The 60,948-nt window shown below is 38.0% G+C and overlaps 3 protein-coding genes across 7 annotated transcripts; 1 reads left to right on the top strand and 2 right to left on the bottom strand.

Moving 5' to 3' along the window:
- Nucleotides 1–18,603: 18,603 nt before the first annotated feature.
- On the bottom strand, nucleotides 18,604–35,479 carry LOC137962938 (3-oxoacyl-[acyl-carrier-protein] reductase, chloroplastic). Of its 4 annotated transcripts, XM_068810079.1 has the most exons (13): nucleotides 35,033–35,087; nucleotides 34,744–34,914; nucleotides 34,531–34,633; nucleotides 33,615–33,757; nucleotides 31,040–31,093; nucleotides 30,710–30,790; nucleotides 30,567–30,612; nucleotides 30,318–30,412; nucleotides 20,802–20,834; nucleotides 20,285–20,419; nucleotides 20,101–20,194; nucleotides 19,651–19,733; nucleotides 18,604–19,191 (listed from the first exon to the last, which is right to left on the bottom strand). In XM_068810079.1, exons 4-13 carry the CDS (start codon nucleotides 33,633–33,635, stop codon nucleotides 19,159–19,161), a joined length of 675 nt encoding a protein of 224 aa, XP_068666180.1. In that variant the 5' UTR covers nucleotides 33,636–33,757; nucleotides 34,531–34,633; nucleotides 34,744–34,914; nucleotides 35,033–35,087; the 3' UTR covers nucleotides 18,604–19,158. The 4 variants fall into 4 exon arrangements, with proteins under 4 accessions (XP_068666180.1, XP_068666179.1, XP_068666178.1 ...); XM_068810078.1 differs by lacking the exon at nucleotides 35,033–35,087 and having other exon boundaries at nucleotides 34,744–34,988; XM_068810077.1 differs by lacking the exons at nucleotides 34,531–34,633; nucleotides 34,744–34,914 and having other exon boundaries at nucleotides 35,033–35,479.
- A 1,067-nt stretch (nucleotides 35,480–36,546) lies between these two features.
- Nucleotides 36,547–44,883, bottom strand: LOC137961986 (transcription factor GTE9-like). 2 transcript variants are annotated; one of them, XM_068808662.1, is made up of 11 exons: nucleotides 44,680–44,883; nucleotides 42,570–43,937; nucleotides 42,411–42,459; nucleotides 42,176–42,325; nucleotides 38,679–38,752; nucleotides 38,412–38,481; nucleotides 38,219–38,299; nucleotides 37,997–38,112; nucleotides 37,838–37,904; nucleotides 37,552–37,682; nucleotides 36,547–37,475 (listed from the first exon to the last, which is right to left on the bottom strand). In XM_068808662.1, the coding sequence occupies exons 2-11, from the start codon at nucleotides 43,917–43,919 to the stop codon at nucleotides 37,206–37,208; spliced, it is 2,358 nt and encodes a 785-aa protein (XP_068664763.1). In that variant the 5' UTR covers nucleotides 43,920–43,937; nucleotides 44,680–44,883; the 3' UTR covers nucleotides 36,547–37,205. The 2 variants fall into 2 exon arrangements, with proteins under 2 accessions (XP_068664763.1, XP_068664762.1); XM_068808661.1 differs by having other exon boundaries at nucleotides 42,570–44,883.
- Nucleotides 44,884–53,695: 8,812 nt separating this feature from the next.
- LOC137963784 (pentatricopeptide repeat-containing protein At4g02750-like) lies at nucleotides 53,696–60,550 on the top strand. Its single transcript, XM_068810987.1, has 3 exons — nucleotides 53,696–57,028; nucleotides 59,633–59,834; nucleotides 60,397–60,550. The coding sequence occupies exon 1, from the start codon at nucleotides 53,789–53,791 to the stop codon at nucleotides 56,552–56,554; it is 2,766 nt and encodes a 921-aa protein (XP_068667088.1). The 5' UTR covers nucleotides 53,696–53,788; the 3' UTR covers nucleotides 56,555–57,028; nucleotides 59,633–59,834; nucleotides 60,397–60,550.
- Nucleotides 60,551–60,948: the final 398 nt, after the last annotated feature.

Below are 60,948 nucleotides of genomic sequence, written 5' to 3' on the forward strand. Positions count from 1 at the left end.
AGGCATGTCTTGAGGGCACCCTTGAGGTGGAGTGTGAGAAGTCGGTTGTGGTAACAAAGTTGATGAAATAGTACACAATGGGGGATCCATGTTTCTATGGTGGTGGAGGTGGAATGTGATAGGTGATAATTGAGGGAGGTGTATGGGAAGACCGATTCTACAAACTTGACATGACAAGAAACAAATATTTTTGAAGTAGATGGGTCAAAATACAAGTAAGCACTTTGAATTAAAGAGTAGCCAAGAAATACCCATGGTTTAGACCTTTGATAGACTTTGTGAGATGTATAAGGATGTAGCCAAAGATAACATAAAAAACCAAAAATATTTAGTTTAAAATAATTTGGCGTTTGGTGGAAAGTTAACTCATAGGGAGATGATAGATTGAGCATAGGGGTTTGCATCCTATTTTATTAAATAGACAGCAGTGGCAATGGCATGGGACCAAAAGGTAATTGGAAGGGAGGCATGAGAAAGTAAGTTGAGACTAGTTTCAATAATATGATGATGTCGTCTTTCTGAGTAGCCATTGTGTACAGGTGTATGGGGTGGATTGGTTTGGTGTGAGATGTCATATAAAGAAAGGTAATCTTTGAGGCCCATATATTCTCCCCCATTGTCTGGATAAAGAGTGTTAATTTTTCTTTTGAAGTAATTTTCCATAATGGCTTTGCAACAGTGAAAAACTTCCTAATCTTCAGATTTTTGTTTGAGTAGTTAAAACCGTATGTATTTTGTATAATGATCAACGAAAATGACATAGTATTTGAATCCATCTTAGGACAAAATCGAAGGAGTCCATCAAACAAAAAAAAATAATTTCAAGTGGTAGTGTATAAATAATTTCCATGTCTTGAAATCCATTTCAATGATTTCCAGAAGCTCCTGCTACCAAAAAAGTACCTTCATTTGGATCTTTCAGTGTATAAAGTACCACTAGGTCTAATTGTTTCATTCCATTTTTATCCATAATATTACTTAGGTCATGATTTTTAGTTCAATAGCTTTGATGCATCGAATGTGATGAGATCAGTCATGGCAGTTCAAATGGATGAATAGTGTTTTATTGCATCGACGTTTTTCGATCCTTAAAAACGACGGAATCCGATCTGTTGTTCTGTTCAATTTTTTAACCTTCATAGACTGCGTTAAACCCTTTTCAATCTGCAGGCTCGATTCGCTAAGGGTGGCAATTATAACCAATTTTTTATTTTAGGGAATTTCCCTAAAATACCCATTTAAAATAAATTATTCTCAAAAACATCGACGTCATCAAAATATTTCTAAAACTACCCAACTTTGACCGGTCCAATGCCTATATGTGCAGTCAAAAACAACACGTAAGCTTTGACTGCTTATGTGTCAACACGTCATCAGTGTAATAACATAAATCGACACGTCGTCTGGCACGTCATCTGCCACATAAGCTGCCACGTCATTAAATATAAAAAATTGAATAACTTTTTAAAAAAAATTCAAAAAATAAGATACATGTTTTATTACCTAATATCTACAATATTGGACATTTATCTTTGGGAAAAGTAATAAATTTTATGTCTCAAAGCCAAAAATAGAAAAAACCATAATTATTAATAATTTTGATTACTTAAAAGTAATTTGGTTTGTAAATTAATTATTTGACAAATAAAATTTTAAAATTCTACTTAAAATCATGATAAATCTAATAAAAACCTATTGAAATGAAAATAATTTGATTAATCATGTTAACATATTAATTAATATATTATTAAATTATTTTCAAGCAAGTATTTTTAAACTAAATCATCACTATTTATAAAGAGAGGCTTTTTTTACTTGCATACGGAGAAAAGAATATTTATAAAATAAAATTTATTGGATAAATAATAAAAGGGTAAATTAATAAATATTTACAAAATATTAATATTTTTATTTATGTTACTTTTTTATAACAAAATAAAAAAGTAAAATAAATAATTAGTTATAATTACCACCCTTAGCGAATCGAGTCTGCAGATTGAAAAGGGTTTAGCAAAGTCTATGAAGGTTAAAAAATTTGAACAGAACAACAGACCGGATTCCGTCGTTTTTAACGATCGGAAAATGTCGATGCAATAAAATATTATTCATCCATTTGAACTGCCATGACTGATCTCATCACATTTGCAAGTTAGGCTAGTTGGGTTAATTGAATCAGAAAAACAGTGCATTCTATTCAGAAACAAAACCCAATCCACTGTAATTCGATCGGAAAACGTCGATGCAATAAAATATTATTCATCCATTTGAACTGCCATGACTGATCTCATCACATTTGCAAGTTAGGCTAGTTGGGTTAATTGAATCAGAAAAACAGTGCATTCTATTCAGAAACAAAACCCAATCCACTGTTATTCACAAAAAAATTAATACAGTAATTAGATTCAAGAGGAGAGCAGAGAAGAATAATGAGTAGGGGGGGGGGGGGGGGGGGGGGGGGGGGGGGGGGGGGTGCGTTGAGGGTCAGGTCGAGTGGTGACAGCAGGGGAGCGAGCGACCGAGGCCAAGCGGTGGCAGTAGGAGAGCAAGGGGCTGAGGCTGAGCAGCGGCGCCAACGGCTAGAGGAGAGGGGGCGAGAGGTGATGCGAGGAGAAAGATCGAGGAAGAGAGATTTTTGAGAAAAAAAATTACAAGTGAGGGCTTACGTGAACGAAATGTATATGATTTTTTTATTTTTTTTAAAAAAATATTTAATTTTTTATTTAATGGCGTGTCAGATTATGTGGTAGATGACATGGTAAAATAATGACATTGCAGACGACGTGTCGACCTATGTTACTGCACTGATGACGTGGCGACACATAAGCAGTCAAAGCTTATGTGTCGCTTTTGACTGCACACATAGGCATTTGACCGGTCAAAGTTGGGTAGTTTTAAAAATATTTTGATGACGTCGGTGTTTTTGGAAATAATTTATTTTAAATGGGTATTTTAGTGAAATTCCCTTTATTTTACTATTTTATTCTGTTATAAAAAAGTAACATAAATAAAAATATTAATATTTTTTAAATATTTATTAATTTACCCTTTTATTATTTATCCAATAAAATTTATTTTATAAATATTCTTTTCTCCATATGAAAGTAAAAAAAGCCTCTCTTTATAAATAGTGATGATTTAGTTTAAAAATACTTGCTTGAAAATAATTTAATAATATATTAATTAATATGTTAACATGATTAATCATATTATTTTCATTTCTATAGGTGTTTATTAGATTTATCATGATTTTAAGTAGAATTTTAAAATTTTATTTGTCAAATAATTAATTTACAAACCAAATTACTTTTAAGTAATCAAAATTATTAATAATTTTGGTTTTTTCTATTTTTGGCTTCGAGACATAAAATTTATTACTTTTCCCAAAGATAAATGTCCAATATTGTAGATATTAGGTAATAAAAAATGTATCTGATTTTTTTTATTTTTTAAAAAAAATTATTCAATTTTTTCATTTAATGACATGTCAGCTTATGTGGCAGATGACGTGGTAAAATAATGATGTCGTGTCGAACTATGTTTACTGTACTGATGGCGTAGCAACACATAAGCAGTCAAAGCTTACGTGTTGCTTTTGACCGCACACATAGGTATTTGACCGGTCAAAGTTGGGTAGTTTTAGAAATATTTCGATGACGTCAGTGTTTTTTTAAATAATTTATTTTAAATCGGTATTTTAGGGAAATTCCCTTTAGCCGTCTCCTTCAGAGAGAAACTATCAAGACACAGAAGATTCAGTTGAGTTCCTGCTATGCAAAAACGGGTTCCAGAAGCAGCCATTCTCCACTCCTTGCATACCTGAGAAACTCCCAGGAGCAGGTCCGAGATGAGGAGTTTCTCGAATATGCAGATGAGGATGTTCGAGTCCATCTGACCCCATTCTCTCGATTGTGAGCTTCTCATTCTCTTTGCTTTCTCCATCTCGCAGCACGACCTGATGGTATCCTTAGTAACGGAACGAGAAGTTTGAAGAGAAGAGTGCAGCAAAAGGGTGAGACTGGAGACGTCTATTCATCAATTGGAGGCAGCTAACACGACCTCTGGTTAGAGTCTTTTTCCCTTTTCTGGCTCTCGAAACATGATGATACCCCTTGGTATTATGAATTTCTCAAAATACAATGGAGTATTATCATGTTTCGAGAGCCAGAAAAGGGAAAAAGATTGTAACCAGATGTCGTGTTAGCTGCCTCCAATTGATGAATAGACGTCTCCAGTCTCACCTTTTGCTGCACTTTTCTCTTCAAACTTCTCGTTCCGTTACTACAGATATCATCAGGTCGTGTTGCGAGATGGAGAAAACAAAGAGAATGAGAAGCTCACAATCGAGAGAATGGGGTCAGATGGACTCGGAACATCCTCATCTGCATATTCGAGAAACTCCTCATCTCGGACCTGCTCCTGGGAGTTTCTCACGTATGCAAGGAGTGGAGAATGGCTGCTTCTGGAACCCGTTTTTTCATTGCAGGAACTCAACTGAATCTTCTGTGTCTTGATAGTTTCTCCCTGAAGGAGACGGCTATTTACATAAATCTACTCAAGATGGCGCTGAAAACCGAGACCAACCTGGATCATTTGCAGTTCCCTGAAGACGTAATGCTTCCAGAAGATGTTACTATATCCATCGCACAGAGGTAATACTGTCATTTTTCATTATTTTTGGTTTATTTTCAAGAAGATTGTTTTTTATTATCTCGTGCAGAGATGCTGCTGGGGCAATCTTACTGGGTATTATTTTATTTATTTTGATCTGTTTTTTATCGATCCTAGTTGGTGATTCTTCCAACTATGCTATCTATTAACTCTTTTTCTTATCAACAGGTCTACTTCTCCGAAGAGTTTGTTCCTGCCCCAGATTTCTGTGTTCCGTTACCCCCCATCACTCTTGGCAAAGACTCTACCATACCGAAACAATCTCTAATCTTTCTCTCCGGCCGCAACTCAAGATGTTCCTCAGATGAATGATCAAACCCTAATAGTGACACGCTCTTAATTATAAAGAAAAAATTAGGGTAATCGTTTTACAATAGTAAAATTCCCAAACCGCCCTTAATGAAACAGTAGTCAATATATATCATGGATCTGGCGGGGGTTCCCTGCCCCCCTTTCAACCCCACAGCGACCTTACAACGAAGTTTGATAGGTGTACTGACTCAACGTAAGGCGTTAATTAGGCTCCATAGCTTAACAATCTTCACATAAATAGGATAATCTCTCTCTCTCTCTCTCTCTCTCTCTCTCTCTCTCTCCTCTCTTTATTTGAACATTTTTTATCTTTCAAATCCATTTGTGATAAATTGTTTGCTATGAATTGTTCTGTAAAAGACAATGACAAATGTTTTTGGCTATTGAATAGTTTAAGGCCTCATTACAACAACAATATGTTGGTATAGTAATGGTAATAATCTCCTTAGTGAGGAACAATGCATTGCCACTCTGTCTTATACCAAATAGTATTTTTTTCCCTTGCACAATACTTTGTTTGTTCTAAGCTTGCATATGAATTTACTTTTTTTTTCATAATTTCACGTGAGATTAAAGTGTTATTCAGTTTTGCAGCAACCAGCTTCTTGTTAGGATTATCAACTTGGTGTTATTCAGTTTTGACTCATTACAATCTTCTTGTTATGTTATAAACCTTGTGGAGGTAATTCCACATATTGGCGGCAATTTTGTAGGGCCTCAGATTTGGGACTAGGTGAGGCTCAACAGATCCAAATATCCAAGTCATGACTCTAGCATCCATGATGATCCATTTTGACAATGCGTCAGCATCGCCAGGTGCCGGATCACTTCCATCAATATGACCCCATAAACCTCTTCCCTGAACAAATAACCGGAACTAAAATTCCCAAGTACCGTAGTTCTTGCCCGTGAACCGAATAGGAGGGAAATCGGACTTGTCTGCTGACATGATAAAATCGAATCTAGAAAAATTTCTGATGCACCCCCGCAAGATAAGAAAATCCAAATATACCCCCACTTTTCAAAAATTGCAAATAGACCCCTACACTTGTAGAAATCCAAGATTTGCCCCCAAGGTAACAGAATTTGAATTAGACCCCCAAACTATTAGAAATTCTAAAACCACCCTCGCACGTTCAGAAATTTCAGAATGGCCCCCAAACTTTCAGAAACTACAAATAGGCCCCCAAATGTTCTCAAATTGCAAAACGACCATATGCCAAAAAATCAATCGAATCGAACGCGCGGGAGAAAAAAAAATTTGTACCTTCGTTCCCCCTTCCGGCGAGTTTTCCAGTAAGAACCCCCTTCCCGTTGTAGCTTCTCCGGCAACGCAACCACCAATGGAGCTTTTCCGAGGACGGAATCACAACTTTTCCGAGCTCGTAGAATACTTTCCGACAACCCCTTTCTTTTCCCCTTCCGACGAGAACCTCCTTCCTGGCAATGAAACCCCTGTAACTTGTCCGGCAACGGAACCCCCCCCCCCCCCCCCCCCCCCCCGACAAGTATTTCCAACAACGCTCGAAATCAATGCCAAAAGTGAAGAAAAAAAAACTCGTCGGACAACACAGGTCGTCGGACGGTTACTCTTCAGAGCTCTGATACCATGACAAAGTAAAATCGAGGGACTGACGGAACAGTCCAAACATCCACAAGAGAGAGCGTAGCTCTCTGGTTTCACGGCGAAACGAAGCACAAGAAGAATCAATCCAAAATGTTTTCGTTGGGGATTTTCCCCCTTTCATTAAGTATTTAACCTTTAGGTTTTCCTATTACAAAATGGCCCATGGGCCCAAGACAATGTCCCCCCATCCCATTAAACCTAATCAAATAACCTTATGTACTTATCCCAAATTATACAATAATTATGAACATAAATTACGTTTAATATACATTTTAACATATCGTAACAGAGGCGCCATGGGAGAAGGTAAGTCAGTACCTGCATGTGACTGTTGTGAAGGCATACTAGAGGAAACCTCCGGATGGAGGGGTGAATCAGTGGACAAATGGTAAATGATTAATTGGTCATCATGGGGTTCATTAGACACAAAGGGATCAATGTGTAACAATTCTGTGTCATGCAAACCAGGAGTAGACAAGGGAATCCGAAAGTAACAGAACTGTTCCAAAAACTTAACATTGTAAGAAACAAAAAATTTACCAGACTCAGGATGATAACATCGGTATCCTTTTTTACCAAAACCATAACCAAGAAACACACATAATGTAGATTTGGCAAACAATTTAGTGCGACAGGAAGGGGGTAATAAAACAAAGCATGCACAACCAAAGACACGCAAGTGTTCATAGGTAGGACGAACACCATACAACTGTTCAAAAGGGGAGATACTGCCAGAAACAAATGAAGGAATACGATTAATCAAATAAGTGGCAGTATAAAGGGTTTCCCCTCAAAATTCAGAAGGGACAAAGGCATGGAGCAGTACAGAGCGAGCGGTTTCAATAAGATGACGATGTTCACATTCTGCAACACTATTCTGTTGAGGTGTATTAGGAAAAGACAACTGATGAATAGTGCCCTCAGACTTTATAAAATCATTCAATAAAGATGACATATATTTACCACCCGAATCAGAGTGAAAAAATTTAATGTGAGTGGAAAAATGGGTTCGCACCATAACACAAAATTAAACATAAATAGAATAGAAGTCTGATTTTTTATGCATAAGAAATATCCAAGAGAAACGAGTAAAATCATCGACAATCAATGCATAATAGTGAGCCCCACCTTTAGTGGATACAGATGCAGGTCCCCAAACACTAGAGTGAACAAGATCAAAAGGAGAAGAAGTAACCGAGTGACTTAATGTAAAAGGTAAATGACATTGTTTGCCAAGATTACAACCAACACAATCACGAAGAGGAGAAGATTTAATAGTAGAATTTAACATATTGTGGGTGATCATAAACCATAAACGAGAAGCGAAAACATGTCATAAACGAGTATGTCATAAGTAAAAAGGATTATTTATAGAAAGTAAATCTTGCAACATGGATTGAACTGAAAAACTAGACATCTGCAGAGATACTAGCAATTTTAAGTCATCAAGCAAGTAAAAACCACCTTCTCTATGGCTTAACCCAATCTGCCTCCCGAACTTGCAATCCTGTATAAGACAATGATCAAAAACAAAGGTAATGGTAAGACCTAAATCAGTAAGTTTGCCAATTGAAAGAAGATCAATAGCTAGATGGGGAACATAGAAAACATCAGACAAATACCAAGTAGGGTGAGTGACGGTTCCAACCGAGGCTAGTGGCATGGGAGAGCCATTAGCAGTTTGGATGTTAATTGGGTGAGAAGGCTTAACACAATCATGTAAAAGAGACAAATGGGGTGTCATATGGTGTGTGGCACCAGAATCTAAGATCCATTTGTGAGTGTCACTGGAGCCAGCCAAACAAGACATACCTGTATGAGATGCAAATTGAGTACTGGGAGCAGATGACTTGCCAAGAATGTGAGTGAGCTCGGCAACTAATGATGAGAGATCAGGCGTAGAATCACTGCTGGTGGGAGCTGGGGCAGAAGGTGCATCTGAATAATCCAAAGATCCAATGGCAGTAGATAGACGAAAACCTCTATGCGGAGGTGGACAACTAAAGGCATGATGTGGTGCAGATTTGAAATGGCCTTGATTTTAACGACTAGAGGCATGATGTTGTGTAGGTTTGAAATTGCCTTGATTTTATTGTTGTTTTGCAATGAGGAACACTGGTGTTTCCAATGACCTTTACCATGACAGTAGGAACATTCATCTTGTGGAACTGGCACTTTAGGCTTCCCTGATGACTGGTGAGTATGAGAGTGTGTTCCAGAACCAAGTATGCCCCCTGATGACTGAGGAGTATGAGAGTGTGTTCCAGAAACAGGTACTTGTGACATATCAAGTGATGATGTCTTACTGGAAGAAAGCCCACCCAAAGACCTCAATCGTGTTTCTTCAGCCAACAATTCAGATACAGTTGCAAACAAGGTGGGTAACGGAGCTCTATGGATCATAGATCCTCATATTAGTTCAAAATCACTGCGAAGAGCCATAAGAAAATTGGTAAGCTTGCGATCATCACATGCTCTGGTATATTCAGGGAGCTTCCGAAAGGAGGGTGGATCCATCATATATAGTTGATCCCACAGAGGTGTCATAAACGAGTAGAATTCTTGAATTGTATGATCACTTTGCTTAGCGGACCGAAGTTCTGTCTCAATCTGATACCTTTTAGCAAAGTTTGTCTGTTCATACAGAGTTTCCAAATAGTCTCATATTTCTTTTGCAGTCTCATACTTCAAAAGTTGCAAACTGATAGACTGATCCACGGAGTTGTTGATCCAAGTGATGATTTTTCATTATCAGTCAACCACTTCTTATTTTCTTTGATGAAGTCAGTGGATGTAGGTTCTGGAGCAGTGATTTTTCCATCAATGTAATCCCACAAGTCTTTTCCAACTAAAAAATTTCGCATCACAAACTTCCAAAGAGAGTAATTACTCCCATTTAATCAGACAGAGATAACCTTCAAATCATGACTAATTGAATCCATAGAAATGTAAGTCCAATAGCAAAAGCGCCACAAGCAACAAAAGATGGTTGCACCAGTTAGGATTCACGACCAGGCAGTGACCAAACCGAAACCAACTCTCAACCTAGCCACTATAATCAACCTCCCTCACAAACACAAATCTATATCACACTTTCTCAAAAACAAAAACACGAGAACTTCAAACAACCTCCAACAGATCTACTTCCAAAACCCAGAAATCAACAAACTTCAACAGTAAACCTACTACAGGAATCTTAAAATTCCGTGAGCCTGTAATGCTCTCCACGAATAGAAACCGCACAAGCTAACACCAGAAGTCGACGAAACAGAGTAACACAAGCCACAAATAACCCAGAAATAGAGGGGAACCGACCTCTGAAGGCGCCGAAACGATGATTCAGCCAACGACAGAGCTTTTGCGGGGCGGCGAGGCGTCTTCAAGCACCAGAGATCACCTAAAGAGGAGCAGACAAGCGGTGCAAAAACGGCAGATGAGCAGAACTAGCGCAAACGATGCAAAACAACAAAAAAATCGTGCGAGAACAAACAAATCACCTTAGACTGCAAAATCGAAGCAAAATCGCTCGATTTCCCGATTTGATACCATGTAAATCTCTCTGATTTCAGAGATTTTTTTCATTATCAAACTCAGAACTCCAAAATTACAAAGTAGCCGACGGGTTCATGAGAAACCCTATTCCAAAAAGAAGAGGAAAGAGGGAATTTATAAGTATACCCTTGGACAAAAGAAAAAGACAAGTATACCCCTTTACATATATACATATTTATATTAACAATCTTGTGTAGATTTATGTAAATAGCCGTCTCCTTCAGAGAGAAACTATCAAGACACAGAAGATTCAGTTGAGTTCCTGCTATGAAAAAACGGGTTCCAGAAGCAGCCATTCTCCATTCCTTGCATACGTGAGAAACTCCTAGGAGCAGGTCCGAGATGAGGAGTTTCTCGAATATGCTGATGAGGATGTTCGAGTCCATCTGACCCCATTCTCTCGATTGTAAGCTTCTCATTCTCTTTACTTTCTCCATCTCGCAGCACGACGTGATGGTTTCCGTAGTAACGGAACGAGAAGTTTGAAGAGAAGAGTGCAGCAAAAGGGTGAGACTGGAGACGTCTATTCATCAATTGGAGGCAGCTAACACGACCTCTGGTTAGAGTCTTTTTCCCTTTTCTGGCTCTCGAAACATGATGATACCCCTTGGTATTATGAATTTCTCAAAATACAATGGAGTATTATCATGTTTCGAGAGCCAGAAAAGGGAAAAAGACTGTAACCAGATGTCGTGTTAGCTGCCTCCAATTGATGAATAGACGTCTCCAGTCTCACCTTTTGCTGCACTTTTCTCTTCAAACTTCTCGTTCCGTTACTACAGATATCATCAGGTCTTGCTGCGAGATGGAGAAAGCAAAGAGAATGAGAAGCTCACAATCGAGAGAATGGGTCAGATGGACTCGAACATCCTCATCTGCATATTCGAGAAACTCCTTATCTCGGACTCCTGGGAGTTTCTCACGTATGCAAGGAGTGGAGAATGGCTGCTTCTGGAACCCGTTTTTTCATTGCAGGAACTCAACTGAATCTTCTGTGTCTTGATAGTTTCTCTCTGAAGGAGACGGCTATTTACATAAATCTACTCAAGATGGCGCTGAAAACCGAGACCAACCTGGATCATGTGCAGTTCCCTGAAGACGTAATGCTTCCAGAAGATGTTACTATATCCATCGCACAGAGGTAATACTGTCATTTTTCATTATTTTTAGTTTATTTTCAAGAAGATTTTTTTTTATTATCTCGTGCAGAGATGCTGCTGGGGAAATCTTACTGGGTATTATTTCAGTTTTATTTTATTTATTTTGATCGGTTTTTTATCGATCCAAGTTGGTGAGTCTTTCAACTATGCTATCTATTAACTCTTTTCTTATCAACAGGTCTACTTCTCTGAAGAGTCTGTTCCTGCCCCAGATATTGTTGAAGATACTGATTATCAATCAATTAAGGCTAATTGATTGAGGATCAATTCAGGATCATTGCCCGTTTAGGGCCTTCCTTCCAGGAGCCAATTAAGCTCAAATCATTCTTTTCCTGTACAAATCATATCAATTGTAATCATGTATATATCTCTGTAATTGTTATAAATTAATAAGAAACTCACCCAGAGAGTGTGGTGAATTTAATCAAAGTATTTTCATAGTATCAGAGCTTTACCTGGATTAACATCCCCTGATCCTCAATGGCGTCAAATTTTTCTTCCGATCTCCTCCCCTGCAATACCTTGATTCATATGATCACCATCAAGCTTTCATCGTCAAATTACCTCCTCTGGAAGAGTCAATTTCTTCCCCTCCTTCACAGCCAAGGTTTGTTGGGCCATGTGGACGGCACTCTTGCGCCACCACCTTCGTTTGTACCTCCCACCTCCCAGACGCCAAATCCAAAATTTCTAGCATGGAAGGCGACAGACCAACGCCTTCTCAGCCTTCTGCTATCGTCTCTGTCCGAGGAGGCCATGGCAGAAGCCGTTGGCCTGACCACCGCCCGTAAGGTGTGGATTGCCCTCGAAAATTCCTTCAGTCACCGCTCAAAAGCCCGTGAGATTCGTCTCAAGGACGATCTCCAACTGATGAAGCGCGGAAATCGTTCGATCTCTGCCTACGCTCAAGCTTTTAAAGCTTTGTGCGATCAGCTTCATGCCATTGGGCGCCCTGTCGACGGCACCGACAAGGTGCACTGGTTTCTTCGCGGATTAGGCCCTGAATTTTCGAGTTTCTCCATTGCGTAGATGGCTCAATCCCCTTTGCCCTATTTTTCCGATTTGGTTTCGAAAGCAGAGAGCTTCGAAATTTTTCAGAAGTCGATGGAGCTCCCCGTCGCCCCCACCGCCGCATTCACCGTCAACCAAGCTTCCTCCTCCCGTTTCGGCAACTCCTCTCACCCGAATCGTGGCCGAGGACACCGTGACGGTCGTAACTTCGGTCAAGGCTCGCGCAGCTCCTCCAGCCACGGCCAAAACGACGACGCTGCTCACGAACAGGGTCGTTCCAACCAAAACCACCGTCGCCGACCACCGCGGTATCAGATTTGCCGGCAAGACGGCCATTACGCCGATCGTTGTCGCCAGCGGTATGTGCAGCAGGAACCTTCCGCTCACATCGCCGAAAATTTTTCGGCCCTTTCTCTGTCCGACCAGACCAATGCGTCCGACTGGTTTGTTGACACAGGCACCTCGGCCCACATGACTCCAACCCAGTCAGCGCTGGATCAGTCTTTCTCATACACGAGTAAGGATCGTGTAATTGTAGGGAATGGTGCGTCCCTACCTATTACCCATACAGGTCATATTTCTCCTTCACCAAATCTCAAACTACTAAATGTCTTTGTTCCCCATCTTACCAAAAATCTCTTGTATATCAGTAAATTAACAGCTGATTTTCCTTTATCAGTTACTTTTACTAATGACCTTTTTACTGTTCAGAATCGCCAAACGAGAACAATGGTGGCAACCGATAGACGTGATGGAGGCTTATATGTGCTAGAGCGTGAAAATTTCGCTTTTATTTCTGTTTTGAAAAACAAAACTCTTCATGCCTCTTATGAATTATGGCATGCACGTCTAGGTCATGTGCATCATTCTGTTCTTTCTTCATTAAATAAACAAGGCCAGCTTTCTCTTACTTCCTTATTGCCATCCCCTAAATTATGTGACACATGCCAACTTTCCAAAAGTCATTGCTTACCTTTTTCTCGAAATGAAAAAAGGTCATCTCATGTATTAGAATTAATTCACTGTGATATATGGGGTCCGTCTCCCGTACATTCAACTTTGGGGTTTGTTTACTATGTTTTATTTGTTGATGATTACTCTCGATTTACTTGGCTTTACCCATTGAAATTGAAATCTGATTTCTATGCTACTTTTCTTCAATTTCAAAATTTTGTGGAAAATCAACATTCTGCTCTTATCAAGATTTTCCAAAGTGATGGTAGTGCAGAATTCACAAGCAATCGCTTTAAAAACCACCTTCGTCAATCTGGCATCCATCAACTAACTTGTCCATATACTCCTGCTCAAAACGGTCGTGCCAAACGGAAACACCGTCATATAACTGAAACTGGTTTGGCTCTACTTTTTCATTCCCATATTTCTCCTCGTTTTTGGGTTGATGCCTTTAGCACTGTTGCCTACATCATCAATCGCTTGCCCACACCGCTTCTCAGAGGTAAGTCCCCCTTTGAACTTCTCTATGGTCTTTTTTCCAAATTATGCGCACTTTCATCCCTTTGGTTGTCGGGTATATCCCTGTTTGCGAGATTACATGCCAAATAATTTTTTCCCACGCAGTCTTCCGTGTATCTTTATGGGGTATTGCTCATCTTATAAAGGTTTTCATTGTCTTGATCCCCTTACTTCTAGAATATATATCACCAGACACGCTCAATTCGATGAGACATTTTTTCCCTCCTTAGCATCTTCTCAAGCTCAACCCCTCTCCTCTCTCCAATTTTCCAACTTTCTTGAACCTACTCAATCTCCTCCAGTCCTGTCCCCATCTCCTCAGGCGCTCCATTCCCCACACATTACTCCATCTAGCCCCATCCCTGTGTTATTTGTACTGATCCTGTGGATGAGTCCTTACAGGCCACTGGTTTTCTTACAGGTTCGCCTATGCCGCCCACAGATTCTGGTCCGCTTGGATCCACTGCTCCTGTTGCCGCACTCCCGATGAGGTCTCATCCTATGCTCACACGTGCTAAGGCTGGTATTTTCAAACCTCGTCACTCGGCTGATCTTGCTTACTCTGGCTCTTCTAGTCTTCTTTGTGCTCTCTTGACATCTACTACGCCCAAAGGGTTCAAATCTGCTGCCAAGAATCCTGCCTGGTTTGCCGCTATGAATGAAGAAATTCAAGCTCTACAAAATAACCGTACCTGGGTCTTGGTACCTCGCCCGGATCATACCAATATTGTGGGCTCTAAATGGGTATTTCGGACCAAATATTTGCCTGATGGTTCTATTGAGTGGTTCAAAGTTCGTCTCGTTGCCAAAGGGTTTACCCAAGTACCAGGTCTCGACTATACCGACACCTCAGTCTTGTCATCAAGGCTACCACTATTCGGGTTGTGCTCTCTATTGCTGTCACTAATCGATGGTCTCTCCGTCAATTGGATGTCAAAAATGTTTTCCTAAATGGTCATCTCAATGAACAAGTCTATATGGAACAACCGCCGAGGTATATTGATCTTCGCTTTCCTGATCATGTTTGCAAACTTCATAAAGCTCTCTATGGCCTCAAGCAAGCTCCTCGAGCATGGTTTCAGCGATTCAGCTCTTTTCTCACGCATCTTGGTTTCCACTCTAGTCGGGCTGACCCTTCGCTCTTCGTCTTTCATCGGCATTCTGACACTCTTTATTTGCTCTTACATGTCGATGATATCATTATTACGAGCAACAACCTCTCTCTTCTTGATAGCTTTTCCAGCAAGCTTCACTCAGAGTTCGCCACAAAGGACTTAGGCTCCCTCAGCTACTTTCTTGGTCTTGAAGCTACACCAACCGCTGATGGACTATTTCTTAGTCAGTTGAAATATGCGCGCGACATCCTTGCCCGTGCTCAATTACTTGACAGCAAGCTTGCGCACACTCCTATGGTGGTTTCTTAGCATCTATCTTCTTATGGTCAGTTCTTTTCGGATCCTACTCTTTACCGATCTCTTGTTGGTGTTCTTCAATATTTGACCATCACGCGTCCCGATATTGCTCATGCTGTCAACTCATTAAGTCAGTTTTTGCACTCTCTCACTGCTGATCACTTCCTTGCTGTTAAGCGCATTCTTCGGTATGTCAAAGGCACTCTCCATTATGGTTTGTCCTTTCGTCCATCTACTTCGTCGGGATCTTTAGTTGCGTATTTTGATGTTGACTGGGCCGGATGTCCTGACACTCGTCGCTCCACCTTGGGCTACTCTATTTACCTTGGTGACAATTTAGTCTCCTGGAGTGCCAAGAAACAACCTACAGTTTCTCATTCCAACTGTGAGTCTGAATATCGTGTTCTTGCTCTCACGGTCGCCGAACTTATTTGGCTCACCCATCTTCTTCGTGATCTCCAAGTTTCTATTTCTGAGCGGTCACTTCTCTTATGCGATAACAAAAGCTCTCTTTTCTTGAGCTCCAACCCTGTTGTCCACAAGCGGGCCAAACATGTCAAGTTAGACATTCATTTTTTGTGTGAACTTGTCGTTGCTGGAAAGATTTGCACTCAATATGTGCCCTCTCACTTACAGATTGCAGATATCTTCACCAAAAGCGTCTCTCGACCTCTCTTTCAGTTTTTTCGCTTCAAGCTTCACGTCTGTCCTAATCCGACGTTTAGCTTGCGGGGGGCTGTTGAAGATACTGTTGAAGATACTGATTCTCAATCAATTACGGCTAATTGATTGAGGATCAATTCAGGATCATTGCCCGTTTAGGGTCTTCCTTCCAGGAGCCAATTAAGCTCAAATCATTCTTTTCCTGTACAAATCATATCAATTGTAATCACGTATATATCTTTGTAATTGTTATAAATTAATAAGAAACCTCACCCAGAGAGTGTGGTGAATTTAATCAAAGTATTTTCAGTTCCCTGAAGACGTAATGCTTCCAGAAGATGTTACTATATCCATCGCACAGAGGTAATACTGTCATTTTTCATTATTTTTAGTTTATTTTCAAGAAGATTTTTTTATTACTATCTCGTGCAGAGATGCTGCTGGGGAAATCTTACTGGGTATTATTTCAGTTTTATTTTATTTATTTTGATCGGTTTTTTATCGATCCAAGTTGGTGAGTCTTCCAACTATGCTATCTATTAACTCTTTTTCTTATCAACATGACTACTTCTCTGAAGAGTCTGTTCCTGCCCCAGATTTCTGTGTTCCGTTACCCCCATCACTCTTGGCAAAGACTCTACCATACTGGAACAATCTCTAATCTTTCTCTCAGGCCGTAACTCAAGATGTTCCTCAGATGAATGATCAAACCCTAATAGTGGCGCGCCCCTAATTATAAAGAGAAAATTAGGGCAATCGCTTTACAAGAGTAAAATTCCCAAACTGGCCTTAATGAAACAATAGTCAATATATATCATGGATCAGGCGGGGGCTCCGCCCCCCCTATACCCCGGGAGGGGGGCAAGCGAAGTTCGATCAGTGTACTGACTCAACATAAGGCATTAATTAGGCTCCACAACTTAACAATCTTCACATAAATAGGATAATCTCTCTCTCTCTCTCTCTCTCCTCTCTTTATTTGAACATTTTTTATCTTTCAAATCCATTTGTGGTAAATTGTTTGCTATGAATTGTTCTATAAAAGAATAGTAATAATCTCCCTAGTGAGGAACAATGCATTGCCACTCTGTCTTATACCAAATAGTATTTTTTTTCCCTAACACAATACTTTGTTTGTTCTAAGCTTGCATATGAATTTACTTTTTTTTTCATAATTTCACGTGAGATTAAAGTGTTATTCAGTTTTGCAGCAACCAGCTTCTTGTTAGGATTATCAACTAGTCAAACATGGAGCTCAAGGCACAAAAAATTAGGCTGTTCATCTGGTCTATCGATCTTTTTTTTTTAAATTCCAATAATCTAGTTACTTGTGATTTAAATTTATTACCTAGCTAACTCTTGATCTGGATGCAAAATGGACACACTTCTTAAAGTTGTGCTTTCCTTTATCTTCTTCACATTCAGCCTTTTCGTTTATCTTCTTCACATTCAACCTTTTTCTTTTATCTTCTTCACATTCTGCTCACACTTTAGAACTCATTCATTGTAATCTTTACCTCTTCCAATGGATTCTATCACATTATAATTTCTATTGATGATTATAGGAGGCATATATACTTTGTATTATGCTTTTGTGTTTCAGTGTCATGCTCATACACCTAAAAAATGTTGTTAAAGGTAGCATTGCCATGTAATGGAAATAGGCCTAGCCTTGCTTTTCCTTGCTCATGTACCTTTACAAGTTTGGGCTGACATATAGTGTCCTATCACACACTTTTTCATACACACTTTGACTACACTTTGCTACTTACATTTTGATGTCTATGTTAGCCTTTCCTAACACCTATCAATTCTAACAAATTTGATCCCAAATGGTCAAAAGGGTTGTTGTTGTCTTATTATTTCTCAAGAAAGAGTTATCCCCATAAGGCATGTTCATTTTGATGAACAAATATATCCTTATTTATTAAATTTTGTCTTTTCTATCTTTATAATTCAACTCTAACCCCAACATTGTATGTGTTAGAGTGAGGTCTCAGGATCCCTCTGCTTCCTCTACTTTTGATAAGAACAAACAAAGATGATTAATCATTGCATGCCAAATTAATTTTTCAAAAGAGAAGGGCAATTGGATAAAAAAAAAAAAAAAGGGGGCAAAAGGACTCAGCTACATGGCAAGGAGTTTACTACATCAATTGAAGAGATGAAGATAAAAGCAAAAAGTGGGATGCCACATGAAATGAATCGACCACATTTTAAAAGCAAAAGGGTGTCGAAACATGTTCTTCAATAGCAAATATAAGATTTAATGCATATTTTTTATAAATTTGGGGCTTAATATTGACCTAGTTTTGCTACATTATAAAAAAAAAAAACATTTTCTAACCATAACAGGGTTTTTTAACATAGGAGAGTTTTCTATTTAACCAAAATTCACCCCAAACATAGGAGAACTTTTTCTACAATGAATTCCAAGTCTTTTAAGCCTGCACACACAATTTTAGATTTTGTGCCTCCTCCAAGGCTCAAAAACTCAAAAGAGAGTCAAATTTGATAATTTGATAAACCAAAATTCCTTGTTTAGTTTACTATTTGTGCTTGATCGTTGTCCTTGGAATTATCGCTGCATATTGGAACCACTTAAAGGTGTGAACAAACACAAGTCTAAGTAAAAGAAATATGAAATTTTAGCAGAAGTTAATAAACCTATTCACCTCTCCCATTAGGTTTGTTCCTTATTGGACCTAACGGTATGAATACGCCTTCTCCTCCTGATAAGAACTTAATTCACTTACCAATCATTGCTCACCAATCTTCTCATCCACCTTCCACATCCCCAGCCCCATCCATACGAGGTACCCCTCTATCTTCCCTACTACATAGAGGCAACCCTCCACCTACACAAGATGATCATTTTGAAATAGTTCTACCCCTCTACCTATAGTCAACCCTCCACCTGCACCTCACTTTGTTCCCATTAGCAAGATGATCATTTACGACTCAAAACAGTAAGGTGAGGAGACGGGATGAATTTACCCATGATGACAGTCTTTGTTTGCTTTTCTCTCTGGAAGACACACCGGGAGTAGAAGAACGACATGAACCGGCGAACTTATCTTTCTTTAACTGCCTCTGCCAAATAGTAGTCTTATTACACTCACAATTTCTTTGCACCCAGAAATGATGCATTGAGAATTGCCTTCGTGTTGGAATTTTCTGCCCAAAGATTAAATCTCACGTTTAACGCTAACAAAAACCAGTGCAAGCCGGGGAGAGGATCGATCCACTGGCACTCCAGTAAAAGAGAAGGTATTCTTGCCTACATTACCATGCCTCCATCAATGGTGAACACCTGGAACATACAAGGAAGAATTAATTAGTATGTAGGGGCAGTGTATTTGTGTGTGTGAGAGAGAGAAAGAGAGAGGGAGGGAGGGAGTAGACTCTAAGCAGAACGTGTTCACAAGCTGATCAACCAAGTCCCAGAGTTTTTTAAAATAACAGTCAAATACGAATAGTATTATGAACTCAATATGAACTTGTAGACATGAAAAATAGATGATCAAGTCTACTTTTCTGTCCAACAAAGTTATGGCAAAAACTCACTTTTTTTTAACTAAATTCCTGAAACAGTTGTTGTTCTTTGTGTTCTTTTTCTTTTTTTTAATAAATTTCCAGATTTCATCACAATAGTTCCTCTGCATCTAATGTCTAATTGAAATTGAAAATATTCATAACAAAAACTAAGACACCGATTTCTTATTCCTGCAGAATTAGGTCATCAAACCAGTACAGAGATAACTGATCATACCTGTCCAGTAATGTAACTCGCTGCCGGATTAAGAGCTAAAAATTCCACCAGTCCAGCCACTTCTGCAGACTGGCCATACCTTCCTGTAAAAGGAGTTGAAAAATTAGATGGACCTTCAAATTTGTTCTCATTACCCCAGTTCATCTTTTTACGTCTCTAGTTCCAAGTAAATGGCGACAAACTAGTAGGTTTACCTAGAATCCTGTATTGAAGTATTAACATACAAAATCTTCTCTACCGAAAGGTTTCAGTTAACTGAAATATAAGCTCCCAACAGTTTCTAACATTTTCCAAATGTAAAGTGCCCGAAACTGGATGTAAATGCACTATCACAAAACCATTTAACATGTGATTAACTGCTTCTAGCATTTACTAGTTATAGTCAAACATGTGTAAGTGGAAAGTCAGTTCCCAACTTATTATAGAGCAAATTGATAGACCCAGTCTCACTTAAAGGTATGGTCTCCGGGATCTTCTTTTCGATATCCTCTCCAAGTTTGGCAGTCATATCGGATGCAATGAACCCAGGGGCAACAGCATTCACCTAAAATAGAAATGCTATCAGAGTACGTATTACTTCTAGAACTTAGTGACTCTTTTCTAATAAAAAAAAATTAGATATACAAAAACTTACATTAATATTCCTGCTTGCATACTCCTTTGCAACAGTTTTGGTTAAGCCAATGACCCCAGCTTTTGCAGCACTATAGTTTGCTTGGCCAAGGTTGCCAACCAGACCAACAACGGATGATATATTGATGATTCTTCCCTTTAACAAATAACAATTTATCTATATCAGAATTTAAGTATAAATGTAATGTGGGTACAAAAGAAAATGTAAGATAAAATCCACTGGAAGTAGAGGACCAACATTGGGATGCAGCACTACCATTTTGCATTTATCATTCTTTTTTTTTTTTCACTTGAACATATTGAACTTTTTCATTGTCTTCTACTCTGGCATTAAAATTATATCCGCTGCTCCACACAAGGTGCAGGTTTGTGGACCCAGTAACATTGTATAGCACACCCCACGATTGGAACTACTGACCACCCTAGCATAGCGAGGATTTGCTTAATCTTATTCTGACCATGCAAGTACAGTAAACTTTTAAAAAGTAAATAAATCAAAAGAGATTTGGAATTGTTACCTTCTTCTTTTTCATCATAATTTTGGTGGCAGCCTGCAAGCAACAGAACACAACAGTTGATAATGTTAGAAATAAAGATGTATTCAAAGTTACTTTAATTTCTCTTTTTCTAACATAGGATGCCTTTTTTTAACCTCTGATTTTCAAGGGTATACTTGTCATTATGTAAAATTTCAATTTATTATAAATCCAGGAGAGGAGGAGAGCTAACCCTAATTTGAGCTCTCCTCCACATGATCTCTCTCTCACATTTAACCCAATCTCTGAGGAGCTCCCCTAATGTTTTACCTATGACGCCACCTCACTAAGATGGGCTTTCCCTCCTTGTCTCCTCTCTCTCCTCCACGTGATCTCTCTCACATGTAGCCCAATCTCCGAGGAGCTACCCTAATGTTCTACCTATGACAACACCTCATTAAGACGGGCTTTTGCTCCTTGTCTCCTCTTCTCTTATGTTCTCTCTTCTCATCTGAACTTTCTCTTCACTAACTAGCTTTAAACATACATTAATGGTGTACTATTTAACACGGAATCAGACCAGGGGTTCTAGGCCTTATTTTACTGTTCAAAATCAAAATTACACAGCAATGCTGCTCTCCATGTCTGCTACGGAGGGTGGTTAAACCAATCTGTCTTCTTCTCTAGATTCTAGTTCTATTTTGTTGTTTTCCTTGCAATCTTCAATTAAGTTCTTCATGTTTGCTCAATACTTCCTCATGTCTTGATTTTCAATGCCTTTTCAGCCCAGCACTCAGCCAAATTTTGTTTTTCACTGTGCCATTACAAACAGCCAAAAATATAGGTCGTTTTGTTCATTAATCAAAACTGTAAAGTTCTCTTCCTCACTTGCTTCAACTGTCTTCATATGTGGTTAAAAACTGATTTTTTCTTCAATGAAACCTTAAATTAGGGTTTGGAGTCACCATTGATACAGAATTAGCATAAGCCTCTTATTCTTTTGCATGCAGCACTTATTCTCTTTAAGGAACTAAATTCGGCAATATAGCAGAATTCAGAATTCTGTTCTCTTCTCCTTTGCAAGCTTCCACTTTTATGTTGTGTGGGACATCCTTCTTATTCAGAAACAAAGATGGAAAGTTCTTATTTTTCGCGAGTCTAAGCTCTTCATGCAAAAGTTCTTTATGAAACACTTATAGTTACTGCCATATTGATCTGTATTGAGTCATTCTTGTCATATTAAAGTTCCTTTTAGTTTGAGATTGAAACATGGCTGAAAGTTTAGGAAACACCACTGAACTATGCAAGAATGATTTTCTGAAAATTAACAACTATTGCTCTCATAAGCTTGTTAAATTATCTTGCATGGTCTCAACTAGTCAAACGTTGTTTGATCACCCAAAACCTTGTAGACCATCTGACCAAGCCTAAGGATGAAGAAGATGACAACTACAAAAAAGTGGCTGAACAAAGACACATACGTCATCAATTGGCTAATAAATAGCATAGAAAAATCCGTGGCAAATAGTGTGGTTCACCTGGAAACCGCAAAAATCATATGGGAAACTTGTGGAAAACTTCATTCTACTTCTGACAGCCTCAAAAGGTTTTATGGTGTGTTTCAGGTCATGTGTACAACAAAGCAACGTCATGAGTAATTTGCTCGGTTCATAGGCTTCCTTCAAGTATTGAAGTAGGCTCAGGTTTATTCAGCCAATATAGCTGTACAAGAAAAGCACAGAGAAGCATTTGTTGGAGCAATTTGTATTGCCAATTCAAAACCATATCTTGATGTGGCTAAATCTCAAATCTTCAACTTTACTATAAAGCCTTTTGTTTGATGATATTTGTGCAAAGAATTCCAGCAAAATTACTTGAGGCCCCACTCACTCCAATAGATACTTAAGCTACGTTTTCTCAAGGCCAATGGGGAGAGGTAGCAGAGGTCGTAGCAAAGGTTAAACTATAAGTGATTCCGTCAACACTCATAGCTGCATTTATAATGGTCTATCTTACCATGTTGTGGAAAGATGCTGGAAGTTGCAAGAAAAACCAGCACTTTCAACAATCAATCAAGCAAGTACCACCATTGTCACTGCGTCCAATGAACAATGGGCCACTGAGATTTCCAAAGGCAAGGGTATTTTCAAATAAGAGGACTAAGAAACCTTCTAGAAACTCAAAAGCATGTTAATCACATCATCTACTCCTCCCTCCACCACTATTACTACTACAGGTATGTCTTTGTTGTTTGCATGTTCTAGTCTATCCCCTTGGTTATTGGTTTTGGAACCTCTGAACACCTTACAAGGAAAGTTGGTAATCTATCCACTCTGTCTGCTTGTCCTACAAATCAATTTGTATCTATTGTTGATGGATCTCAAACTAAGGTTCAGGGAATTGGTGTCTCCTCTCCATCCCCATTCTTACCTCTGTTTGATGTTCTTTCTATTTCACCAATTTCCATTGAGCCTCATGCCATCAGCCAAATTATAAAAAAAAAACTTGGTCGTTGTGTAACTTTTTTCCTTACTCATTGTGTTTTCAAATGGCTAATTGGTAGGACCATAAACCAAGTCTATGTTATTTGGATCATGAAGTAGCTCCAGCCATGGCTACTCCAACTCAACAAGCAATATAGTGGCATAATAGGCTAGGACACCTATCTTTATTAAAGATAGTTTGTTGAATTTCTGGAAAAGAGAAATACTTCACTAACTTGTTGTAATTTGAATATAATGAGCATCTTTTTATAATAGAGAAAACAACTAGAATCCGATTACAATTAAACTATTTTTGTCTCAGTTACACCCAAAGTTAAATACTAAAAGATTAGTCGTAAAACAATTAAACAACTGAACATAAATAGAAGACTAACATCACTAAAACACCTTTGACTGAGACTCTTCAGTGAGACCTCCTTCCATGAGACTCCTCTTAGACTCCGCCATATTAATTCTGGCTCCATGAGACATCTTTCTATAAGAGTCATGTAAGACTTCCGTATCTTCAATAGTCCACCTCAAACTGGAGTTTATAACTTCAGCTTGCAAAGAAAATATTTTTGGTCTTCAATCTTCTTTTGTTAAAAAAAAAAAAAAATTATTCATGATTGCAAAATCTTCGTCTTTTATTCTCCCCCTTTCATGAATATTTTTGTCACACAAAAATTACTGCAACATATGAAACAAAATACCTCTTTCTTGTACTTCTACTTCTCCATCTCAAGTTGGGGATAAAAAAGACATAGAGACCCAGTATGGATAAAACACAATGTGGGAGAAGAAAATCACTCCTAGTCATACAACAAAACTCCATATAGCAATCAAGACAGTCATAGTCTGAAGCACACTCCTTTCAATTTTAAAAGCAAAAAAACAGCCCAACTTTAGGGCACAACAAAAAGACTACTCAGTTTTTAAAGGAAGCTCAAACACAAATCATCTCTTGGGTGAAAAATAAAAGACTTGACTCGATCTGGATGTTGGCCACACTCCTATACTTTTAGGTAGGGGGTCTAAGCATTACCCTGAAGTTATGAAAACACAAGATGATAAACTGAAGAAATACTAGAGGAAAACAACTTTAATAAAAAAGAGGCGACTAATCAACACTCATACTTCCCAATGAATGCAAAATGTAACTCTTAAAAAAAAAAAAAAAACTAGGGGAGACTATAACGATAAAATTGAAATAACATAACAAATTTGACCAAGTATGACTTTTTTGGGGTGACCACAAAAACACAACCAAGTTGACGATGCGGAAGATATACAACCAAGTAATAAAAACACAAAACTTGAAAACAACATCAAAGTAGGATATTGCATACCTTGAACGAGCACATCAAGGGGTGATTAAGTCTAACCAAAACTCTTTGATTAGAGGATAAATTTAGCTTAAAAACTAAGATTCGAGGAGAAAAGGAAACTCAATTCACATTAATGCATGAAGAGATGATAGGAGAAAAAAGGAAAAGGAGACAATTTTGGCAGAACTAACCACTGGTACTTCTGATATCCATATCTCTCAAAATATAGCTCAGAATCACAAATGGTTTTGTTCTTGAATCTATTATGAACACATGATTTGCTTTATTCTGTAGCATATCCTCGACTTCAATGAGAATATATCCTTCTATATAGATCAGATTGACATGAAAGTTGATCCTTTTGAAACTAGAATTTGATATCTTTCATTCAAGAATAATATTCCTTTATGAAATATCTTTCTTTTGAGAGAAAGAATCTGATAGATTTTGGACTCAGCAATCTGACCGAATTTAGTACTTTTTCTTCTTTGGCCAAAATGACCATTGATATCTCCCTCTAAAAAACTTAGATTGAGAATTGGTTTGATAAGTTAGAAAATAGGCTTACAAAAATTTCTTTTGACATATAATTCTCCATATAAAGTTTCATTCTTGATGAAATAAAACGGCCTAAAAATTAAAGCTTTTTGTTCATGCTCAAACCTCTCTTGCTACTTCAAATATCGATTCCTCTTTGAAGAAAACTCGGATTGCCAAAATTATTTTTGTATCGGAAAGTAGACTCAAAGATCATTCCATCAATATATAATTTGCAATATGAAACTTCAGTATAAATGTACAAATGCCAAGGAAAAAAGGGTACAAGGATAGGAAAGAAAGAAAAAAGGTAGAACACGAACTTAAACTACTAGAGATGATAAATCAGAAAAGGATCACATTATCTCTGTGGGTTGACCAAGTCAACTCATAGAACCCGCTCTGATACCATATTGAATTTCTGGAAAAGAGAAATATTTCACTAACTTGACGAAATTTTAGTACAATGAACCTCTTTTTATAATAGAGGAAACAACTAGAATCTAGTTATAATTAAAATATATTTGTCCCAGTTACACCCAAAGTTAAATACTAGAAGACAAGTTCTAAAACAATTGAAAAACTGAACATAAATAGAAGACTAACATAACAAAAACACCTTTAATTGAGACCTCTTTCCATAAGACTCTTCTTAGGCTCTGCCATTTTAATTTTGGTTATGTGAGACTTCTAACTATAAGAGTCATGTAAGCCTCTTCCATACCTACTCTTCAACAACTTCCTTATCTTGTGAGTGTTGTAAGTTGAGTAAACAACGTAAGAGTGTTTTTCCTTCCCGCTCAGAGAAAGTTCTAGTCCATTTTTTTTGGATCATTCGGATGTGTGGGGACCAGTTCAACTCTCTAGCATATATCAATGTAGATATTTTGTCATATTCGTGGATGATTGTACTCGGATTACGTGGTCTTACTGAATGAAAGAATGATCTGAAGTGTTGTCTACTTTTGAATCTTCTTGTGCAATGGTTGAGACTCAATTCAAGAGATGGGTGAATGTTTAGATCTAATAATGCAAGAGAATATTTTTCTCTACAACTCCAGTCTTATTGTCAAAATAAAAGAATCATTCACCAAACATCATATGCATATACACCTCAATAAAATAGTGTAGTTGAAAAGAAAAACAAACATTTACTAGAAGTTTTTTTAGCATTGTGCATGGATGTTTCTTAGTTTTATTGGCCATATATAGTTCCCATAGCATGTTACCTTATAAACCAAATGCAATCCAGTGCGCTTGGCTACAAAAAACCCTTTTCTGCATTATTTGCTGATTATATCGCTTTTCACTTCCACTGAGGGTGTTTGGATGTATTTTTTTTGCTCTTGTTTTTCTTTTCTCTTTGTTTGAGTGAAATGAATTTTATTTCAGGAAACAACAAAAATACAAGGAGCCTAGCTAAAGCAACACTCCCTTAACAACAAGGGGTTGTAAGAAGGCTCCTTGCTTGGCACGAGAGTCAGCAAAAGCATTTGGTTATGAGACTATTCACAAAAAAAAAAAAAAAAAAAAAGATATAATGTCAATAATTTCATGAGAAATAGTCTAGTGTCTCCATGGGGGTCAGCAAGGATTGAGCACCATCCAATTATTACTTTGGAGTCACCTTCAATAATAAGGATGCCGCTAAGATGGTCTTGAAACACAATGAGCCCTTGAAGGAGGACAAAGAGCTCAGCAAGGTGGAACCAAAGATCCCTAATGGGTCGGAGTCTGTGATGAGCCACGCGCACAGAATCCCGGATGAATCATCAAAAACCAAAACCCTGACACTGTCAATTGTGGCAATAAGGGAGACGAACAGTTTTTCTCTTCCCCCCATCAAAAACTCGGTGGGGAAAGCAATGGTGACTTGGTTGGGGTCAGTTTCAACAACAACAGAGCAGGTTGAAAGATCAAGGGGTGTTATCAAGTTTGATTGGAGGGATTTTTCAGTGTGTGCGGTTGTTGGCTATCTCACATGTGTCTCGGATGGGGTGAGATTGTGGAGTCTTTCCATGAGATTTTGCCAGCCCAATCCCATGTTGGTGCTTTCTAGGATATAATGTGAGCCATGATCATCCCCTCCTTGCATTACGTTATTTAAAACTCCTTGGTACCTTTGTATTGAAAGACAGAGAAATAGAATATGAGTCTTCTAGTCCAGAGCCCCTTGGTTCAGCTTCCAGTTGGGCAGTCAATAGTGGCTTTTTCAAGTTGTTGTATAAATTCCGAGTAGGTTGTCAAAGGGATGGAGATAAAGAAGCGCTTATCCCTATTTCTCATTGTCAATCAGATGATTTTACTAGCACAATCAGTAGTGTAGTGAATGGAGAAGGTTGTACTCCCACATCTTAAAAGAGCATCCACAGAAGAAACATCTTGTCTCCAGGTGCACTATCTTTGACGGTGTGTCCTACTCTGGACCACTTCCCATCCGTCTTGTCCTTCTTCATAGGAAGAAGGATCTGAATTTCCACTATGGAACTGACTGAGAAGATGTCTCTTTCCATTTTCATTTTCAGAGTTATTGCATGGATAGATTCTTGTTGAGTCTAGTTGTTCTCTACTTGTGTTTGTGTCTTTTTCTGTTGCTCCCACTGACTTCTTCATATTCTCCTTTTCTCTCCGCAAATCTTCCCGCTCCCTTTGTTCTTCAATCCTTATTGCCTCTCTGTTTCATCTCTCTTTATCACTCCATTGCTTCCTCTCTCTCACTTGCTCTCCTTCTCATTGGTCGTCATCTTTCTCCTTCACACTCTCGCTCGTGCTCTCACCTCCACATTCTCTTCCTACTCTCGCTCATCTCGCTCCCACTCTAACAGACAACCTTCACCTTTTCCTCACTCGTACTAGATGTGTTTGTTTTGCACAGAATCTCTCCCTAGCAAAACTAAACTTGATCCCAAAGCTCTTAAATGCATATTTCTTGGTTATTATCGCAATCAAAAAGGTTATGTGTGTTATCATCTTACGTGCCATAGGACCTTTACATCAACAAATATTACTATCTTTGAGGACCAGCCCTTTATCCTAGTATTGGTACCTCTTTTCCAGGTTTTAACTCTTCTATAGGTGTGCCTAGGCCTATTGTGCCGATGGATCAGCACCTTCCTCAATTGGATGAAGTACCACCTGAAATCTCCTCTCCACTAGCCAACCAATCACCAATACAGTCTAGTGATGATTCCGAGGTTAGAACTTCACCTTTCTGACCTAGAGTTTTTGGATCACAATATGATGATAGACCCAATGGGATTTGAAAATCTAGTCGTTCTTATGTTCAACAAAAAGCATCTACTTCTCACCCAATCTCCAACATGTCTCTACTCATGGATTGTCTTCAACGTTGTTGCTCTTTTCTAGAAGCCCTATCTACTATGTCCATTCCAAGAAATCATCAAGAGGCCCTACAACATCTAGGCTAGAAGGATGTCATGGAAGAAGAGATTGTTGTCTTGTATGACAACCACATATTGAGAGTTGACTTCTTTGTCACATTTCAAGAACCCGTGGTGTTTATGTGGGTCTATATAGTGAAACATAACCCAGACGGTAACATTGCTCGTTTTAAAGTAAGGTTAGTTGCAAAAGGCTACATTCAATCCTATAGCATTGATTATGAAGAAACCTTCTCCTTGGTGCCTAAGCTTAATTTCATACTAGTTCTATCAACTCCAATTAGTCTTTTTATCAATTAGATGTTAAGAATGTCTTTCTTCATGGTGATTTTTATAAGGAGGTTTACAAGTCCCAACCACCCAGTTCTGTAGTTGAAGGGGAGCAAGCGTGTAGGCTAAGGAAGTCAATATATGAACTCAAGCAATCCCCACATGCTTGGTTTGCAATTTTTAGTCAAGTTGTCCTTGGGTTTGGCTTAAAAGGTGTCAAATGTTTTTCTCAATCATACTAACTTGGGTGTGCAATTTTTAGTCAAGTTGTCCTTGGGTTTGGCTTAAAAGGTGTCAAATGTTTTTGTCAATCATACTAACTTGGGTGTGATTCCCATAGCAGTATATGGTGATAATATAACTCTAACAGGTAGTGATAATAATAGTATCCAAAAGGTAAAGGAGGGGTTGTGCAAGGAATTTCATACCGAGGATCTTGGTTTGCTCAAATATTTCCTTAGAATTGAAGTATTGCAATCTCGACATGGCATAATATTGTGATAAAGGATGTATGTTAGACTTTTATCAAAAAAAAAAAAAAAGGATGTAAGTTAGACTCACAAGAAGAAATTGCTATGCTTGGTTGTAGGCCTCTTAACAGACCTATGGATCCAAATGTGAGACTATATGCTGAAACGGGTAAGGAGGTAAATGTTGGTCGATTTCATCTCTTTGCAATGAGTATTATTAATCAATTTATGTATCAACCTCAACTTTCTCATTAGAAAGAATTTTATGATATCTTAAGAAAAATCCGGGACAACGACTGTTATATAAATGCAATGGATATATTGACATTGAAGGCTTTGCAAATACACATTGACAGGATTTCCTAATGATAGAAAGTCAACTTCTGCCTATTGCACTATAGTTGGGCAATCTCATTACATGGCAAAGTAAGAAACAAAAGGTAGAAGCATCGTCAAGTGCAGAGGCAGAATATCGAGCTACAGATAATACAGTCAATGAGATGCTTTGACTGAGATCATTACCATCTAAATTGGGGTTCTCTGTAGCAGCACCTATGTAGCTCCATTGTGATAATCAAACATATAGAGACTAATTATCATTATGTTCCATCCAAGAATCAATCGGTGAACGTATTCACTAAGGCTGTTGGAGCTCGACTTCAGGGTTCATGATCCAAGCTTGGTAATTTTTATATTTATGCACTAGATCAAGAGGTAGTGTTAGAAATAATGATGTATTCATAATTACTTTACTTTCCCTTTTTCTACTCTATTTTAACCCGCCTATGTTCAAGGGCATACTTGTCATTATGTAAAATTTCAGCTTATTATAAATAAAGGAAAGGAGGAGAGCTAACCCTAATTTGAGCTCTCTCTCCTCCATGTGATCTCTCTCACATCTCTTCCTCCTTGTCTCTTCTCTTCTCTTCTTTTTATTCTCTCTTCCCTTCTCTACTTTCACTTCACTAAACTAGTTCTAAACATGGACTAAGGGCCTAGAATTTAACAGATAACAAAGATAAATTTGAGCCCTGGGCACGTGAATCACAAATTATCTACATATACCAACCTGTGTACAGAGGAATACACCCGTAAGATTCAAGTCAATGACCTCCTGCCACTGAGATTTCTTCATCCTCATCAATAAAGTATCTCTCGTAATACCTGAAATGATTGTGCAACAGACATAAATAACTGACATAATGTCAGCTAACCTCGGCAATTTGGAGAGAAGGCTCTGATGACATGTGATGTTGATGAAAGTAAGAAACAGGAAAAAGCATTAGATACTCAATAAAAAAAGGAATCCAAACTCAACCTGCATTGTTGATCAAAACATCAACAGTTCCCCATGCATCAACAGCCTGCATTGATGAAAATGACAAAAGGTCGGTGATTGTAGATGCCATAGACAATTTACAGAATAAATTAGCATTTAAGCTTTAGCGAGTTAATTCTTACAGTTTTCATCATAACTTCCACATCAGCTTCTTTTGAAACATCTCCTCCAAAAGTAAGAGCTTGACCACCCAAAGCCTCAATCTGTAAATAAGACAGACTATTAGTCATGTTTGCAGCACAGAATTCACAACAAATTTGTATGACAGAAAGATATTAAGCAGTGGCAGTTTTAAGTGAGAAATATGATGCAATATCGATCAGTTATATTTAACTTTAAACAGTTGAGAGTTGACACCAGAAAACTGTCATTCTTAATGTAACCACACCTGCATGCTGACAACACAATTCAGACAAATTTATCAAAGAAAAGATGAACATAATAGGGCTCACCTCTTCGCAAACGTCTTCAGCCTCCTTTGATGATCTTGCATAATTTACAATTACCTACACTAGAATTAAAGATTTAAATAAGCCAATTTTTATTAGAACTGAGTGAACAACAAACTAAAAGCATTGTTCAGATCATAGTTTATAGGTAATATGCCAGCATGGAGATGATGTTATAATTAAACCAAAGTAGTGGTCGGCTGGTCAAACAATAATTCACTTCTGCAACAACAATTACATTTTGAATGATAAGTAACAGACAATAGTTACTGATCCTTCATCTTAACCAACTTGTCTCATATATATCAATTTTTTATCCTTCATCCTAACCAGATTGTCTCATATATATCAGTTTTTAGGGCTCTGCAATATAAATGGTTCTCCAACAACTAGGTATTCTTCTTGAGGTGCTAGTCATGATGGTGATTAGCATAGTTCAGAGATGTCAAACATCGAAAGCTTAGATTAATATAAGAGCAATAAAAATTCTTAATCCTTCTTGAGAAAAAGAGAAAGGTCTAGTATAAAGAGAATAAAACAGAAGAGTATAAACAGAGTCTGAAAAAAGAAGGGATTTTTTTTAAATGAAAAAAAATGAAGGGATTTGCCCATTTATATTACCAGGAATCTGCTTTATAACCTGTTATATATTCTTTCTTTTTTTAAATAAAAGATGTATAAACTATTAAATAGGGAGAAGAGTACGACAAACCTAACTAAGCAGACCTTCCTCCACAACAAGGTGTTGGAGTGAAATACCCAAATTAGCCTGAATGTCCGCCAAATGATTGGCAGATCTAGGAATGTGCTTCCAATTACAGTTTATAACCTGTTATATATTCATGAGATACAAAATAATAATGGGCCAAAGTCTGAATGAAAAAAAGTAATATTGATAAACCAAACCAAGCTAGAAAAATCAAATTGCCTAGCACAATCAAACCAATCCCAACTTGGCCTTGCTTAATACACTCACACAAACAAACATGTGAAAAATAAATTCTGACATAAATTTCCAGTCAACTGAACTTAACCCAGTGTAGCCTGTAATCCTAGAGGTTCCTATTAAATTGAAGAAAATGTATTTGACAACATAATGAAAGATTAAACATTGTAACATTATGGTATTCAAAAATTCACTCAAAAAATGATGGTATTCAAAAACACAAAAAAGGATGCAGACAAAACTTAGATCAACTAGATCCATAAGGTGAATTATGGAAGATGAGCTTGGAAAAGAAGAGGAAGTCAAGATAAAGAAAATTTAGGAAAGACGGAAAGGGCTAGAGAATACTTAAAATGGGAACCAGATGAGAAAAAGAGCTATAGATATGACAATTTTTTCGGAATAATGCGAAATTTTTTAAAAAATGAAACAAAACAATTACAAAGCTAAGGCTTGATCCAGAACAAGAAGCAGTTGGAGCTCACGCCCCATTTTAGCCAGCTTGCCGTCAACATTATTCGCCAAATCAAGAGGGTCAAAAATAAAAATACAGAAATATCAGAAATTTCATTAAAAATACAATTGAATCTCCAGGAGGGATCAGATTTCTTGAGAACCAGATAATGACATTTTCAAGAATCCCCAACCACAACGAGGAAACTAGAAATTTCTCCTTGAAAATCATCAAACCAGTAAGAAGGATTTAAAAGCTGCACATCTTTTGAGATAATAATGCTATGACCAAACCATATTGCCTTCAGCACTTCTTAGAACTCCACAGTACCCCACCTCCACGTTCCTTTTGGAATTGCCATTGAAGTTCATGCTTAAAGCCCAAATGATATGTACAAGGTTTGTGATGCGGGACAAGGCGCGATTTTAATTGTCATATGTGAATATCAGTTAATTGCTGGAATTAGAAAGAGAAAGGAAGAAAATAGAGAGAACGAAGAATTGGGAATGAGAAATAGGAGAATTGAAAAGAATAGAGAATAAAGAAGAAGAGAGGGAAGAAGAAGAAGAAAGGGGAGGAGAGAGGGAGAGAAAAAAAACAAGGAGATTTTAATAATTCATCGTCAAAGCTGTATTCAACATTGTGTTACAGCCTATAAATAACTAAAATTGAAATTTAAAATTCAAAATAGATAAAATCACTATCTGATCAAATCCAATAAAATAGAGAAAGATAAACTAAAAATAAAATAAAATTTTAAATTCAAAATAAATAAGATCACTATCTGATCAAATCCGGTAAAATTACGAAAGATAAACTAAAAAAAAGAATTATAAATATAATTTGAACCGTAATGGGTGGGTCCACTAGAGCCCGATGGTCATACTGGTGCCCCCACCAGTTTGTTTGACAAATGCCCATAAATAGAAGGAGAATTATGACATGGATGGGATTTGTGAGGACATGAAAAAGACTAAGCAAACAACAGACCTGGTGCTGGGCAAACTATTATACCACTTAAGTCAGTTAAAGTATTTTTTATTACAGACTTATAAAGTTGTACACACATTTTGACAACACGAAATGACTACTTCTTTGTTAGTAAAATCATGAGATTTATTATATATTGGCTCAAGTATTTGGCAAAGATAGAAAATAAGATGCAACTTAGTGATGACCTTGCAACCAGCTTTACCCATAGCCAATGCTATTGCTTTGCCAATTCCTCTAGATGCTCCAGTGATGATGACTACAGGTGCTACTACGTTTTTGTCAACCAAAGCAATAGCTTGCTCAACAGCCGCAACCTGAGTCTGCACACCTGTGCTTGCCATTGCAATTAGAGTGCTTAGATCTTTCAAAATCAATGAACTATGAGAGCTCCTGATATGAGAATTCATGAAATGCCCGTTACAGCAACATAACATGTAGAGATAAGATGTAAGAATGATGCCAAAGATGCATGCAAATGAATTCCAAGTATTTTTATTGCTATATTAGGCAAGGAAGTACCCAAAACTTCCTTAAGTTTCACTGAAGCTAAACCGGTACAAGGCAAAAAAACACAAAACGATGTAACAAAACCAAAATATTTGGACTTTAAGCATCAAAAACTTCTGATACTCCCAAATAGCACCTTTTGACTAGAGCTTGATTCAGCTTGTGCTAGATTCAACATGTATTCATATGAACATACACAGCCACCAACCATGGAGGCAGCCAAAAAGATCATACAGACTGTATATGAGTTAGATGAGACAGACTCCTACATATTCATCACTAGAGAGTTGAAAAAGTTACTAATGAGTGCTTGCAGCAGATGCTGACAGCTCTATCTCAACCCATATAAATAACACTCGAAGCATTACCTGACTGCCAGCACTTAACTTGACCCTAGGCTAAGACTTACTGCATAGCCACTACATAGAAACATCAAACTCCAGGAGATCAGTTTAAGAGACAAATCAGCTACAGAAAGAAAAAAATAATACATAAAGACCACACTTAATACTAGATATGCCAGTAATATGAAATCAGATGACTCTTTATCGATCAACATCTGATAAGTTACGAGAAATCTCCCTCAGTCCATACCTAAAACTTTATGATAAGTTCATAAGGACATTCCGGAATAGATTTTGCAGCTAAGAGTTGGGCATTTAAACTCCTTTGTCCCCTATAAGCACAATCTGTATTGCTATCAACCCAAGAAAAAAGAAAGGTGCAGGGTAAACAATACATAAATTTACAAATTCGTAATCTCATTTATAAGCTTTACATTTTTAAAGACAAAATAATAATACTCACAGAAAATCATTAGATAAGCTGCATGCAGCATTCATGACGTAAATACCAAAAAAAAAACTAGTCCTGTAATCATCTTTCATCAGTCCTCAATTAATTTCCAACCTCATTTGCCAAGCTCACCCCTCCCGGAAACTCAACTACATACACGCACTTATCACCATTAAACATCCCCTACACCAATTTCGAATACGTAATCCATCAAACAAACAATTACAAAACACACTAACAGAAACAAAACAGAAAAAAAAAAAAAGACACATTCCAACACGTAACAGAGAGCAAGACAAACCACGACGAGAAGAGGCCAAGAAACTTTGCGATTTGCTCTGCAACCCAACCCGCCGCAGGTTCTTCATCGACCGCACGTTCGTCAAAACCGGCGGTATTGTCCTAAAGGGAGCTACCTTCTGCAAGGATCCGGAACCGGAGATGGCACTTTTTACGGAGAGAGACGCCGGAGCGAGCGCCATGGTAGTCACTGACTAGTCACTAGACCTCCCGCCGCTTTCAGAAATGAGAATAAGGAGGACGTGAGAATAGCTTTCGGTCATTGGAAGCTCCGAAGAGCGATAGTCGAATCGATGAAACCCAGACACTCTTCTTCTCTCTGTACGACTGGATCGTTACCGTAAACGCGCGTTTTTTTCAAAATTACCCTTCGACCGTGCCGGAACCTCCCTGCGGATCTTTTTAATTCCCTCAACCGCACCCAGTATCCGGCGGTGTCGCCGCTTGAACCGCTGGATTCTGGTACTCAAAAAACAAAACCTTGAACTGGCTGGGATCAGGTGATGGGAATTCAATGCCATTCTCAGCTTAGATGGAAAAAAAAAACTAGGAGCTTATATTTTCAGGTAAAAGCAATTTTCAGGGAGTATTATTATCCAGCCTTTTTCCTTGAAACACATCTCCCTCCTACTATGAGGAAAATTACCTAATTTTTCAAAAGAGAGATTTTTTATCAAGAGAACCCAGAAAATCATGAGAGATGCCTTCATTTCTCATCTTCTCATCTTTCCCTTCTTCATCGCAAACCCTGCCTCCATTATCAACAAGTTAGCGAGGAGGAGGAACGCTACCAATATAACAATTTTGGTAATCTAACAGAATTTTGAACAAATCGTTGCATGTTCTACTCGTTTATGGAAGGGGGGCAGGGGCATCTACCCTGGCATTTTTTCGCTCTCAAATATTTGAATTTTTGCACTTCATAGTAGAGAAAGATACAAATTGACGACCCGCATTCAGGTGGGAGGCTCAAGCCAAGATCCATTTAGAATGTGGTAACTTCTAATATTTGATATGGAGACAAACACTACCTATAACAAACATAAATCTCTCGGGTAGGAGCATCCTCTGTTTACAGCTCTTCTTCGTTCCAGTCTCCCATGAAGAGTTTGATGCAAGCTCTTATACTCCCTTTTAGATGTTGAAGAACTAAATGACACCAGCGCAAACAGATGGGAGATGGGTAAAATCTTGGCCAACCCACAAGCTTTCTTTCTCCAGGTTCAGGGCTGTCAGTCTCGGATCCATTCCATAAGAGAAACTGTTAATCTCCCTCAGGTCTGCTTTGGTTCCGTCATAGCCCAAGCCAGAATTTTACCAACCTGAACGGTTGAAACATTTGCTCTTTCGCTCCTCCTCCATGAGAGACCAATATGAATTTTTTTTAATACAGAATCTGAAAAACATAACAATACAAATTGAGAAGACAACCTCATGACACAAATTACTTCCATATGATCGTCAACTTAGGTCATAATTCTAAAAAGTTCCAATACCCTCTGGTTCTGGGCATCCTGAGTGAAATGTATCCCTCATTTCATTTTTTGTATCCTTTGATGGTATGAAGAATGAAAACAAAAAAGGTATCAAAATATGCACAAGATACACAAGGGAGAAAAGCTTGAGTTGAAAAGAATGAGGATGTGCTTTCCTTGTCTGTATCTTTTTACAGTTTCACGGGACCTACATCTTTCCTGATCATAATACTGCAACAAGGTGTGGCCTGTGTTTATCATGTATGAGACATGCAATTTGCTCTTTTAAACATCGTACTTCTGTCAAAAATGATCCCATCGGCTCCTGATATACTGAATCTCTTTTCTAAGTATAACCCCTCTCACATACATCACAAGTACAGCTCAACATCCCTGGCCATGCTTAACCCATCCGTCCCACCACCAGACTGCAGAGTATTCTTCAGTGCAAAAACAAAAATCTCAGGCTTTAATATACCTGCTTTTCAATCTGCCATATGACCAAAACTTACCACGACTCTCTTTCTTCTTCCATCAACTGGAATCAAATGTATATAACAAGGACTGCGAACTTGATTTTTTCCATTTACAGAGTGAAGAAACCAAAGCCACCATGGTCTGCATAGGTCCCTCAACCTCAACGATTTCAGCTTTTGCAATGCTTTGATTGTACCTCATTGCAGGAAGGGACTATCTGGATCAATCAATTTCACCTTCTTCAATGTCATTAAGAGGAGGTGCAGTTTCAGGTCCACACTCCTCTTCTTCTTCCTCGTCAACTTTCATATACAACCCAAGCTGCTCCAATGGATTATTTCCCAGAAGCTTAAAACCACCTATTCCATCCTGGGAATGCTCTGGGCTTGTCTCATCAACTGAACTGGGTAAATGCTCAGGGGCTGCTGAGCCCAGCATCTCTAAATCCTTTAAAAACTGACAGTTCTCATTGATTTCGACAGTCTTTTCCATCTGCAAATGATGAAAATATAACCTTCAGCACAAACTAATTGATCAAACAAAATACTCCATTACCAACATATATTACCTTCTGCAAGGCTTGGCGTGCAGCTTCCCTTTCAATTTCCCGCTGACGCTTAGCTTCAGCAGCAGCTTCTGCTTCAGCCTGCCTGCGAGCATCCTCAGCAGCTTTTGCTTCAGCCAGCAATCGAGCCTTCTCTGGTTTCAAGTTAAAGTAACAGACTGTCAGCTTTCAAAGCATTAAATAGCACTCCAGAGTGGAACTCACAAGCAGTGAACATTGTCTTATTCCTCCACAGCAAACTGCAAAGAGAGAGAGATCCACATCCCAAGCAAAGAGTCCAAATTCATACCTTCCCTCTGCTGTCTTTCAAGTTCCTCCCTCTCCTGCCGAATTTTGTCAGGATCCCCTTTTTCACCCTATTGTAAAACACTTGCAGAATTCAAAACATCTGGGACTAAAATTAAATAAATCAATATACAAATAACAAGAAAATAAGTAATTAAGAAACCTGATCAAGTGCCTTCTCTCTAGCTCTGAGTATTGTATCAGCAAAGCGGTTCCTTAATACAGCTGCCCTATAAAGCTTGTCTGGGGAGACCTGCCTCTGCAATGGAGCACTCTCCCCTAAAAATGTCCATGTGGTACAAATTAACCCAGATATGCCAAAGCAAGTAGCTTTCAACACAGACACCTCATATTTTCTCTTTTATCAAACTCATCAAGTCCTTACCCTCTTGACAGCTCTCAGCCTCTGTCTGTCCAGGCTTACAATGGTTATTCTGCTCTGCTTGATCTGTGCCAACAACAGATCCTGTATGAAAAAAGAGAAAACTTAATTACTACCACAAAAACGAAAAACAGCATTATAAATATTACTTAGAATTTAACCAAATAAAAAAGTAGATGACGCCAAAAGAACTCACTGTTTCCACTATGTGGATCCAGAAGGTCGCTTCTCTCCTGGTCCAAAGCAGCTCCAGAAGCGGCAGTGTCCTGTATGTCAAAAACAAGATTATGGATACCTCAAACTGCAGACAGACATTTTGCATAAAGGCATTAAACGAAAAGAAATAAATGCTGAGCATTCAATACAACAAATAAACAGCTTCACGAAAATCCCCCCCCCCCAATGGATTCCAATCTAATAACACACCAAGCTGATTCCAGTGCATTCTCATAGGAAGCTATACCTTGACAGCATTGGCAGGAGATGAAGCTTTAGCACCATCAGAATCACTTCCAGATGAACTACCAGAATCAGAATCTGAATAAAGATAATAAACTATGAATATCAGACATTCAAACATCTGAATCACCATATGACTCCCGGAAAACCAAAATGTACATATCAAAAGAGAATTTATCATTCAAACAAATGATGCAAGGAGGAAAAAAATAATATGAGCAGAAATTATAGAACCCTTTGGGTTACAATGGAGCCAGATCTCAGCATATCTAGGTAATAGGGGTTCTAAAACCTCAGGAGGTTCTTCAATCATTTTAAAGCACAAACTGTGCAACGAACAGGTAATAGGGGTAACAACTAGTGCCTCGGACAAGTACTTAGCAGAAAAAGAAAAAAAAAAACAAGAATATGCTTTGAACAGGAATTATTTCCATTCTTTCACAATCAATCCTTGAGGTGGCTAACTGCAGACATAAAATGAAAGGAGTTTTCAATGAAATGATTGGTTCTACTGTATTTCCCCAAGCAGAGGTAAAAGAAAGGGAGAAATTAAGTGCTCAAAAAACCATATTAAGAGGTCAATTTCACTACTATGCACCAATAGCAAACAACGGCCTATATACTATTGTTTGATAACTTGGGCAGACCAGATAACCTGTTGGCTGCAAACAAAACAAGATACATTCTTCGCATGGCTAAAAAAAAAAAAAAAAACCTGCTTTGATAGAAGATATATGGACTAAACCAACCAAGAACTTTAGATGAAAGTGCTCAAAGCAACAAGTCTTTTTCTCACATAGCACATTAGTGAGAAGAATAACTGGGAGAGATAATGAACATAGTACATAAGTGAGAAGAACATACAGTGACAAAAATAAGAGATAAATGATAATGTAACATTGATAGAGACAATGAACAATATTCAAAATTTGCTATTATAAACTTTCCACTCCAGCCCACTCATGTCCTCCAAATTTTGCTGACATACCCTATCATCACATTGGTGTGCTTAGAATTCTAAGATCTTGTCCTGAGCATTATACACAATGCATATGTCAATATACATCATTCTAACTTTTTTATAGATTCTACTCATAGTGCCTCCCCCTTCAATTACTTCAATGGCAGCTCTAGAGGTAATCCTGGACCAGCTAGTGGCAGAGTTATTACGGACTCTTCTGGTAATATTTGCCTTGTAGATTCTACTCCCCTTTGATCAATCTAGATCTACAATTGTTGAGTTTAAGGAACCTCCAAGGCCTTAGACTACATAATTTGCTTCTCCAACCCCTTGGTTGTTAATTGTTACAGGGGCCCCATCGGTCACCATCAGTTGGGCCTCTAGAACAGAGTTTTCCTCAAAGCATTTTTTTTATGTACTTTAATGAGATTGAGAAGTTAAGACCTATCTCAGTTTGTAAGCTTCAACTCCTAGAGAGTCAAATGTCCTTGCTAATTCCAACCAGCAACAACTTGTTATTGGCCATAGCCTCCTACCCGTTGATAGCCTTTTCTCCTACTTGCTTATGTTCACTTATCCCTTAACAGCCACTGGCTAATCTGGCCATTAGATTCAGATATACTAGCCTATTCATTTATTCATGCTTCATGAACATTTTAATTTCTTTTCTTTTTGAAATAACTAATGGTAAAATGGTAGCAAACAACAATACAACTACTCAGAAAGAGTAAAAGCCAAGGAGCAGACACCAGTTAGCTAACTCGACTCCACGCTCATGCCTTCCCAAGCATGATATAAACTCCATGATATCATATTCGAAGAGAGAAATTATGTGCCTTAAAGTTTGTTGTAGCATAGACAGTCATTTGATTGTGTCTTTCACTTTAACTTGTAGTACCACACAGGGAATTATTACACTCAATTGCATGTAACAGAAGCTTTTTACTGCAATGCAGAAGAACGGTTCAATTCTTTCATGCAAGGAAGAAATCCAACCAAACATACTGTGTATACTTTTTTTTCTCTAAATATTGAGGTTACCACTCACTGTTTATTCACATCCTTGACATACCTCTAGTTACTTGTACTAATCTACACCTTGCAATCACTTAACTTTAGATCTCCCCCACAAAAATAAAATAAAATCTGTGCACATCAAATACAAACTAGATAACTCCAATGCAAATTATTACTAGGGAGCCCTTCCAGTAAATAGCTAAAAATTGGTGGCTTGTTCATAGCCAGCATATGGAGTAAGATATCTGCCAAAACCAAGGTTGCTTGTCATTCAAGCCTAAGAAAACACCTCATTTATGCCCAAAAACCATGGTGCTAGCAGGGTTCAAGCTTTGGATCAGAACCCAGGTTAACATTGATAGCATGAAAAAATGATAAGTCAAACCAAAAGAATCAAAAACATATTTTTAAAATTTTCAATCGTAAAATTGGGATAAAAGTTGGTGGATCAGATCTAAAAGCCATATGCATGGTCTCCTCAAAGGTAAGAGGTATCTTGGGTCTCTTCATAACTAATATTCGCAGTTTTTCACAAAAGCAAGATAACTTGTCATAATACTCTACATGTAAACGGAAGTGGAGAAATTCACTAATAACGCAAAGTGGAGAGGATTCTATTGCCAAGCACAAAGTGGTATGTCTAATAGCCCATTTTTCTATTCTTTTTCACAGACCAACAGAAAAGGAAGGTTTCAATAACAGTTTTAATACCAGATATAACCATCTGCTCATTATCTGAAGCAAGCACCAAGAGTAGAAAAAAAAACTATTCATTCTGAAGTACTTCAAGGATACTCTCCATGATCCATAACTCCATTTTTATATCATTAACTAAAAAAGTCTTCAATATGCACATACCATCACAACAACTTTAGGAAGCAACTGCAACATTTTCTCTTTGAATGATAATCCATGGTAATAGTGGTCATATTATAAGATATTGAAAAACAAATAAAAGAATTTTTCAAATCTTCAGATAACGATAAAGCACCTGACCAAAGGTCCAGACAAATGTCTGACAATAAAGAATACCATTGGAAAAGTATGCAGACAATCACCAAAGATTCATTTTAGTACACAAATTTTGTTTACTTCTCTTGCAGTATAAGTTCCTTTCCATCAGTCTCACATATTCCAGTATAAAATCTATCACATAATCAGCATTATGGCAACAATGACAACATGATCAGGCCTAAATGAAGGACAGGCAGGCCATGCAATTTACATGGTAGCGAAAAAACAGAAAAATAAGAACATGCACTATATGCCCAACCATTAATGCGAAGAATTATATCATTGAATGGATACTGCCATCTGCTGTTTTATATTTAAAAAGAGAGACCATGTACAAAGTTACAACTAGCAATAGACAGGAACATGCATCAATATAATATGCTTGACTCAATAAAATTTAAACATGCATTAAAAAAAAGGTCTCTTTCCAGGTGCTTAAAAAATGACAATTAAATAACAGCTAAAACAGAATTAAATACAAAAAATGACAAGCTGAAACAAACACAAACCACTGGATGAAGAAGCTGAGTCACTAGTGGAGCTACTTGAACTGCTGCACTTTCTGAGGGCTGTATCTTTTTCTATTTCCACAGGAGGGTAGCTCGAGACTGGAAGATCATTGCCACCAATGTCTACATCCTCATCAGCTGGTTCATTTCCTGTATATATGAAAGTAAAGAAATAGAATAAGTTAAATCCATTTATAAACAAAATTTCAGGTTCTTGTTAAGAAACATGTACAACCTTTGCAGGGCTGCATCGATGAATTGCTAAGCCCAGATTCATTCAAAATCTGCAGCAAAATATACTGAGAACATAAGTACTCGAAGTGGACAAGAGCAAAAAAATGTATACAAAGAAAAGGGTATCAGTTCTAAAACCTCACAGAATTTAAAACAGTACCTCCATTTCACAAGGCTCAGCTTTTGCTGGCTCTGCCTGCTTCTCATGCAAATAATCATCAACTAGCTTCCTTAATGTGAACAAAATTTCATCACTGAGAGCATCAATATCAACCTCAATCTCATCTTCACTGGTTTGATTCGCACTGAAACTGTGGCTTCGAAGATAGTCAATGATATGTTCTGGCATATCCCCCTGGAAAGACTCTAAGTCTCTGCTCAAACTCTGCTTCTCCTCACCTGACATGATCCGCATGATGCTCTCCACCTTCACTTTATGATTTGTCAAAGATGGTTTCTTCTTTTTTGGGCGTGCCAATGGCTTTACCGTTTCAACTTCTGGCAGTGGGCCTGGTTTTGCTGGTGCCAACTGTGGATCAGATAGAGGAAGCTTCTTCTCAATAACTTTCCACCTTAGTTCAAAAAATTTTCTGAGAGTATCTGCCATAATGTGGACATCATTTCCAGGTGGATTGTATGTCATTGCATTGGAGAATGTAAGCCTCACATCCCCTGAAAAGCCCGAAGGAGTTGAGTAGGAACCAGAGTCGAGCTTACTTTTTATTGTACCAAAATCCATGGGATGCTTAATGACAGTGAAGTAATCAGGAATGTTCAACTTGACCACATCAACAGGTGTATTAAAGACCCACCCAAACTGATGTGTCATCAACTTCTTCAAGAGTGTCTCACACTGCTTCATCAACATGGCAGACATGTTGCTAGGTGGCGCAGGAGGAGCAGGAACAGCCTGATTCAAGGGTTCAAACCTACCAGAAACACCACGTTTCAGCCGGGGACCTCCATTCTTGCTGGGTGCAGGCCTCTTTTTCCCCTGTCCCGTTGATAACTCTGAGGATCTCTGGAGATTTTCAGCAGCCAGTCTCTTCCGCTCATCATCACAACTTCTGATGTCGTTAGAAGAAGAAAGAGCAACCCCATTCATAAACCTTGTAACAAATTTCTTCTGAAGAAGCTTTATCTGTTCAAGCTCAGTTCTTAGCTTCCTTTCTAGTTCCTTCTTATCAGACCTAGACATCTTGGAGAGTGACAGAACTTGAATAGGAACACTAAAACTATCACAACTATCCACATTTAGACTTATACACTTCCTTTTAGGTGCACAAGAATCTTCTGAAGCTGTCATTTCTGTGTCAAAACGCCCTGAGCTACCAAACCCTTCAGATTCACCAATATTCTCTACAGCATGGCGATAATCTGGAACAAAAGTAGCCGAATAGCCTCCTTTTGAAAACCTCTGTGTTTTGCCCATCATTGGAACAAAATATTCTTGCAAAAGATTTCTTGATTCCTTCTGGTGAGTGTACTCTACCACAACTGTAGGTGCCATAAGCTTGCTTCCTCAAATCTGCACATATCAGCCACGCCAATAAAACACGTCCCGTGAAACAGCTTCAGAAATAGTATCTTCCCCACAGCTAAAGAAACAAAGGATCAGATTTTAAATAGGTACCAATCCTTTTTGCCTCACGGACGTTAATGGATTTAAACATTCAGTAGCAATGCTGTTTTTAAGTTCTAATATCCGTGTTGAAGTGTATGGATTTTAAAGAATTCCCAAAAATGCCACCAGTTTCTTTACGCATATTAAATAAATCATGATCAACACCTAGTCTTTCTTTCCGCCCCAATAAACAAAAAAGATTACCAGAGTCACGTTGATACTTAAATCAGCTTCACTACGTATGCATCAACGTCCAGATTCACGCAAGCTCAAATCCAAAACCCTAATTTTGCGTTTAACCAAGTCCTTTTTGTTTTCACTGATCCAACCTCGGGAAACCTAGTCTAATTATCTCAAGTACCCTTTAAAGCATTGTCTTCTCAGTCTCCTGAAAAAGAGACAAGAATGGCCATCCTCCTCTTTCAATTGCAGCTTCCACAAGAAATGATACACAGTAACCAGAAGAACAAACAAAAACGAGGAATAACCCTAACCCTAGCTCCAACAGAAAACCCGACGAGGAAACTCCCACTAATGCCGAAGAGAGAACCAATATCCAAAACCCCACGAGGCAACTTCTACGAATGGCAAAAAAAGAACCAAGATTCGTAAACGGAGGAGATAAACAATACCGGCCCGAACCTACCGTAATGCATCTAAAATCCAATCGAAAACCTGGATCTCGAGCAGGCCGCCAAGAGAACACCTAGAAAGTAGGAACCTTCCTTCCTGTCCTTCTCCTTCCCCTAAATCGACAAAGAGCAAGAGAAAGAGAGGGAGGGAAAGCGAGAGTGGCCAAGCGCCAAAAACCCCAGGAACGAAGAGAGCGAAACTAAACAAAAAAGCGAAAAAGAAAAGAAGCTATCGACGATCGTTCCCGGAACTTCCCCCTCTACTTAAAGCCTAGACGAGGCCCCTCTGCGCGATCGCGACCGTCCGATCCATTAATCGTACGACTACACCGCTGGATCCTTACTGACCGTTGATTTCTATCAGACGGATCAGATTTTATCTTGGCTTGAACGTAGATCTGGACGGTCTATGGCTCGCGAGCTTCTCTAATACTCGCTTTCAAATTTTATTTGACTTCCTTATGCTTTCCCTTCTATGACGCGTGGCAGACACGTGAGAATTACCGTCATCACGTGCCTTGTTTTCCGCGTAAGCTGCGCCCGTCACGGCGTCGCTAAACCCTCGAAAGCGAAACATTTTTGTGGTACGCGGGTCCGTCGAAACAGAGGACTCAAATCACTCAAATAAAGATATTACCGACTTATGTAAAATGACGATATTATCCCTCTCTCTCTCCTTTATAGGATATAATACCAATTTTAATATGGGTTGTGAACCATCTCAAAATATAACACTCTCTTACCTTCGATGAAAATTGTAATTAAACTTCACCAATTAAAATTGATATTTGATAAGTAGCATTCATCGATCGGGTAATGTGGCAACCTCGCATTTATGTTATTCAAAAACATATTTTTTGTTATTTAATCACTCAAAAATTGGCATATTTCCTGTAAAAATATAGGTAGTGACCCTCGGATATGACACATACTCTGTCATGAATACATAGTCTTACCATAGCACAACCATCTCTATCACTGTGAATTATATCCCTTGTATCACTACTAAGTACAAAATGATAATTTTGCATTAAGAAAATTCATTAACCAAATCGAAAATGGAAGTGAGGATAATTCAGAGCAGTTGAGGATGCATTGTATGATAATACAAAACTATCATTAAATATCTTGTCGCCCCTCCAATGTCAAATATACCAAAACATTCCTATACATGGATTGGTTTTTTGCATTTCACTCTTTGTTGTGAAATAATAAAAATCCAAGTCAAACCATAATTTCGTAATTGTGCAACATGAACTCTGAAAGATATTTAAAATATGCTTAAATCTAGCTAATTTAATATATATTGAGCCTAAAATCTTTTACATTGTAGCCTCAATCACTCTTTATCAATTGGAAAAGGCTTAACATAGGTACTTTGGTGCTTTCAAGTAAAATATCTTAGAGAGTCTAGCTTCAATCTTGTTGGAAGATGAGCTCAAGCTCACACATCCAAGTATGTGGAAGATAAGCGTAAGCTTACAAGACCAAGGAAGACCCATACATCCAAGACAGGAAGAAGATGATGTAAACCGTTTTTATGAGAAACGGTTTTCTCATTACGTGGTCTCAAACTTCTGGCAATTGCAACTTCCGGCAGTTGCAACTCCCTCGGTAACACGAAAATATGAACCTTGATGGGAGGTTGGTTTTCGGTTAAGATATGTTTTACGGTCCCCTGTCTCGTCACTCTCATCCCCTTCAGTTCAGTGCCATCGCCGTTGAGTGCCAAGAGATCGGAAGCACCGAGAAAATAGAAGCGAAGGAATTTGAAGCGTATGGACGGAGGTATGATTTATCTTCCATTTAATTTATAATGAATTTCATATTGTATTAGAAATTCATGTTTAAGACTTACAGTTGGTATCAGAGATGACCTCTGATCCAGCGTTTTGATTCCGAGAGACTCTGTTCGGTCTCTGTTTCTGTTTTTATTTTTTAAAAACAAATTCCGCGCTCACGGGCGCCGGGACTCTGGCATCGGCGACAGCCAGCGTCGATCATGACGCCGGCGCCGGCGACCATTCCGCACGGTTGCTGGCGCCGACCGCCGACGGAGGCTGTCGCAGGATGCTCTCTGTGAGCTCACTGCGGCGGCTGTCTCGTGACGCCTGAGAGTGTCGGAGACTCAGCGCCGACGCCGGCGACCATTCCGACAGGTTTTCCGGCGTCGATGAGTTGAAAGAACACCGGCGGAACGCCGGTGCTCCTTCCTTCTGCGCGCGGCTGGAGGTTGAAGACGACCTCCAGCGCGCAGAATCATTTGATTAAATTCATATGGTTATTTTGTAAATACAGGACGAGTTGGCTCGGGATGAGTTTTCTACGACTCGCCGTTCCAACTCGGCAACCGCCACTCAGATCGGGTTGACTCGAAGAAAAAAAAATCGAGTCGACTCGGACGAGTTGAGTTGGCTCGCCATTCCTGAGCCGAGCTGACTCGGTGCATAAAATGTGTTGCGCCGGCGGGATTCGAACCCGTGCGGTCGCATATTTATTTGCGCCAGTGACCCTTAGGCCACTGGCCATCTGCTGTTCAGTAAATAGGAAATTATAAATTTATTTCCTCTTACAGTAATGCATTTTTTGACTTATATGTAAATGCATGAAATTAAAGTTATGCATAATATTATAGTTTTCAATTATGCATATATTATGATCATATTTGGTGCATAATGATAACATGTTAGTTTAAAGTTACAATTATGCAATTCATGCTATTCTCATATATTTATGAGATTTAATGTCTAGTGATCCATATAATTTTTAAAGTCAATATATGGATTAAAACAAGCATCCCGCCAATGGTATTTGAAATTCCATAATGTAATTTCTTCATTCGGGTTTGTAGAAAACATTATGGATCAATGTATATACCAGAAGGTCAGTGGGAGTAAAATCTGTTTTCTTGTTTTATATGTGGATGACATTTTGCTAGCAACCAATGATAAGGGTTTTCTACATGAGGTGAAACAATTTCTCTCTAACAATTTTGATATGAAGGATATGGGTGAAGCATCTTATGTCATTGGCATTAAGATTCATAGAGACAGATTTCGAGGTATCTTAGGTCTGTCTCAGGAAACCTGTATTAATACAGTGTTAGAGAGATTTCAGATGAAAAGTTGTTCACCAAGTGTAGCTCCCATTGTGAAGGGTGATAGGTTCAATTTGAACCAATGCCCGAAGAACGACCTTGAAAGGGAACAAATGAAGGACATTCCATATGCTTCTGCTGTTGGAAGCCTCATGTATGTTCAAGTCTGTACAAGACCTGATATTGCATTTGTTGTTGGGATGTTGGGGCGATATCAGAGTAATCCCGGGTTAGACCACTGGAGAGCTGCAAAGAAAGTCATGAGGTACCTTCAAGGAACCAAAGACTACATGCTGATGTATAGGCGGACGGACAATTTAGATGTCATTGGTTACTCAGATTCTGACTTTGCTGGCTGTGTTGATTCCCCCAAATCAACATCAGGATACATTTTCTTGTTGGCCAGTGGAGCAATATCATGGAGGAGTGCCAAACAGACTTTGACCGCCACGTCGACTATGGAAGCCGAGTTAGTTTCCTGTTTTGAGGCGACTTCACATGGTGTATGGCTTAAGAGTTTCATTTCTGGGCTTAGAATTATGGATTCTATCTCTAGGCCATTAAGAATATATTGCGATAATTCAACTGCTGTTTTTATGGCCAAGAATAACAAAAGTGGAAGTCGAAGTAAACACATCGACATTAAGTATTTGGCCATAAGAGAACGTGTTAAAGAAAAGAAAGTGGTCATTGAGCACGTCAGCACTGACTTTATGATCGCAGATCCTTTGGCTAAGGGCATGCCACCGTTTAAATTCAAGGATCATGTTGTGAATATGGGACTTGGTTCCATTATGTAAATTTTTTCATTGTATGAACAATGTTATTTCAGTGAAATTCTTAAATTAATGTGATGTTTTTTCTCATATTTATGTGCAATTTAATTGTGAGAAAATTCATCTGTGTTGGACCAAGAGTAAACATATGGTTTATTCATAAAGTATAAGTAATACATACATAGTAATACATGGAAGATAATACTCGTCATTAGAGGACCTATCGCCATGATTCATGTATTTATTACTTAAATTCAGATTATCGATGGGTTTAAGATTATATTAGAAGTTTGGACCAAGTGGGAGAATGTAAACCGTTTTTATGAGAAACGGTTTTCTCATTACGTGGTCTCAAACTTCTGACAGTTGCAACTTCCGGCAGTTGCAACTCCCTCGGTAACACGAAACCATGAACCTTGATGGGAGGTTGGTTTTCGGTTAAGATATGTTTTACGGTCCCCTGTCTCGTCACTCTCATCCCCTTCAGTTCAGTGCCATCGCCGTTGAGTGCCAAGAGATCGGAAGCACCGAGAAAATAGAAGCGAAGGAATTTGAAGCGTATGGACGGAGGTATGATTTATCTTCCGTTTAATTTATAATGAATTTCATATTGTATTAGAAATTCATGTTTAAGACTTACAGATGAGCTCAAGCCCATAGACCAAGGAGAAGGTATGCAAGACCACACAGTGGTGGCATGGTGGTAAATAAAGAGTCATCTCATAAAGATGGTATTGATATAATTAGTTTAAGTTTTAGGGATATTATTTTAATATTATAATCTTATTCATCTATAAATAGAACCTCATGAGGAGGGTTAAGACACAAGTCCATAACCCTTTTCTTCCTCCTATTTTCTCCCAACATGTCGTATCTCCTTTTCTCCATGAACCAATCCATGGAGTCCTGAATAAGCTAAATTCTAAACAAATAAATAATGTGTCTCAAGTTATAAAACATCTAAAAAGTGTTAGCATGTTAGATAACCATTACATAAACAGTATAATAAACCATAAGATTTAATCAAAATTAGTAGATTTGGTTGTTGAAGAACAAGTATGGGAGAGTCTTACATGTCTCTCACAGTAAGAAGTCTCAGATAGTCATAATTAATCTGGTTGAGTCTAAGAAGAGTCTCATGGAAAGAGGTTTCACGAAAAAGTCTCAGTTAAAGGTGTTTTAATTATGTTAGTATTCTATTTATGTTCAGTTGTTTAATTGTTGGAGTAATTATCTTTTAATGTTTAACTTTGGTTGTAACTGGAACAAGGGTAGTTTAGTTCTAATCGGATTCTACTTGTTTTCTCTACTATTAATAGAGGTTCATATACTCAAATTATAATAATGAAGTATTTCTCCTTTCCAGGAATTCGACATTAGTAATATGCAAAAACAAAAATATGATGTATATAAAAAAAATAAAAAAATCGAGCATCATAAAACCAATTTCACATAAGCATCCCATAACAAGGTTAACTAAAAATCCACAAGATAAACAAAAAATAAAAAGATAAATTCCAAATTTTAGCAAAGGTAAAAGTAAAACGTTGGTCATCCTTGAGATCCATGCCACTTGGTATTAGTCTTGAATAGATGTAATAGTGATAGAGAATTGCCCTGACGTTGACATGCTAAACATGCAAAGACTCTATCAAATATAGAAAAAATTTAGTCCAAGCCTTATTGAAATTGTTTCAATACCTGCACAAGGGAAACACAAATAAATAAATAAATAAAAAGAGGACTTTCCCTTTTCTATCACTAATAGTTTCTCTTGTCTCATCTCTTTTGGTGCTACAATGAGGCACCTCATCAAAAGATACCACATGCCATTGTTGATTTGGTTTTACCACGGCTCAATCCTCTTTACCCTTGTAAATTCTTCTATAAGCATACGGGATAACAAACAATCTTTATATTTGATGGTTCAAAGTTTTGATGGTTCCTACTTTATTGACAAAAACTTTTGTATTTATTATCACCTTCTTTATTGTCTCCAATAGGAGCCTATTTCTAGGTCTCTACGTTATGGAAATAATATTATCTTCAATGCCATTATTCCTACTTCTATAGCTATCGGATTGCATTCCTAATCGATATGGGAAGCAACATATGCTGATGAATAGTTATACAATGTTGGTTCTTATGAGCTAATTGTTCTACACTTTTTACTTGGTGTAGCTTGTTACAAGGTTCATGAGTGGAAAATTAGTTTCCACCCAAGTAAGTGCCTTTTGATTGTTGTTGCATATTCAACTCCCGTTGCAGTTACTATTGTGGTTTTTTATCAACCATTTTGGTCAAAGAATCATCTTTGATGATATGCCTTTTTAAGAATATTTAATATTTTCAACTTCATGAATGTAGGCCTGATCGAGCGCAACATCCTTACTTTTTCTATTCATTGCCCTTTTGGATCAGTCATGGTCTAACAACTCTACCAGTGGTATGGACAAACTCACTGCCTCATCCATATGTGTAAAAAGATCATAATCTCACTTAAAAGCCAAGTACGCTACCATTGAGTTAGCGATCCAAATAAGACTGTAGATATGATACGAATGAAAAGGAAAAATATATATTATATATACAATAGAAATATTTACAATAAAATTATACATAATTGTAATATAATAAAATAAATACTTAAAAAATCACCCAATCAAAATATTAAACTAGTAAGAAATCAGAAATAACCATTTGAAGATCCATTGTAAATATTAAAATGAAATAAAAAAATGAACAAATTAATTAAAATACAATATATTATTGGATCAATATGCATAGGTGTAGAAATGGGTAGACCACAAAACATCATGACATCTTCTTGTCCTTTTTTTTATGCAATGGCTAGACAAAAGAGATATCCAATTGATGAAAAGGAATCTAGTGGAGGCCTCAATAGGATATGTCAAAGAGGGACCAACGATGTTCTTGGAGGAGGAGGAGGAGGATCGAATTTAAATTAAGAAGGAATTGAAATAAAACAAGATACATAATGAGGCAAAGCCTATAAGAGAGAAAATATTAGATAATTTACATTGAGTACAGGTAAGTATGCATGCCGGAGGAATTCCTCAAGGTATATTATGGTTTTTCACCAAGGAGGTGGATTGGAACGATTATTGCAAATAATTGATATGAAATAAAGCACTTTATTTATGGGCATTATAGAAAAAATTGGATATGACCCTAATCATTTTTCTCATATTGCTCCAATATGGTGGATTGTTGGGGTGCTACAACATCGACAAAGAAAATACAACATAATAGAGAGTTAGCTCCTTTGTGTCAAATTTTTCAACCTACCGTCATCACCATCTTTGACCCATTTTTGTTCTCTTCCCTACCTGGGAAAGCATATCAAAGAAACATAACTTGCTTCTCTCTTATATAGATGGTAGCTTAGATAGTGGTCAGTTTTCATGAATGAAGCAAAAGGACTTGCACTTTGAATAGTTTCTTCTTTGTTCTTTCATCTTCAAAGCCAAGGGTTTCATTTGGTAGCTCTTTTTGTTTCTGAAATATATGCAGAGGCCCTCTCTAAGCTCCATGAATGAGAGAGAACTCAAAGGAAATAAGACACTTCGAGGTCCAAAAGTGTAGAACATATTGTAATCAAATGTCAAGCAACACTTTCTATGAAAAGTTCAAGGCTACGAGAAACGCTAGGGCTCGTTGGAGTAGTTGGGCACAATGAATGGAAGCCAAAGGCTGATCAAGGTATCTTGTTGTCAAGCAAGTGCTTGTGTACACTTTATATAGTGGTTGGCCTTCCTACCTTCTCCACATGGGTTAGGAACGGGGTGGAAAAAAAAACCGTCGGGTTTTGGGTTGGAGATGGGTTTTCCCAAACCCAACCACATATGAGACAAAGATCTAAAACGGAGTTGAAACGAGTCGGGTTTACAGGGATAGGATGGGGACATGTTGGGTTTAAGTCGGGTTTATGGGGACGAGGTTAATAGGATGGTGATCCGATTGGGTAGGGTTTAACAATTTGAGTTTTTTTGGGGTTTTTTCATGTTGAGGTTCGAGTTTTGGTCAACCTGGCCTTGACCCTACCCATGCCCACCCCTATTTATGGTGTTGGTTATAAATACCATTAACCAAATTCTTCTACCCAATATGCCCTTGGTTTGTTATTTTTTATCTTCTTTTATTTATCTTGAATAAATTATGGTCTCATAATTAATTTTAGAAATTAATCAAAATGTTCATATTTTCAAAAATAAAATTGTTCATGTACTAACCTCTATACAAAAACTCCTCCATTACATGAACTTCATAATCCTATTCTGGGATCATTCCTTAGATTGTGCAACTCCATCTTTTATGAGATGAGATAGAGTTTGTTGAAGCATTGGTGTGATCTCCTCACATGTACTTATATAAAGTCTACAAATCTATCAACCTATTTGACTTTAATAAATATTCCTTTTTAATTTCCACTTTTGGAGGGCACTTCAAATGCTTATTCATTTAAAGTGTCCCCCAACAACCAAGTTTGACCCTAAACATAACACCTAATAAGTGGGATCCATTGTGCACAATTGCCATAAAGTTTATAATTAATAAATTATTTTTAAAAAAATGATTTTCATAAGACAATTTGAAATAGTTGTTTATAAAACTATTTATATGAGTTAGAATATATAATTTTTATTATAATTAATATTTTTTGGGTCCATTGATTTCTATCAAAATTTTAATATTTTGGAATAAAAAACTCTAAACTCTATACAAAATACGAATTATCCAAAGTGGTTAGATGCATCAAATAATTTATTTATATTACGTATCTCACACGAAAGTTGGATCACTTCCCAATATCAATTGAAATAAGATTAAAAGATAATTAGATTTATGGGGTCAAGTCCCAATTATTTATTCAAGTGGTCACCTGTCCTATATAAGTGTCTAGTCTTATATACATCCAAATTTTGTAGCATTAGGCTACATGGAGTAGTGTTAATTCCATTAACCCTTAGACTTGAATCCCAGCGGGTTGAAGCTCAAAAAGAACGAGTCAGGTCGGGTTCTTGGTGAAACACGACCCATGCCAACCCTTAGTAGCTCGCCAGACTTTACCAACCTCGTCATGCCATAAAAGAACGAGCTTCGTTGATAATCTCTTGTTCGTTCCTTTTCGATTTCTAAATGCATGGCATCATTCACACGTAGCTTGCCTCTCGTTCTTCCCGCCTCACATATCTCCCGCATGCATTCAAAACTGTCGTCACAGTTCAGATGCAGAGGCTCTTCTCCTTAGTCGATCACTCTTCTCATCGCCTCTATCGTGCTGTTTCAACATCTGCTCTTCCCATCATCCAAAACCCGGATATAAACCTCTTCTCCTGCACCCGCCAGATTAAGGAGCTCTCTAAACTCGGTCGAATCGATGAAGCCCGGCGAGTTTTTGACGATATGATTCAAAGGGATACATTCTCATGGAATGCGATGATAACCGGCTACGCCCAGAACGGTCACATTGACGAGGCTCGCGTTCTATTTGACGCGTTTCTAGGCAAAGATGTTCGGTCCTGGACCACTATGATTACTGGCTACGCAAAATTAGGTCTGGTGGATGAAGCTCGCCTACTGTTCGGGCAGATGCCTGTACGGAATATCATTTCTTGGAATGCCATGATCAGTGGTTATGTCGAAAATGGGGATATTATTTCTGCACGAAATTTGTTCGATGAAATGCCGGAAAGAGATGTGGCATCGTGGAATACGATACTTCGCTGGTACTGTCATTCTTACCAAATGATAGATGCTTGCCATCTTTTCGATAAAATGACGGAGAAAAATTTGGTTTCTTGGTCGACAATGATAGCTGGGTATACAAACAACAGCGAATATGAAAAAGCGTGGCAGATTTTTCGTGAGATGCGACAAAATCAAGTACTTGTTGATCAGTTTGTATTAGTGGTCACTCTTACTGCTGTGACGAATTTAAACGATTCTAATCTGGTTGATACTTTACAGACACTGGCTATCAAAACTAGTTTCGTGAAAGACGTTGTTGTGGGAACTGCTTTCTTGAACGCTTATGCTCGTAATGGACTAATTGATTATGTGAAGAAGTTTTTCAAAACCATGACAGACAGAAATGACTTTACATGGAGTACGATGATCTCCACACTGTCTCAAAGTGGTAAAATGAACGAAGCCATTGCTTTATATGAGACAATTCCTGACAAGACAGTTAACACTCAAACTGCAATGCTTACTAGTTATGGCCAACATGGAAAAGTTAATGAAGCCAGGTATTTGTTTGATCAAATTTCAAATCCCAATATGATTGCTTGGAATGCAATGCTTACTGGGTACATGCAGAATTGCATGGTGAAAGAGGCCTGGGAGTTCTTCAGAAGAATGCCTAACCATAATGCCGTGTCATGGGCTGCCATGATTTCTGGGTTTGCACAAAGTGGGATGAATGAAGAGGCTTTGAAGTTCTTCTCCGAACTTCATCAATTGGAATATGCACCAAGTCATTCATGTCTAACTAGTGCTATTTTTGCATGTACTAATATCAGTTCATTTGAAATGGGCACACAAATCCATGCCGTTGCCATAAAGACAGCTGCAGCATTTAATTCATTTGTGGGAAATGCTTTGATTACAATGTATGCAAAGTGTAGGAAAACTGAAGATGTTTCTCGGGCTTTTAGTACTGTGAGACTGAAAGATGTTGTTTCATGGAATTCTCTAGTTGCAGGGTTGTCTTTAAATTATCTTCTGGATGATGCTACCAATGTTTTCAGGAAGATGCCTAAGAAGGATGTTGTCTCTTGGACTTCCATTATATCTGCTTATGTGCAAGGTGGACACGAGCACAAGGCTTTTGAACTGTTTGTTGAAATGTTGAGTACTGCAACTATACCAAATTCTTCAACAATTGCTAGCCTTCTTAGTGCTTGTGCAAGCATGGGGTCTGCTAGATTGGGTAGACAGATCCATGGCTTTGCATTTAATCTTGGTTTAGATTCTGTACTCTTTGTAGGCAATTCTCTTATTAATATGTACTTCAAGTGTGGATCTTTAGATGCTTTCAAGGTCTTTGATGAAATGTTTGACCGTGACATAGTGACGTGGAATACAGTCTTGTCTGGGGCGGCTCAACAAGGTTTTGGGAAGGAAGCTGTGGAGATTTTTGAGCAAATGATGGCAGACGGTGTCTTGCCCAACCAGGCCAGCTTCATAGGGCTGTTATGTGCTTGCAGTCATGCAGGTTTGGTGGAGGAAGGGTGGAATTACTTCATTTCTATGAGCAGGCATTTTGGTTTGGAGCCAATGGAACCCCACTATGCTTGTATGGTTGACCTTCTTGGTCGGGCTGGGCGTTTGTATGAAGCTGAAGAATTAATAGAAAGAATGCCAATTGAACCAGATTCAGTTGTGTTTGCAGCTCTTCTTGCTGCATGCCGAATCCATAAAAATGTTGATCTGGGTCGGAAAGTTGCAGAGAAGCTGTTTCAGATGGATCCACAGAATGCAGGCAACTACATATTGTTGTCTAACATCTATGCATCTCTTGGGATGTGGGAAAAAGTAGGAGAAATCAGAAAGGTGATGAAAGAGAGGGGAGTAACTAAAGAACCTGGATGCAGTTGGATACAAATGAGGAATAAGGTTCATACTTTCATTACAGGAGACAGAATGCATGAGCAAACAGAACAGATACATTCAAAGTTAAAGGAGTTGTTTTGTCAGCTGCAGGCTACTGGTTATGTTCCTGACGCAAATTTTGTGCTTCATGATGTGGAGGAGGAGCAGAAGGAATCTGTACTTCTTTATCACAGTGAGAAATTGGCTCTGGCTTTTGGGCTACTGAACACGCCAAAGGGTGCCCCACTCCAGATCATGAAAAATCTTCGAATTTGTGGTGACTGTCATAATTTTGCTAAGTTTTTATCTGACATTACCTCAAGGAAAATTGTCATTAGGGATGGAAATAGGTTCCATCATTTCTCTAATGGTATTTGTTCCTGTGGGGATTATTGGTAACTTGCTTTCTTGGTTCCACTTTCAAGGATTAGGTTCCCAATACATCAGTATTGATAAGGAGGATACTCATAGCACATCTTGTTTTGAGGCAGGAATATTTTTTTCTATTTCCGGAGAGTATCTTCTTGAGGAGCTTCTGATTGATACTTATGTTACTTGGATTATGATGCCACGAGGAATGATAGAAGAGTGGTTCACTACCAAATTTTTTTGGCTTTGTCTATGTGCAAGAGAGAGAGAGAGAGAGAGTGGTGGTGGGCTGAAGCAGGAGGTATGTTCTGGTCTCCTCTGTGGTCATATTTTTAATTCTTTTCATACACAATTGGGTCAGATGAATGCTCCTTGCTATCCTGCTGAGACACTCACACTCCACCAAAATGCCATTTGCTGTTCTTCATCTCTCAGCTGTAGGCCTTGCATCACTAATATGCCTATAACAGAAGATCTTTATTGGCTTCTCCTATCACGTAAAAGGTGAACCTCTCAATCCCTTGTTCATTTTGATTATTCCTTTTCGTCTTCATTATCATAGCATTCATAAGTCAATGGCTTTTTGGATATTGTAATGATTTAGTTAATTATATAACCATGGGTTTTGTATAAATATGTCTTTTTAAGGAATAATGTTCATGCCCCTGTCCAAAGGGATGGAGCTGCTTAACTGTTTTTCCTAAAGGATTTGAGGATCTTAGACACTGTTAGCTTTTTTTTTCCCTTTTTATGGAATATTTGTTGTTTATTTCATCAGATTGCTTAGGCCATGTGTTTTATTCATGCAACCACTTTGGCAGGGGAATTTTGTTTTGTTATCCTCTGCCTGCATTTCATAATTTTTTATCCTGCTCCACTTGGCTTTTTTTCTTCCCCCAACTTCAAACCAACGCCCCGCGCCCCCCCCCCCCCCCACCCCCCCTTTTGTTTCTCCTTTTCTTCAGTTTTTGACCCTCCATGTTTAATTCTTCTTTCCAGTGTACTTCACCTCTTTTTATATCTCCAATATGTCTTCTTTAGCTTTCTTTTTTCTTTCCTTAAAATAAATTGTTTTTCTCTTTTTTTTCTTTTATTGATAAAAAAAGTTTTATATGGAGGTGGATTGGTTCTAATGTCTTTGTCTGATCATTTCTTTATTCTCCTTCTAATTTTTTTCTTTTCACTCCAATCAGATCTGAACACTACTCCATGGCCTACTTCAAAGCTTCCTTTTTCCATTTTCTTTTTTCTTTATTTATTCAATTACGTGCTCCAAATTTTTTCCATTAAACTGTTACTTCGTGTTAAAGTCTCCTCTTATATGAAATTACAGTTGGCCTTCCTTCTACCCACCCAATGTTGTGCAGTTGATTTGCACGAAATAGGGAATTTTTTATGTCTGCATGTCCCATATTAGTTCTGTGCAAATCTAATCATTGGTCTTTTCGGTTACGCATGGTATAAAATAGGGATTGCCTATGAGCCCAGTGAAGGTCCATGATTGAATCATCTTAAAGAAAGTATGGAAACAAGAACGCCTCTCTTGAGATTCTGTAAACATCCTAAATATTAGTTAGTTGGATGGTAAGAATTTCTTATGTATTTAACTGTTCATAGTAGTAGAGAAAATTATATTTTTGAGAATATTTGTGCCGGCAGGAAATGACAGTGTTGTTAATTAACCCAATGAAGGCACACAGTAGTGCAAGTTGTATGTCTCTCCAGACAAGCTGAATCATTTGATTTAACCAAAAAAAAAAAAAAAAAAAGCTAAAGCATTTTGGTGGATGAGTGTGAGAGACATGCACATGGAAAACATTTGCTAGATTTATAATTTGTCTAGATGCAGTAATAGATGTTAGCATGTTGATAGGAGTCTGATGACTATGATTCCTTGAAAGACATGCTTGAACAATTGCATGTGTATTTGCTTATCAGCTCAGATGTCAAATTCAAGCAAAAATAGCATAGAAACTTTGAAATGGCCACATTTTTACAAGGATCAAATTCAGAATACCATGCTTCTAGAAGTTCTGCAATTACAGAAAGTGGAGTGACTTTAAAGGATGCTGGTGCCTCGGTTAGTTCTAGGCCCACTTCTATGTGCATATGTGGTGGTTCTTTAAGGGGTGGAGGTTGAGAGACAGGTGAGCTTCTGGGAAAGAAAAAAAGTAACTGGTAGTGTCTCCATTATAGCAGGACAGATCATATTTCAGGGAAAGAGATAAGTTTGGGAGGTCAGCATGGGTCAACTTTACTGCAGGAGAGTCAGTAGCCTCTACTACTACCGTAGATGTAGATACTAGAATTATACCAGTTTCCAGAGATGGCTATAATCATTGTATAACTTCAAACATTATTTGCCATGCTTGTTTTACAAACCCAGCAAGTATCTCTGCCTTTTGAGTCTTACTGTGTTCCTCTTGGATCATTGATTTTGTTGAAAAACAGATATGAAAGTCTTACATGACTTTCACAGTAAGAAGTCTCACAGAGCCAAAATTAATTTGGTAGAATCTTACGGGAGTCTCACAGGATGAAGTCTCAAAGAAGAGTCTCAGTTAAAAGTGTTTTAGGTATCTTAGTCTTCTATTTATGTTTAATTGTTTCATTGTTCTAGTACTTAATCTTTAAGTGTTAGACTTTAGTGTGTAATTGGGACAAGTGTAGTTTGATTATAATTGGATTTCACTTGTTTCCTCTATTATAAATTGAGGCTCATTGTACTCAAATTACTATAAGTTAGTGAAATGTTTATCTTTTCTGGAAATTGTACGTGCTCACATTTTATAATTCTGGAGAGTTTTCTGTAGGTATATATTTCTTGTATATTCTCTCTGCATGAATTATTTATCATACTGTGATGTGTATTTTGTAGCACTTTCCTCTTATAGCTCAGTTTTCTGAACAATGACCAGATTTGATGCTTTAAAGGTCTGAGGTATTAAAATTTCTTGGTCTTTTCGATCACATTATATTCATTTGCCTACACAGGACCGTCTATTGATGCATTTGTTGACAGTTCCAAATACATATAAAGCCTCCTCAAACCCATTTACCATATCAACAAATTTCATTTTTATTATGTTAGTTTTTGTTCGTATGTAGGAGGAAGAATGGCGCAACAAACAAATAAAGTACCATAAAGAAGGTAAAGGATTTGTGCTCAATGCCACTAAAATGAACGTTCAGGCGAAGAAGATAGAACTACAGTAAAGAGAGGGACTCTCCAAGTTTCTGGCTGAAGAATCAGCTGCGTGGTTAGGAACTTCTGGGTTTGTCTATAAAGTATCAAGCACTGACATCCAAGGTAAGACTAGATTTTGGATAGTCGGACAATTTAATAAATAGCTTAGCATTGCTGCAAACCTGCATCTTATTGAAACTGGTCACACATGCTTACATATGAATCTGAATCCACTAGCTCAGAATGAGATTGTTTGACCACTTATTGTGGCATAATCACTGTGGAAACCTCTCCAGACGCATGAAAGGTATATATAACATCTTCTGTAACATGCATGTGCAAATGTTAAAAAAAATCTCACAAGGAATGCTACCTAGCTATCTAACTTATGAATCTTCAAAGGAAGTTCCTGTGCCAATGTCTAAGTGCATCTGCCCTACCAAATATACAGGTAAACAAAAATTAGAAGCATCAATGGTTCAATAATCACATATGGTGTTCACATAATATTTTGTTTTCCAGTTTTACTCATACAGAGAACCGGGGACCGGGCTTCGAACATGTGATGTTTTATGCTGCTATTTATATTACCCAATTGCTAGACTGTTAATTATAATTAGCAAACTGGTTTCTTCATCACCTCCCCAGTTTTTTTCCTCTGACTCTGTTTGTTTTTTTTCCTCAGGACTCACTAACCAAGTTACCATACGATTGCTTGGATATATATTTTGTTGCAGTGATGAAGTAGTTTGGGCTGTGGAAATCCATCCGATCACTAACCTGCTTGCATGGCACAAGCACAGAGTTTTTGCTTACACAAGTATTTGAAAATTTCTGCAAGGCTGAATCAATCTTTTTGGTGAAGCAGCTTGGATCTTTACCTTCTTTGCAACTCCAAGCTTCAGCAGTTATCAATGATACCTAAAGCTACTAATAGAGTGCAAATGCGGAGGATACATTTCTGTGCCGAAACCCATTTCATATCAACCTACAGTCCAAGAAACTGGTGAGCTCAGAATTCAGATGGTCTTTATCAGCTCTTTTGTCTCTTGATGTTTCTCCTGGAGGTGCAGAGGCCATAAAAATAAAGTGGGAGATTTGTTGCATCTCACTTTCGAGTTGATGTTTCTCCTGGAGGTGCAGAGGCCATAAAAATAAAGTGGGAGATTTGTTGCATCTCACTTTCGAGTAAACAGGGAGGAATATCCTTTGATAAAGCCGATAAAACGAATGAAAA

The sequence above is a fragment of the Aristolochia californica genome, unplaced genomic scaffold (assembly GCF_029961685.1).
Source record: "Aristolochia californica isolate CCGP_79_NKW_82.1479 unplaced genomic scaffold, dmAriCali1.0.hap1 SCAF_4, whole genome shotgun sequence".
In the NCBI taxonomy this organism is placed as follows: domain Eukaryota; kingdom Viridiplantae; phylum Streptophyta; class Magnoliopsida; order Piperales; family Aristolochiaceae; genus Aristolochia; species Aristolochia californica.

What these genes read in the sequence shown, in the direction of transcription:
- LOC137962938 (XM_068810077.1), bottom strand. Translation starts at nt 35,213, where the DNA reads ATGGCGCTCGCTCCGGCGTCTCTCTCCGTAAAAAGTGCCATCTCCGGT. An exon ending in CTTGGCCTCTTCTCGTCGTG is followed by an intron (nt 33,758 to 35,032) that starts GTTTGTCTTGCT and finishes TGGCAAGCACAG; the next exon opens with GTGTGCAGACTCAGGTTGCG. An exon ending in TGGAAGTTATGATGAAAACT is followed by an intron (nt 30,613 to 30,709) that starts GTAAGAATTAAC and finishes TCATCAATGCAG; the next exon opens with GCTGTTGATGCATGGGGAAC.
- LOC137961986 (XM_068808662.1), bottom strand. Translation starts at nt 43,919, where the DNA reads ATGGCACCTACAGTTGTGGTAGAGTACACTCACCAGAAGGAATCAAGA. An exon ending in GGATCCACATAGTGGAAACA is followed by an intron (nt 38,300 to 38,411) that starts GTGAGTTCTTTT and finishes TTTTTCATACAG; the next exon opens with GATCTGTTGTTGGCACAGAT. An exon ending in CACGCCAAGCCTTGCAGAAG is followed by an intron (nt 37,476 to 37,551) that starts GTAATATATGTT and finishes CATCATTTGCAG; the next exon opens with ATGGAAAAGACTGTCGAAAT.
- LOC137963784 (XM_068810987.1), top strand. Translation starts at nt 53,789, where the DNA reads ATGCAGAGGCTCTTCTCCTTAGTCGATCACTCTTCTCATCGCCTCTAT.